The sequence below is a fragment of the Phyllobates terribilis genome, unplaced genomic scaffold (genome assembly GCF_046119375.1).
Source record: "Phyllobates terribilis strain yellow unplaced genomic scaffold, ASM4611937v1 Scaffold_150__1_contigs__length_4496277, whole genome shotgun sequence".
Classification (NCBI taxonomy): domain Eukaryota; kingdom Metazoa; phylum Chordata; class Amphibia; order Anura; family Dendrobatidae; genus Phyllobates; species Phyllobates terribilis.
In genome coordinates this window covers 798,638-870,726 of record NW_027362910.1, presented here as the reverse complement: position 1 = coordinate 870,726, position 72,089 = coordinate 798,638, and the positions used below count along the sequence as shown (strand labels likewise).

Sequence of the window (72,089 nt, the reverse complement as noted above, 5' to 3'; positions counted from 1 at the left end):
TCCCAAAACAGAACACGTGACACTACACATCCTGGGGACATTGCGGCCCCTGTAATCACCGCAGCCCATCCAGCGCCCAGTCACAGTATCAATACCCCCCTGATGGACACGATGCGGAGCCTAAACACTTCAGCGACCATCCTCGCCTCCCCCATATACCCCTATAATAGCGCAGCGACGCACGTGCTTGACTCCGTTATAGCATCGCCCTGGCCACAAATAGCACCGACATGTCCCGGCGGGACACATGTAAACTGCGCAGAACCCCCCATACACCCTTAGGGACACAGAGACTCCAGGCGTACTCACTCTAGGTGAACTCGCTGTAGTTCCTCCGACGACAGATCTACGCCATCGCACACAAGTCACCGGCGAAGGAAACGGTCGTCACAAGCAAAGTGGAGATCGGCATCCCACAGGAGGGGTCACAGGTCGCGGTCCTCAAGGTGGCGCTCACCATCCTCTGCATCAGAGATGTCGAGCCCCAACGATCCCGTCCTCCGGGGGACAGAAACGATACAATGGCACCCTCCAGAGCTTACAGTCTGCACGATATAACGATTTCACGCAGGTCTAAGAGCAGAGGCACGCCGCTCACCCCGAGCGAGACTGGTGTCAGAGTCCCTCCACACATCGGAGTCCCTCCTCCAGCCGCAGGAATGGGTGCGTGCAATATAAGTATAACTGAAATGGGAAATAGTAACACCAACTTAATAGCGGCCCTTAAGGCCATAGTCGAACAACTATCCGTGCCACCAGGCGCTATACATAATTCTACTAAAACAACTCCACCATTAGCCAGCATACACAAGGACACATTCTTTTGCAGGATAAGCCCATTGGGCTCACACATAGACAAGGAAACCAGAATTAAAATATGGAATAATGACTACATCGACATTTGGGCACTTGTAACCGCTGACCAACATACTATAGACAAAGAGAAAAGGATAGTCGACAGACCATTCAACAGAAATAGACAAAAGGTCGCGAAGACAATGAGTAACTGGTTACAGGCGTTTTCAGTGCTGGGTTGCATCATGGGCCAAAAGCATCCGGAACGCTGCTCAGAACTATTCATATACCAGGATACGGTGTATAACTCGTACAAAGCCCACGGCGGTTCAGCATGGTGGCGCTACGATGAAGAGTTCCGGAGGCGGTTGGCCCTGCAACCACAGCTAGGCTGGGGGGTAAAAGCTACAGACATATGGTTGCGATTAATGCTGTTACAGAAACACCATCCCTTTCCAACAACGGCTACTGGACAACAGGCAACAGCAGGCCAAAATTCAGTGGTAGTACGTAGACCAGGGGCCTGCTGGCAGTACAATGAGGGACGCTGTCGTTTCTATGCCTTATGCAGATACAAACATGAATGCTCAGCCTGGGGTGCAGCCCACCCCGCGGCAAGATGTTCTCATCCCGCAAGCAAATTATCAATTAAACTCCCACAGTCAGAATCCAAGGACCCCGGTGAGCGTAAACGCGATGGGCCCCTGGCTAGACCAATATCCTAAGAAAGACGCAGCGTGGCAGTTACGTTTTGGTTTCACATACGGTTTTTTCCTCCCTTTCAAACTTAATAAATCACTCACCTTTGCAAATAACCTTAAATCTGCAAAAGAGCACCCTGAAATACTTAGGCAAAAAATACAAAAAGAAGTAGCTCTAGGCAGAGTGGCGGGCCCTTTCCCAACCCCACCATTCAGTAACCTAAGAGTTTCCCCTCTGGGAATAATCCCCAAAAAAGAGCCAGGTTCATTCCGGCTTATCCATCATTTATCTTACCCAAAAGGAGAGTCTGTAAATGATGGTATTTCGTCTGAAGACGCCTCGGTCTCCTACGCGTCTTTCGACAGAGCAGTAATGTTAGTACGCGATGCGGGGCCCGGAGTGCTGCTCGCTAAATCCGACATAGAATCCGCCTTTTGCCTACTACCGGTGCACCCAAATTGCTACCACCTGCTGGGATGCCAAGTGGACAATGAATACTTCTACGACACTTGCCTCCCAATGGGTTGTTCAATATCTGTTATTACTTCGAACTATTCAGTTCCTTCCTAGAATGGGTGTTGAGGTACAAAACCGGCAATAGGTCCGTCACACATTACCTAGATGACTTCCTATTCGTCGGACCCAAAGACTCAAATCAATGCCAATCATTACTTAACGAATTCACAAACATCTTTCAACGGTTTGGAGTCCCATTGTGCCCTACAAAAAACATAGGCCCCACAACAAAGCTATCATTCTTAGGCATCGAAATCGACACCACAGCAAGGTTATTCCACCTCCCAACAGAAAAAATACAAAAAACACTGCACCTCATCGAGGGATTTTGCACAGTACGGAAAGTAACACTACAACAGATGCAAGTGTTACTAGGTCTCCTCGTGTTCGCGAGCCGGGTGATGCCAGTCGGAAGGGTTTTCTCTCGTCGTTTATCCCTTGCAACAAAACGTGCATTAAAACCGAGTCATAGAATCAGAATCAGCAGGCAGCTTCGGGCGGACTTAGAGGTGTGGAAAACCTTCTTACAATCATTCAATGGTCACACGTTATTTATGTCAGCAGAACAGTCCAACATTGAACTAAAATTATTCACCGGGGCAGCAGAGGCGGGCGGATATGCAGCGATACTAGATAACCAGTGGTGCACAGGCTTATGGCCTCCGTATTGGTCTGAACAAGGGTTAACAAAAAAACAGACACTCCTGGAACTCTTCCCAATAGTGGTAGCCATAGAAATATGGGGCACGTACCTAGCGAACAAAAATATACGCTTCATAACAAATAACACCAGCCTAGCGCACTGCATTAATAAGATGGCATCATCGTTTCTCCCAGTGCTAGGCCTACTACGCCGGCTAGCATTCCTGTGCCTAAAACACAATGTATGGGTCCGCGCTAGCCACAATGTGGAGGGGGGATCTAACGCTGCTGCTAACGCTTTATCACAATTCAATTGGCAGGTTTTCAGAGAGCTCCTCCCCAACGCCCACCCGTCGGGCACCAGTTGCCCATCCTCCCTATGGGATCTAGTGGCGAACAGCTGATGCCATTAATCAGAGCGTCAGTCGCCCCGTCAACATGGAAAGCATACGGTAAGGCATGGGAAGACTGGATACGACTAGTAGCAGGCAGACGGGTTAACCAATGTGAACAAGCCAGACTAGATGTAACCATAGAATTTCTCCACCAGCTAATGATGAGGGGCATATCAGGGGCGTCAGCGCAGCGGTGGCGGACCGGAGTAGCATTTCATTTCCAACTACTGAATTGGGTAGATGTGACAAAAAGATTCATCATCAGTCAAGCCTTAAAAGGGTGGAAAAGAGGTCAGCCAAGTCAGGAGTGCAGACGTCCTGTGTCACTAAATCTGCTCTCAAAAATCATATCCCTAACACCATTAACATGCCACTCACAATTTGAAGCAACACTACTGTCTACTGCATTTGTGATCGCCTTTTTCAGGGCGCTACGCATAAGCGAATTAGTCCCTCGATCCAAAATCACCACCAGTGGAGGCTTATTACACCAGGACGTAGTCATAGCCAATAATGCAATACGCCTACGCATACGCAAATCCAAAACAGACCCAGCGGGCAAGGGCACTTGGGTGCTTCTAAAACCCACAAACAGTACACTGTGTCCGGTAACAATAGAAAAAACATATGCAGCCATCAGGCCACAAAGTAATTTCTTCCTATCACACATTGATGGAACTCCATTATCAAGATACCAGTTCCAATTTATATTTAATAAATGCCTAACATCAGCAGGGAACCACCCCAAAGATTACGGGACACACTCATTCCGCATAGGCGCGGCCACGGAAGCAGCAAGAGCAGGACTGTCAGAAACGGAAGTGCAGAGGATAGGCAGATGGCGATCCACGTGTTTTGCGAGATACATAAGACAGGACTTGTTATCCTAACGTGGTTTGTTTCTTTTATAGGTGACGATAAGCCAACAGTGTGGGTGATAGGCCACTCGTACATATACTGGGCAGAAAAAAGGGCGACAGTCCGCCCAGGCGGGAGGAATATGGGGTTTCATGACACATATTTCAACTGGAGAGGTATTAGAGGCCTGCGATGGCCACAGGTACTAATGGAGGTAATCAACATAGGGAGAGAAGCAACAGGTCCGGTTATCTTAGTTATACACGCTGGGGGAAACGACTTCGGTCATTACAAGAGCGCAGAACTAATGGCAATAATGAAGCTAGACACTGAGCGCTTCAGAGCATTTTTTAGTAAACTAACTATAATATGGTCAGAGATTGTGCCGAGAACGGTATGGCGAGGTGCGCGAGACAGTGCAGCCATCGAACGGACAAGGCGGCTAATAAATATTCGGATGGCAAGATTTTTAAAGGAGAGAGGTGGTGTAGTGATAAGACACCGAGAACTGGAAAGAGATAAAGCTGGCCTCATATGGCCCGACGGTGTTCATTTAACGGATATTGGACTGGACATATTCCTGTCAGGACTCCAGGACGGAGTGGAGCAAGCGTTAATGATGATGGGTGGGGGTCTGAGTCCTGCATACGAGTACGCAGGATCCTCCTTGGCCTGAAATAGAAAGGACATGTTGGAAAGTTACTCTTGTTGGCCAACTTGCCGGTGTGGAGACACAGGGCATGCTGCAACAAGCGGAATTATTTTTAGAAATAAAATGCCTTTCTAATGGAATGAGTTAAAGAGTTAATAAAGCTGTGACCGATCCTCACCCATCCAGTTGTAAGAGTTACATTATTGTATTGTTAAGGAAGGGGTGGCGGTAGGGGGGCTGAGCGTCGGGGTTTGGTTGGGGGTCCCCACAGTCTAATTTATTCACCTCGTATCACATCAGGTACATGTCAGGCAGGTCTTACAGATACTCAAAGATAATACATTTCTCTGGTTTGACAAATAATTTATGTTCTCCATTCAGGAGGTCCCTTTTTTGGGTTATTTCTTATCATTCACTGTTTTTGCATGGATCTGGCAAAAGTCCGGACGGTACTGGATTGGTATTATATTCAGGACTTAAAGGCGTTACAAAGTTTTTTGGGTTTCGCCAGCTGCTACTGTAAGTTCATCAAAAACTTTTTGGTAGTGGCCAAACCTCTGATGGACGATTTTGCCAAATAATAAAATCTTAATTTTTTTTTCTATTTTTCTTTCCATTCTTGTAGCTAAACACAATCCAGCTAAGTTTTAAAATTGAAATGAAGTCCCTGTACCCCCCTCTCTAGGTGCTTCTGTACCAACTCCTCCCTAGTCCAGGACGGTCTCTGTATCACGGCCTCCATCAATAACCTATTGACACATGATTGTGGCAGCCCTCACGTGCTGGTATATCACGCTGCCAATAGAAATGGGAAGCGGCACAGAAATCACAAAATAAAGGCAGTGTTTGTGGTAATGCAAGAATCCAACAAGCAGAGTAGTCCACACGTCGTACAACAGCCCAACATGGATGATGAAAAGCAGTGACCAGCCCAGGGGATGGGGATGACTCGGTACCCGGGCCTTTGCCTGGCCTTGGGGATGTCGCGGTGGTCGGCTCCTGGGCCCGTACCCTGGGGTCACTCTTTAAAAGGGTGGTTGTTTGTTCATTTTATGAAAGTTCGTGACGCCACCTGTGGTTTCTGATGATAATCACCAGCGCTGCGGCAGTCCACTGAGGCCGGTGATGAGGCAGCTCGATGGTATAGCTCCCCACAGGTGGATCTAGGCCTCAGGGCAGCGTATGCAAGGGGAATGCAGGACAGGCGAGACCCAGCCGGGTCAGAGCAAGAACGGGGACGGACACGGTAGTCACTTCAGTACCTTTTACTGATGGAAAGTCAGGCACATCCCGGAGCACTGTAGGGTGAAGGGTGCATATCAGGATCCTCCCCAATGAGCGGGTGTAGGGCCTCCTGTTTCTTGCCTCTGCGTAGTAAGTTTCTGACCTGCCTGGAGCTAGGCCTAACTTTGTCTCTGTCCTGCGCTGGCTGACCTTGTGGTAGGGCCTTTTCTTGGAGTGCACGCTCCTCAGCTTGCGAGGCCTATGTGTCTCCTGGCTCTGTTACGTATCAGCACTCTAGCGATCCTGGGACCTGTAGTTCTCCAGGGATTCCGGTTATGCTTTACTGGGTCGTAGAGATCCCGGTAAGCTTCGGACCCAGTGTCCGGTAAATGCTTCCGGGTGAGCTAATTAAGCTCCTCTGCCCCCTATGTACTCACTCTCCACTCGCCTTCGGCCCCTCTCGGGGCCCTCACTGGGCTACACACACTGCAGCCGGGACACTGCTCTTCTTCGCCGCTCTCAGAGCGTCGGCACACTCCTAGCTCTCTATCCTGAGCTCTGTGAGTTCTAGTCTGGAATCACTCTACAGACTGTACTGAACTCTTTCTGCAGGAACTGCTAGGCTCTGGCTCGACTGAACTGAGTCCTTCTGTGTCTGAGCAGGAAACTGCTGAATCACTTTCTGGGCTGCCTGGCTCCACCTTCCCTTTATATATCCCTAACGGTCTCCCTCTGGTGGTCTGAGGTGGAAGGTGGAGGTGTGTGAATGCTTATGAGGGCCTCTTGTGGAGGAATCCATCAATGCACACTTCTAGGATCTGTGATACCAAGCGCAGCTGGGTGTCACCGCAGCGAACGTCGCGTCTTCAGGCGTCTGTGTAAGAACATCACATTTTTATTTTCCTCCCTGAATAAGCACCAAATGGAATAGCTGAATGCCAGGATACAGAGACCGGCGGGGGGCAGGGAGGCGCTGTCCGCTGGATTTTGTGCTGGTTTCACAAGCGGTCACCCTGCAGTTTTCTCTGAATTTGCTGTGGAGATTTTTCACAACACATCTAATAATTGTGAACCTTCCACCTCACATGTTTATTACCTTGTCAGCTGGGCGGGATGAAAGCCGGACAAGAATGATCCTTATTATATATAATGGCTGCACTGAGCGATGGGGAAAAGCCGCAGAGGACTGAGAGCAGAAGGGCAGAGGGGTTCCTCTTCCTCATAGGAGAAAGTCTACAGGGACCAGTACAGAAGCCGGTGCAGAAGGGGAGACAAGGGCTGAGCCACTTACACAGACAGAAAGCTGAGGAGAGGAGGACATGTTATTACTCCAGGATCCGCTCCATTCCTTCCCTATGTGGCATTCAAGCCCTGAGCTCGGCTTTTCTGGAGCCCCATAGAGAATGAATGGAGCTGCAGTTGAATCCTGACTTTCCACTCCTTCCCGATCAGACGATGGTTCGCAGCGGTCAGACCCCCACGATCAGTAAGTGATCACCGAGCCTGTGGATAAGTGATAACTTGTTTTCTTCAGACATCCCCTTTAAGCAATGGCGCATGCCAGCAGAGAAGGTGGGAGAAGGCGCTGGTTACAGGGGAGACTTTACCTCTGGAGGCCGCATATAGGATATGTGAGGGGCGGACACTTCCCGTATTCATCATTACTGAGCCCCCGCTCTGTACGGCTCTTATCTGAGCTGCAGGAGACGCAGCAGTTACTAATCAGCCGTTCTCCGTTCACTTGCAGCCGTCCGAGCTCTGCTGTGCCTGTTAGGGGTGAAGTGTAGCGCCCCGAGGGGTCGGCCGCTACAGGAGTATTGCACCTCTGCCAGAGGTGTGATATTCCACTCCCGGGTAAGGATGGAGTGTGGACCAGGGCTCAGTTAGCTGCATGCAGCACACACACCCCATTTCCGAGGGACAGCTCAACGGTGCTCCCACTAGACAGTAGTGCAGGCACGACCGTTTATGTCCCTGCCTGGAGTGGGGAGGGCGGTGGAACACCCAGTGCTGTAGGGGCAGATAGGGGTTGGTTCCTGAGTGTAGGTAGGAGCCCATTGGTTGCTGGTCACCTGGGCTCATGGTCAGAGGGAGGTATAAAAGGTGGGCACCATCTTAGATCTAGGTTCTGTCCAGAGAGGAGAAGACAGGGAGTATAGGCTCTGTAGGAGCTCTACTCCAGGAGGGCCTAGTGAGAGGCCGAGGAGGAAGTGAAGGGGAGCTGTGGTGCCACCTGAGCCCAGCTCCATGAGAAGGGAGGAGAAGAAGGAACAGGAAAGACGGAGGAGAGACAGAGAAACAGAAGGGCTCAGGAACAAGAAGGTGGAAGGGACCCTAAGAACCCATGAGAATCCAGGGTGAAGGGTCAGGCAGATTAAGGGTACCGGATCCCAAGTTGGTGGAGGAGAAACAACCCTCAGCCAAAGACCGGTCGTCGTGATCATTTATTGGTGCGACACCTCATCAAACCTGCTAGGAAGGCACCATATAGGACAGCGGAGGACGGGGCCCACGTTTAACCGCACAAGTCCGCGGCAGCTGGACAGAAGTGGGTCACTGGTGAGGCAGGCCAGAGAAAGGAAAGAAGGGGGTCCTGTGCCATATTCCTGAGCTGCCTGGGAGTTGACCGAGCCCCTCACCTGGTGGACGCAGCACGGCTCGGGCGGTCACTACGTGCACAGAAGTGACCCGGAGTACCTGAACTGTGAGTAAAAGACATTGGACGTTGTTTGTGTGCTCTTTCGCTCCTCCAGCACTACCGGTACTGGGACTCTCACTACCATTACTCCCACCATCCACTACAGTGCCCTGGGGTCGCACTCTTCCCGTGGGGAGTAACATCAGCCCCAGCGGACTGCCTTGCAGCGGCGGTTCCTAATAACCGCAATCCACGGGTGGCGTAGTCGGACATTATCTAAAGTACAGCAGCAGACTACCATTGGTCTGACCACCCTGAGCCGCGGGACCGGGCCGCCACTACTACTCCCAGAGTCTCCCTATTGCCCGGTTCCGCGTGCCCCACGGCCCAGGGGGCGAGTCAGAAGTTCGGGTCCTAGGAGGCATCGACTATGCAGCCTGCACAGCAGATCACAGCCCGGGCACCACGTCTCCGGGTAAATCTCCACCTTTTGAGTTACTTCTTGTGCAGCTGCGCCATGCAAGTTGCTCCGTTCTCCTCGGCCAGCTCCTGCTGAAGACTGAGCTCCTCTGCCCAATCTAGGAGCTCAATAGCCCTGATCACGTCAGTGGTAGCCCAGCGCTGCTGGATCAGATTTACAAATGGAAAACTAATCAGCCCTAGGCATTTCTAATATGTGCAGAGCAGGCGACATAAGTCTCACCGGCATCCTCATAGACCTTTGCTCAGCCGGGGTCTAATAGGAGCAGTAAGATGGCCGTCATGGGGTCTATTGTTAGATCTCGGCTGCCATAGAAACTCATCGGCACCATGATCGCGCCTCCCTCTCCTGTCTAAAGTGCCTAAATGCTGTGGAAGCCCCCTACTGTGTCATACAGTGGATTAAACTGCCAGGGTCAGGGTTGGCTCCACTGTCGGAGGCTGAGGCAGGAGCAGGAATGTGTTATACAGCCACACTTCTGCCGCAGATCTTGTAAGAGCCCTGACAGGACCTGCCTGATGATAATGTGTCCTATAGAGCGGGTCCTGGTACCGGACTGCCCTGTACATATTCACCACTAGCTGGGAACCAGTTACTTACAAGGTCTAGTTTCGGATGTGTTTCCAGGTTCTGTAGTTGTCAGCATTTTATCCTTAAGGCCGAGTTATAATATCACTGTAACACTCTCACCCTGTACCTGTATACCTGCCCTGTGTGCTGCACAAAAGTATATAACAAAGTGTGTGTGTACACAGATATCTATCTCCTGAATGGAATTACTGCTAGATCTCCTGTACATAGAAATATGAGGTTCTTAGCACACATTTTGAGCAAATTGTGCGAGCCCATCTGCCAACGTCAAGGCGACCTCTTCAGATGGGTCCCTACACTAACACTACACTAACTTAGTAACTGGGACTAGTTTTTTTTATTGTTATTACCACCATTTTTACTATTTATTATTATTGCATTAATCCAATTAATTGTAACTGTTATAAAACTAATTAAAAAATTTAATTCGAATTTTTTTATTATTCTTGTGATTCTAATAATGGTATTACTAAAATCCCTATGCCTAAAGCTGTTGATCCAGAAGAAGGCAAAAACCCCAGGACACCTACCGCCAATTTGTGTCACGGGAAAAATTCCTTCTTGACCCCGGGAAAAGGCGATCAGTCCTAGGACCCTGGATCAAACCTAATAATGCTATTACAAGTTATATATTACACTAATTATTGTACTACTGGAGTTATTTTAATTTGTTTTTATAAATCTAACTATTTGATATGGTTATTATTAACATTGTGCTATCTTATTACAGTATTATTCTTCTTTCCTATCACTACTAATACTGCCCTATACCTACAGTGTTGATCCAGAAGAAGGCAGAAACCCCAGGACACCTTCAGCCAATTTGTGTCACAGGGAAAAATTTCCTTCTTGACCCTGAGAAAAGACGATCAGTCCTAGGACCCCGGATCAAACCTAATTATGTTACTAGTTATGTAATTACTATTACTGTACTAAATGTACTACTACAGTTGTTTTTAATATAGTTTTTTATATATTTTGTCTTATGTCCTGCTTTCTTATTAAAGTACTACTCTAACTTTTCTATAACTATTTAATATTACAGTATTGATTGAACTACGTCTATAATTATTTTTATTTACTCTTTGTTCTTTCTATAGATATAACTAGTTTATATTTATTAATAATAATAACCTGATGTCTTATTACGGTATTATTTTTCTTTCCTATTGCTACTAATACTACCCTATACCTAGAGTGTTGATCCAAAAGAAGGCAAAAACCTCAGGACACTTTCAGCCAATTTGTGTCACAGCGGAAAAATTCCTTGTTGACCCCAGGAAAAGGCGATCAGTCCTAGAACCCTGGATCACACTGCTATTCTACCTACTACTATTACTATTGTTATTTTATTACTTTCTTACTATTATCACTAGTATTATTACTCAAATTACACTAATACTCATATACTACCACTATATAACTATTATCCTGCTATTATTACTTTGGTGGATTTATACTTACCAGCCGGTATTGCCGTATGATGTTATCGGCAGAGAGGTCCCAGCAGGATGGTCCACATGATGTTCCTCTTTCCTCTCAAATACCGGTTGATGTAATGGCGGACGTTGTTCTGGTTCTGCTTCTTCCTTTTTGTTGTAGGATCGATTGTTGTCTTTTCTGGCCTTTGGCCATCCCTTTCCCCCTAGGGATCTTAAGGTGCAGTTCTGTCCTCTTCGGTCTCCTCTTCGGTGGGACTCCTCTTCGGTGGGACTCCTCTTCGGTGGGTCTCCTCTTCGGTGGGACTCCTCTTCGGTGGGACTCCTCTTCGGTGGGTCTCCTCTTCGGTGGGACTCCTCTTCGGTGGGACTCCTCTTCGGTGGGACTCCTCTTCGGTGGGTCTCCTCTTCGGTGGGACTCCTCTTCGGTCTCCTCTTCGGTGGGACTCCTCTTCGGTGGGTCTCCTCTTCGGTGGGACTCCTCTTCGGTGGGACTCCTCTTCGGTGGGTCTCCTCTTCGGTGGGTCTCCTCTTCGGTGGGTCTCCTCTTCGGTGGGACTCCTCTTCTGTGGGTCTCCTCTTCTGTGGGACTCCTCTTCGGTCTCCTTTTCGGTGGGTCTCCTCTTCGGTGGGACTCCTCTTCGGTGGGACTCCTCTTCGGTAGGTCTCCTCTTCGGTGGGACTCCTCTTCGGTGGGACTCCTCTTCGGTCTCCTCTTCGGTGGGCCTCCTCTTCGGTGGGTCTCCTCTTCGGTGGGACTCCTCTTCGGTCTCCTCTTCGGTGGGTCTCCTCTTCGGTGGGTCTCCTCTTCGGTGGGACTCCTCTTCGGTGGGACTCCTCTTCGGTGGGTCTCCTCTTCAGTCTCCTCTTCGGTGGGTCTCCTCTTCGGTGGGTCTCCTCTTCGGTGGGACTCCTCTTCGGTGAGTCTCCTCTTCGGTGGGACTCCTCTTCGGTGGGACTCCTCTTCGGTTGGGACTCCTCTTCGGTGGGTCTCCTCTTCGGTGGGTCTCCTCTTCGGTGGGACTCCTCTTCGGTGGGTCTCCTCTTCGGTGGGTCTCCTCTTCGGTGGGACTCCTCTTCGGTGGGTCTCCTCTTCGGTGGGTCTCCTCTTCGGTGGGACTCCTCTTCGGTGGGACTCCTCTTCGGTGGGACTCCTCTTCGGTCTCCTCTTCGGTGGGTCTCCTCTTCGGTGGGACTCCTCTTCGGTCTCCTCTTCGGTGGGACTCCTCTTCGGTGGGACTCCTCTTCGGTGGGTCTCCTCTTCGGTGGGACTCCTCTTCGGTGGGTCTCCTCTTCGGTGGGACTCCTCTTCGGTGGGACTCCTCTTCGGTGGGTCTCCTCTTCGGTGGGTCTCCTCTTCGGTGGGACTCCTCTTCGGTGGGACTCCTCTTCGGTGGGACTTCTCTTCGGTCTCCTCTTCGGTGGGTCTCCTCTTCGGTGGGACTCCTCTTCGGTGGGACTCCTCTTCGGTGGGTCTCCTCTTCGGTGGGACTCCTCTTCGGTGGGACTCCTCTTCGGTGGGTCTCCTCTTCGGTGGGTCTCCTCTTCGGTGGGACTCCTCTTTGGTGGGTCTCCTCTTCGGTGGGTCTCCTCTTCGGTGGGTCTCCTCTTCGGTGGGACTCCTCTTCGGTGGGACTCCTCTTCGGTGGGACTCCTCTTTGGTGGGTCTCCTCTTCGGTGGGTTTCCTCTTCGGTGGGACTCCTCTTCGGTGGGTCTCCTCTTCGGTGGGACTCCTCTTTGGTGGGACTCCTCTTCGGTGGGTCTCCTCTTCGGTGGGACTCCTCTTCGGTGGGACTCCTCTTCGGTGGGTCTCCTCTTCGGTGGGTCTCCTCTTCGGTGGGACTCCTCTTCGGTGGGACTCCTCTTCGGTGGGTCTCCTCTTCGGTGGGACTTCTCTTCGGTCTCCTCTTCGGTGGGTCTCCTCTTCGGTGGGTCTCCTCTTCGGTGGGACTCCTCTTCGGTGGGACTCCTCTTCGGTGGGACTCCTCTTCGGTGGGTCTCCTCTTCGGTGGGACTCCTCTTTGGTGGGTCTCCTCTTCGGTGGGTCTCCTCTTCGGTGGGACTCCTCTTCGGTGGGTCTCCTCTTCGGTGGGTCTCCTCTTCATCTCTCTTCGGTGGGTCTCCTCTTCGGTGGGTCTCCTCTTCGGTGGGACTCCTCTTTGGTGGGTCTCCTCTTCGGTGGGTCTCCTCTTCGGTGGGACTCCTCTTCGGTGGGACTCCTCTTCGGTGGGACTCCTCTTTGGTGGAACTCCTCTTTGGTGGAACTCCTCTTCGGTGGAACTCCTCTTTGGTGGGTCTCCTCTTTGGTGGGTCCCCTCTTCTCAGGAAACACAACCAGATATTAGGAGCAATGCTCAACTGACAGAGTGCCACTACTGACCACCGTGCTGCCCTCATCCCACTAAGTAAAAGTGTTTTTTCCTGTTTTACGCAGAATGCGGACTACTGTGCAGCAACCTATACTCCCGAGGGGCCGCAGGAAACTGGAGTGAATAATGTCCTCCTCTTCCTTTAAATTACGCTTATGCCATGTTCTTACTGGTGAGACGTAATAAATAGCATTAAAGCTGCAGTAATTTTTTTTTTTATATACACTGCTCAAAAAAATAAAGGGAACACTTAAACAACAGAATATAACTCCAAGTAAATCAAACTTCTCTGAAATCAAACTGTCCACTTAGGAAGCAACACTGATTGACAATCAATTTCACATGCTGTTGTGCAAATGGAATAGACAATAGATGGAAATTATTGGCAATTATCAAGACACACTCAATAAAGGAGTGGTTCTGCAGGTGGGGACCACAGACCACATCTCAGTACCAGTGCTTTCTGGCTGATGTTTTGGTCACTTTTCAATGTTGGTTGTGCTTTCACACTCGTGGTAGCATGAGACGGACTCTACAACCCACAGAAGATGCTCAGGTAGTGCAGGTCATCCAGGATGGGACATCTGTGAGAGCTGTGGCAAGGAGGTTTGCTGTGTCTGTCAGCGTAGTGTCCAGAGGCTGGAGACGCTACCAGGAGACAGGCCAGTACACCAGGAGACGTGGAGGGGGCCGTAGGAGGGCAACAACCCAGCAGCAGGACCGCTACCTCCGATTTTGTGCAAGAAGCAACAGGAGGAGCACTGCCAGAGCCCTGCATAATGACCTCCAGCAGGCCACAACTGTGCATGTGTCTGCACAAACGGTTAGAATTGACTCCATGAGGGTGGTATGAGGGCCCGACATCCACAGATGGGGGTTGTGCTCACAGCCCAACACTGTGCAGGACACTTGGCATTTGCCACAGAACACCAGAATTGGCAAACTCACCACTGGCTCCCTGTGCTCTTCACAGATGAAAGCAGGTTCACACTGAGCACATGTGACAGACGTGACGGAGTCTGGAGACACCGTGGAGAGTGATCTGCTGCCTGCAACATCCTTCAGCACGACCGGTTTGGCAGTGGGTCAGTAATGGTGTGGAGTGGCATTTCTTTGGAGGGCTGCACAGCCCTCCATGTGCTCGCCAGAGGTAGCATGACTGCCATTAAGTACCGAGATGAGATCCTCAGGCCCCTTGTGAGACAATATGCTGGTGCAGTGGGCCCTGGGTTCCTCCTAATGCAGGACAATGCCAGACCTCATGTGGCTGGAGGGTGTCAGCCTCATTTTGACTTGTTTTAAGGACATTACATCCATGGCGTCTCCAGACTCTGTCACGTCTGTCACATGTGCTCAGTGTGACCCTGCTTTCATCTGTAAAGAGCACAGGGAGCCAGTGGCGACTTTGCCAATCCTGGTGTTCTGTGGCAAATGCCAAGCGTCCTGCACTGTGTTGGGTTGTGAGCACAACCCCCATCTGTGGATGTCGGGCCCTCATACCACCCTCATGGAGTCAGTTTCTAACCGTTTGTGCAGACACATGCACATTTGTGGTCTGTTGGAGGTCATTTTGCAGGGCTCTGGCAGTGCTCCTCCTGTTCCTCCTTGCACAAAGGCGGAGGTAGCGGTCCGGCTGCTGGGTTGTTGCCCTCCTATGGCCCCCTCCACGTCTCCTGGTGTACTGGCCTGTCTCCTGGTAACGCCTCCAGCCTCTGGACGCTACGCTGACAGACACAGCAAACCTCCTTGCCACAGCTCGCATTGATGTGCCATCCTGGATGAGCTGCACTACCTGAGCAACTTCTGTGGGTTGTAGAGTCCGTCTCATGCTACCACGAGTGTGAAAGCACAACCAACATTCAAAAGTGACCAAAACATCAGCCAGAAAGCACTGGTACTGAGATGTGGTCTGTGGTCCCCACCTGCAGAACCACTCCTTTATTGAGGGTGTCTTGATAATTGGCAATAATTTCCATCTATTGTCTATTCCATTTGCACAACAGCATGTGAAATTGCTTGTTAATCAGTGTTGTTTCCTAAGTGGACAGTTTGATTTCACAGAAGTTTGATTCACTTGGAGTTATATTCTGTTGTTTAGGTGTTCCCTTTATTTTTTTGAGCAGTGTGTATTTTCTTATGTCCATGTATTTACTACTAAAAGTAATTTTTTACATTTAGATTTCATTTTTCACTGGTTATTACAGACTTATTGCTTCCCTGCACATTCAAGTTTCATGTTTTCTTTGGGCATAGATCAGCTAAAAGGCACTCAGGAAAAAAAACAGATGAAAGATCTACAACCTCTCCCTTAAGAGTGTCAGAAGGAGCTCACTGATAGATTCTCAGTTAGCTAACTTTGCAGCCAGGAATAGACAGTGCAGCACAGATGCTACAGAAGGCAACATTTTTCATGAAACTCAATTACAGAAATCAATTTTAGCCCCAAATACTTGCATTAAAGTAAAAAAAACAAATGGCCGCAAAGCAGGACAACCACTTTAACTCCTTACCAACATCTGCCGTACGTGTATGGTATAAGTCAGTAGCGGGTGTATGGAGCAGAGTCAGCTCGCCCCGTACATGGCAGATAATGGCTGTGACAAACAACCAGGACCTGCCGCTAAGAGCTGCGAGTGGAGCGAAGATCTGCCCACCACTGTTAACCTGTTCAGTGCTGCTGTCAATCACTAACAGCAGCATTAACAGCGCGCTGGCATTGGGACGCATCGTTCCATGCGCCCACCGGCGCTCCTGTGACGCGATCACAGGGCGCAGATGGACTGCTATGACATCCGGGGTCTGCTGAAGCCTCCGTGCCTGTCATCATAAAGCTTCATTTGGGCTGTAAAGAAGACCGTGATTTTGCTATATGGAGCATTACTGTGGTATCGCTGTATATAGCACAAGCAATCAGATAATGTATACAAATGCAGTGAAAATTTAAAAAAAAAAAAGTTTAAAATATTAAAACTCCACACGTTCAACTCACCTCCCACTAAAAATAAAGATAATAAAAATATACACATTTGTGGTATGGTCTCTTTCAGAGAAATACAATCTATCCAAATATAAAAAAAAACAAACGATCAGTGAACACAGAAAAAAAATCAAAAAGCCAAAATTGCATTTTTTTCGTTCGCCACAATACTGCAGAAAATCCTGTAAGAAGCGATGACCATGTCATATGTGTCCCAAAATGTTATCAATAAAGTCCTCCTGCCCTTCAAAAAATAAGCCCCCACACAGCTCCATCAACCCGAAAAAGTGTTACGGGTCTCAGAAAAAATGGTGACACCATAAAAAAAAGTTTTTTTCTTTTGCCAAAACTCTTGGAGAAGTTTGGTCTTGCTGTAATCACACTGAGGAGTAGGATCCTATTACCAGGTCATTTTCACCACACTATGTACGCCGTTAAAACCCTTCCCAGATAAACAGTGTCAGGCTTTTTTTTTCCTCGCACTTTTACTGCACTTGGACTTTTTTTCCCGTTTTCTAGTACTATGTGGTAAATGAATGGTGGGATTTATAAGTACCGCTCATCCTACAAAATAACAAGACCTCACACTATGTGGACAGACATGAAAAAGTTATAGCCCTTGGAAAAAGCCAAGGAAAAAACAGAAAAAAACCATCAATTGGTTCTGTTGGGAAGGGGTAAAGCTGAAGAAACGCATGTAACAGCAGAATATGGAGGAAGGTGAGATATCACAGGCTGGTGGATACTACCTGCTCCATCGCTGGCAGAGTAACCCATCCCCATGGTGGCCGCTGAGATCTTCTCTTGTAGAAACGGATCCAAAATCTATAAAACATGGGGAACAGTCAGCAGAGGGTTTGGTGATTGGCTCATAGTGGCGATATACCCAGGGGCATTACTGGGCACAGGGAAGATTGGGAATGAATAGGATTGGCTGTTAGATATGTGATCTCTTCAATTAAAGGGGATGTCTAGTTGGAACAAGTTCTCACTGATCTCTGGATAGGTGATGACTCTTAGATCGGTGGGTTTGGCCGCTATGACTCAATCAGCAGAACAGCACTTATAGATAGAAGTGAGCGAAGTGCAAATGTTCAACCGCCGGTCCGTTCATTCTCTATGGGGGGCGCTGTACTCAGCTTTCTCCTGCATAGAGAATGAATGGAGCGGTGGTCTGGGGAGGGTCTAGCAGGGATTAGTTGGGTTCCCAGCAGATCTAGAAGTTGTCACTTATCATGTGTTGGGGAATAATGACTTCTCCTCTGATAAATGTGCTGATTCCTGTCAGTTGTGGTCGCTGAGTGCGTGTGATGGGATGTGGCTCCGTCCATTATATTATATCACGTCTTATACCTATAATCTCGCTGATCGCAGGTGTCTGTCTTCACACTCAGATGAGATGGAACAAACTGACCATATAGAACTTTTTTTTTTTCTTCTAATTCAAACCGAGCAATCCTATTGGCTGAGTATGAATGCAGTTACCATGGTGACAGAAGTAGCTGCAGATTTAAAGGGACAAGATACTAATATTGTACTAAAGTGTATTTTATTATATACTTCACATAACTGACTGGGTACACCTTGGTGCTGGTGGGATGGCTTTTTTTTTTTTAATCAATAAACATGTTTACTAAGTACCCTATATTATATATATTTCCTATTGCTTTTTACTTACTTATAGCAGGGTATATGTTCATATTGTTTCTATCCTAAGTTTGTCTATTTTCTAATAGACGGTGGCAAACTTCTTCCTCGCCTTTGAAGCACAGCTTTCAATTATTCCTGTCGTAAACGAGGTAAAAAGCTTCGATCCGAGCGCGATCAGACTCCTTCAGTCCCGCAGCAGGTAAATCTGTGACCATCGCCGGCACTCCTGCTGTTCCTAGTACCGATCCCTCTGAGCGGCTGTGCAGTAATGAAGGCAGGATTCACCCCAAACTTGCTCGTCTTTTTTTTCGATTTCCAGTTCTGGTAATTAGTGATACACATGTGTATATCCAGTGGTCAACTCAAAACCTATGTATGGAAAATCAATTGTTTGCTGTATGCATCTCATTTGTAGGATGCACACTATTCATTTCAATATGGAGCGGAGTAGGAGGAGACTTTCATTGCTGTCGCCCTTTACTTCCTCCCTGCTGATAGGAAATGCCATGCTGTTTGCTTGTGTCCTGTGATTACAGCAGCCTGCAACAGTTTTCAGCGTGCACTCCCCGGCTCAGGCATCAAGCAGTAAATGATAACATTAAAACGCTGCTACCCCTTTGTTAGTCACTTTTTTATCTTCTTCCCCTTCTACGAATGCTATAGTCCGTTATTCTAGAACTGCTCTGAAAATGGTTCTCTCTGGAGTGTTGGGATTTGGGTTTAGGGTGGGTTATGGGAATTGAAGTTCAGATACTTTGTTCATATTTTTACTATGGAATTACTATGTCATGTATGTTATTTGAAAGATGGAATATTTGTAGTTGGAGTTTTTCAATAAAAATTATTTTATTAAAAAAAAATTATGAAATTAAAATTCCTCTGTTCTTGAGAAAGCATAGGATTTTACTAAGAGGTAAATTGCACGTTCCTTGTTTTCCGGGCGCTTTACATTTTTGCTAGTTTTGTACGATTACACAATCCCTTTTATAGGCCAGTGCCAGTTGTACATCTCTCCCTAAACTCTTGTTCACACTATATTTTAAGCCAGTTTTATTCTATGGTTTCTAGATGTTGTCCAGCTTTGATAAATAATTAGTATTTATACTTTTGCTTTTAGATAGACTTGAAGAATGCAGATCCGGAAAGGGTGGAGAAACAAATTGAGAAGATGTTTGACGTTCCCGCTAGTGACTGTATCCGGGTACGATGCGCTCCAGATCAAAATCATTCCTGTAGGCAAATTTAACTCCGCTGTCTGTACCTTGTCTTTTATTTTTTTCTACAAAATATGGCTGGAAAAGGGGCAATGTAGCGAGGAATTGACATCAATTTTTGGTGTTAAAAAAAAAACCAAAAAAAACCCAACTTTTGTGATGCATAATTTTTGCGCAAAAATGTGCAGCTTCCTATTTTACAGCACTCTGGCAACTTTTAGAAATTGGGCTTGGTAAGCTACACAGGTCTAAGAACGACCCATTGGGGTTTTAGGTGTTAAAAAAATGATCATATGAAAGATTTTGTGATCTGCGTTTACATGATTGTAATAACAACATTAAAGCCCCATTCAGATGTGCAGGTTTTATCCATGAGAAACTGAGCAGAATGATATATAGGTTTGTGGGAGAAGATTCAGTATAAATTGTAATTTATTCATTAGATTTGAGAGTCCTCAGTGGTTGATACCATCTTTTCCGTTAGCCATTAAAAGGTAACAAATTGCAAGCTTTCCAGACTACTCAGGCTTCTTCATCAGGCAGACCTGAGACCTGAGTAGTCTGGAAAGCTTGCAATTTGTTACCTTTTAATGGCTAACGGAAAAGATGGTATCAACCACTGAGGACTCTCAAATCTAAATACTCTTCTATCTACTGGCTAATACGGTACAAAGATAGATGTTTTTCCTGTATCAATTTATTCAGTGGAATTCTGCTGTTTGTACAGATGAGTCCAGTGGCCGGTCCTACTAGTGATTGACAGCTATCTTTGCCTGCATGGTCATACAGGGAACTGTCAATCACTTAGTAGGACCGCCCACTGGACTAGTGTACATACGGCAGGACTTTTCACTGCATAAAATGCCAGTTTTGCTGACTCTCTTCCCACAGATATGTCTATCAGTCTGATCAACTTCTCTGTTCTACAACACCCCCCTACAGATCTTATACCATTTCAGCATGACAGGTTCCTTTAATCACCTGCAGATGACATAAGTAGCCATGTTCTGTGTGGCTTACGGAGGGGCTTGATTGCTTGTCAGCTTCAAACAGGTTTCATTTCTTCTGATTCGTTGGAGCCGAGTTCTAAACTGTATTAAGAAATTCATTTCTCTGTTTATTTCTATTAGATGTCGGGGAAGCTTGGAACAAATGTGGAAAGTGTTCTTCAAGAAGTTGTCAGGAGGCTTCCACCGTGAGTACGGACTAATGCAGCTCTATCCATCTTCTCTTTATTAAAGGGAACCTGTCACCTTGGAAAATGCTATGTACCTGCAGGTATAGGGTTAATCTGCAGATAAATATTGTTACAATGCTGCCCGACCGCCTTATTGATAGTGTAGGTACCGGGAGAAAATTAACTTCTTTCCTCTCTGCAGCCGCCGGCCTTCACTCATTGTTGTGCACGGAGCGGCTACAGTCTTGGATCACAGCACCGCTCGCTATATCAGGGGCGACGGCTGTAAACCCGGCCTGGATTTTGATTGACAGCTTGCTCTGCACAGATGCGCTGCAGAACCACTTAGAATCTGAGTGAAGGAGTAGTATGTTCACAGATAGAGAACATGGCTCATCCACGTGCGGATCTGCTCCACCTCCAATTACATATTTGTGGGAGAAACCCTAGTGGCAGCCTCATATTTCTGACATGGATCCTCTAGCACTATTTGTGAAACTGCGGCTCCCAGCATAACTTGATGAGAGACCGTCAGTCTGCTGGGACCTGTAGTTTCACTACAGCAGGAGTGTCACAAGCTGCGGACCTCTGCTCACTCCAGCACTGGTCGGCATTTTCAGCACGTGAACGTACGCTATGCTTTCTGGAGACACAAGGGTGTAGATAATTTTATCAAACCCTTGACTGTAAGTTTGCTGAACCCTAAGTGGATTATATTGTTCCCACAGTTTCAGTTTTGGACCATTTAAGGGGAATTTAAAGGGTTCTGGCCACTGATTTTCCTTAAAGGGGATCAGTATCCCTGTATGTCTTTGTATATACTTGATAAAGACCTATAACAGGTCGAAACGTTATGTGATGGCGGAATAAACTTTGTCTTTTGGAATTCATCACTCTGGACTGAACGCTGTTTACTCACCTTTATTCCCCTTAACAGGATGTCTTATTTTTGTGTTTAGTCCCAAGATTGAAAAGGGCAGCCCTCTTAACCGGTTCAGGACCGCCCACTGTACATAAACGTCAGCGCTGCCTGGGCTCTGTGCAGCGCCGACGTTTAAAAACGGTGGGTGGTCCCGCAGCGCTCAGGACCCCCAGGGTCCTGCTAGCGCTGCGGTACCAATTCAGAGCGATAGCTCTGACATGTGGCATCATGGGGACCTGATTGGATCAGGTCCCCATGATGTTAACCTGTTCCTATCTTCTAGATGCCGCGATCCATAGCGATCGCGGCATTTAAAAGATAGGGACAGCCAGTGGTCGGCGATCGGGACCCCCCACATACCTGTCAGCGGCGGGCATCCCGGTGCTGTGACCTCTGACATCATTGAGACCTGATTGGCTCAGGTCTCGATGATGTCAGCGTCACATCAGCCAATCAGAGAGATCACCAGGGAAGTTTGTTTTAGCAACAAACTTTCCCGGGCGATCTGCCTGATAAATGCAGTTTCTCCTCCGATCTCAGTGAGAGAGCAGAGGAGAAACAGTGTGACAAGAGCTGTCAGCCTTGCCACTGTGAAAGTAAAAAAAAAAAAAAAAAAAAAAGAAAGTAAGAGTTAGGGTTAGTGAGTCTGTCAGATCAGTCAGTCCTGTCAGATCAGTCCAGTCAGATCTGTCAGTCATTCAGTCCTGTCAGATCAGTCCAGTCAGATCTGTCAGTCCTGTCAGATCAGTCCAGTCAGATCTGTCAGTCCTGTCAGATCTGTCAGTCAGTCAGTCCTGTCAGATCTGTCAGTCAGTCCTGTCAGATCTGTCAGTCAGTCCTGTCAGTCCTGTCAGATCTGTCAGTCAGTCAGTCCTGTCAGATCTGTCAGTCAGTCCTGTCAGATCTGTCAGTCAGTCAGTCCTGTCAGATCTGTCAGTCAGTCAGTCCTGTCAGATCTGTCAGTCAGTCAGTCCTGTCAGATCTGTCAGTCAGTCAGTCCTGTCAGATCTGTCAGTCAGTCAGTCCTGTCAGATCTGTCAGTCAGTCAGTCCTGTCAGATCTGTCAGTCCTGTCAGATCTGTCAGTCAGTCAGTCCTGTCAGATCTGTCAGTCAGTCAGATCTGTCAGTCAGTCAGTCCTGTCAGATCTGTCAGTAAGTCAGTCCTGTCAGATCAGTAAGTCAGTCCTGTCAGATCAGTCAGTTAGTCCTGTCACATCAGTCAGTCAGTCCTGTCAGATCAGTCCGGTCAGTCCAGTCCGGTCCCGTCCTTTCAGTCCGGTCCGTTCAGTCCAGTCAAAAAATATAAAAATAAAATGGCCCGTCAGACTTATACCGCAGAGGAGGTGTATGCCCTGCTGTGTTCTGACACTGATGACAGCGCAATCTCAGATGGAGATGTGGATTTTGAGGGCTTTAGTAGCGGCGACACTGAGAGCCCAGAAATGAGCAGTGATTCTGTTCCATCCTCAAGCCCAAGGACCAGTACAGCAATAGGGGCAAATAGCGCTACTGGAGAAACGTCTCCAAATCAGGGAACACTGCCCAGTACAAGCGCTGTCCCTGCTACTAGTGAATTGGCGCACGCCAGTGTACAAGGGGCTTTGCCACATGGTCTAGCATTTCCCAGATGGGAGGCTTAGGATTCGGCTGCTCCATTCAGCCCTGATTTCAACGCCACTCCTGGTATAAATGTGGAGGTGGAAGGATTTTGACCAATTCTAGAGCATATTGTCGTGGAAACAAATTTATATGCATCCCAATTCATAAACCATAATCCCTGATCTTACTATGCTAGGGCAAATTTATGGACACCAACTAATGTCCCGGAAATAAAAAAAATTTTAGGACTTACATTTGCCATGGGGCTTGTTAAAAAACCGAGCATTCGATCCTACTGGTCCAACCACCCTGTTCAAGCCACCCCTATGTTTTCAGTCGTTCTTCCTAGGACCTGTTATGAAATGCTTATGCGGTTTTGGCATTTTAACGACAATAGTCAATGCCTGCCCAGAAATGCCGCAGAACATGACAGGTTATATAAAATTAGACCCATCATTGAAAATTTGTCAGAAAAATTCTTAAGGCTCTACACCCCAACACAAAATATTTCTATAGATGAGTCCCTTGTAAAATTCAAAGGAAGACTGCACCTCAAGCAATTTATCCCATCTAAAAGGGTAAGGTTTGGAATAAAGCTCTATAAAATGTGCGAAAGTTCAACCGGATACACATCCGCTTTTCGCATATATGAGGGGAAAGATAGCCAACTAAACCCACCAGGATGCCGTACTTATCTGGGGACATCTGGAAAAATCATTTGGGAGTTGATAAGTCCATTTTTTCAAAAAGGCTACAATCTATATGTGGACAATTATTACACCAGCATACCCCTATTTAAAAGTCTGGTTGAACACAACACCGGAGCTTGTGGGACCATTCGTAAAAACCGTCAGGGGTTTCCACAACCATTGGTCAACCAAAAGTTCCAAAAGGGGCAGTCAGGGGCTGTACGCAACGGAGAGCTGCTTGCCCTGAAATATAGGGATAAGAGGGATATTTTTGTCCTCAGCTCGATCCACACAGATGCCACAAGGGCCACTGTAGAACTAGGATCCACCACTCCGAAGCAAAAAACTGTGTCAGTCATTGACTACAACAAACACATGGGGGGTGTGGACCTTGCAGACCAGGTTCTACAGCCATACCAGGTATCAAGAAAGTCCTATACCTGGTATAAAAAGTTGGTTATTTATTTGTTTCAGGTGGCCACATACAATTTTTTTGTGTTGTACAAAAAAGCAGGAAATTCAGATCCTTTTCTTGATTATCAAGAAAAGGTCATTGAAAATCTTGTTTTTGAAAGTGTTAGCCCCGCTCATCCATTAGAATCTGAGGATGTGAAAAGACTCACTGAGCGACATTTTATTGCACTTATTCCAGCAACGGAAACGAGAAGGAACCCCCAGAAAAGATGTCGTGTATGTAATAAGAGAGGAATGAGGCGTGATACCCGCTACTATTGCCCACAATGCCCATCATTGCCAGCCTTATGCGTCACTGACTGCTTTAAAATCTTCCACACAGAACCACATTTTTTAAACTGTAAAAATGTATCCCAATTTGTCATTCAAACATTTGGTTCATTTAGTGAATGACACATTCGAGTAGAGCTCACTTAATTTCCAGGGGTGGGGGTGGGGGGGTTCTCCAGAATCTAAACCTTCCATTGCGTGCTTGTTTCTGGAAATCATCCATTGAGTTAAAATGGTCACTAAACCCATAGATGAATTCCCAGAGGGGTGTCATTTCCAAAATGGGGTCATTTCAGGGGGGATTCTTTAGTACTGGTACTTAGCCCCTCTGAAAAGTGGCAGAACAGCAGAATCCCCCCTGAAGTGACCCCATTTTGGAAATGACACCTCTCTGGGAATTCATCTATGGGTTTAGTGACCATTTACCTATCTACTTATTTTCCCACGACTAGATTAATTTATACAGAGGAGTAGATTGTAAAATTCGGTCACTTGTTGGGGGTTTCCTCTGTTTAGGCACCTCAGGGGCTCTCCAAATGCAACAAGGCGTCCGCTATCGATTCCAACCAAATTTCCATTCCAAAAGTCAAATGGCACTCCTTACATTCCGAGCCATGCCGTGCGCCCAAACAGTGGTTTTGCACCACATATGGGGTATCAGTGTGCTCAGGAGAAATTGCACAACACATTTTGGGGTCCATTTTTTCTGGCTGCCCTTGTGAAAATTAAAAATTTGAGGCTAAAGTAGCAGTTTTGTGTTAAAAATGTGTTTTTTTATTTTCACACTTCAACATTATAAAATTCTGTGAAGCCCCTGGGGGTTCAATGTGCTCACCACACATCTAGATAAGCTCCTTGAGGGGTCTAGTTTCCAAAATGGGGTCACTTGTTGGGGGTTTCCTCTGTTTAGGCACCTCAGGGGCTCTCCAAATGCAACATGGCGTCCGCTATCGATTCCAGTCAAATTTCCATTCCAAAAGTCAAATGGTGCTCCTTACCTTCCGAGCCATGCCGTGCGCCCAAACAGTGGTTTTGCACCACATATGGGGTATCAGTTTTGTGAAAAAAAGTTAAATGTTCATTGTTTTCTTCCACATTCCAAAAATTTCCGTGAAGCATCTGAAGAGTTAATAAAGTTCTTGAATGTGGTTTTGAGCACATTGAGGGGTGCAGTTTTTAGAATCGTATCACTTTTGGGTATTTTCTGTCATAAAAGCCCCTCAAAGTCACTTCAAATAAGATGTGGTCCCTAAAAAAATGTTTTTGTAAATTTTGTTGTAAAAATGAGAAATCGCTGGTCAAGTTTTAACCCTTTTAGCTCCCTAACAAAAAAAAATTTTGGTTCCAAAATTGTGCTGATGTGAAGTAGACATGTGGGAAATGTTATTTATTAACTATTTTGTGTGACATATCTCTCTGATTTAAGGGCATGAAAATTCAAAGTTTGAAAATTGCAAAATTTTCGCCAAATTTCCGATTTTTTTCACAAATAAACTCAAGTGATATCGAAGAAATTTTACCACTATCATGAAGTACAATATGTAATGAAAAAACAATCTCAGAATCAGGGGGATCCGTTGAAGCATTCCAGAGTAATTACCTCATAAAGTGACAGTGGTCAGAATTGAAAAAATTGACCCGGTCACGAAGGCAAAAACAGGCTCTGGTGCAAAGTGGTTAAACCATGACCTTCACCAGACGGATTGCTAGTGAAGCAGGACACCAGTAGGAAGCAGCGCTAGGGAACAGAGGCATATAATGCCAAGTGGAAAGGCGTTACTTACTACTGGTGGATAAAACAAGACTGAGCACAAGACCTTCACAGACATCTACACATCATAGGGGAGATCTCATGACTAGAGATGAGTGAACTCTTCAGCATTGTGCGATTTGTCACCTAAGCATATTAGCTTCAGCACAGCCTGTTGCCGCTTGGCCAAGGCAGTGCTTCCAGCTTGTGACTGATGTGGTCATTTCGGAGATGGAGGCTGCAGAGGAGGAAGAGGCTGAGGAGGATGAGGTGCTGGAGCTATAGACTTTGGGGGCAACCCTGATTGACCTAGGGACCGCAATCCTCGGCATCGGGAGGATGTGTTCCGTCCCAAGATCCGACTGGGTCCCCACTTCCAGTATGTTAGCCCAGTGTTCCATCAGCGAGATGTACCGTCCCTGCCCACAAGCACTTGTCCACGTGTCCGTGGTTAGGTGGACTTTCCCGGTAACTGCGTTGTTGAGGGCACGGCTAATGTTTTGGGACACGTGCTTGCGTAATGCGGGGACGGCACACTGGGAGAAATAGTGGCGGCTGGGGACCGAGTACCAAGGGACGGCCGCCGCCATCAGGTTGCGAAATGCTTGCGGAATGCTGGTTGCTAAAAGGCAACATTTCGAGCGCAAGCAGTCGTGAAATGTGGGAATTTAGTAGTGTGGCCTGTGGGACGTTGGCTGCGTATTTGCGCTTGCATTCCAAGGACTGGGGTATGGACAACTGAACGCTGCACTGGGACAAGGACGTGCTTCCTGATGCTGCTACTTGAGAGTGTGCAACGACAGGTGCCGGGCAGGAGGCATCTTCACATGCACCATGGACAGGGGATTGGCTTGCACGCACAACAGCAGAAGAAGCAGTGGTGTCACCCGCAGACACTGTTCCTGGACCCTGGGTTTCGGCCCACAAAGTCAGGTGCTTTGCTGCCATGTGCCTGATCATGCTGGTGGTGGTCAGGCTGGTAGTTTTGCTACCCTGCTGATGCTGGCCTGGCCGGTGGTGCAAATGGCCTTTTTGGGGTTATCGGTAGAGTCTTTAAAAAACAACCAGACTGGGGAAGATCTAACAGTTGTACTGGCCACTTCCGTCGTGTTGGTGTTATGGGGAACGGTTGCCCGCCTTCTGTCTGTGGCTTCAACACTGCTTCTTCCTGCCTTTTGGGTTGCTCTACCTCCCTACCCCTGTTTGCTGCCTCGCTCTGCATGTCCTCCTGCCAAGTTGGGTAAGTTACTATATCATGCACCACCTTGTCTTCCACTTCCGCACTCTGGTCCTCCTCCTTTCTGGCAATTGTGTCTCATCACTGTCCACCTCTTGTGACACTTTCCCACCGCCGCCTTCGTATGACCTTGGCTGCTCAAATATTTGAGCATAGCTATATGTGATCTCCTCTTGCCCCGCTTCAAGTGGACCAGGCAAGCGGCCCAAATTTATAAATGGAAAAGTGAACAGCTCTTCGGAATGTCCAAGTGTGGGATCAGTTGTCTCCGGACACTAAGCATAGTGGGAGGAAGGAGGATCAGGGTGAGGAATATGCGGTCCAGACTTACGGCTACTGAGACTCGACCATGTAGAAGACAGGGTGGTGGTGGCTAAGTGACTGGAAGCATTATGTGCTATCCAACCAATAACCTTTTCACACTGCTCTGTGTTCAATAGTGGTGTACTGCGGTCCTCTATTAATTGGGACAGGAAGGTGAAGCGAGAAGATGTGGGTGTTTGTTGTGCCACAATTTCAGCTTGCCCACGGCCACGTCCTCTGCATGCACCATCACCATCATGTCCAGTTCCCCGTCCGTTGCCACATGCCTTGCCCATTTTAAATGGAGGACAATATCTTCCACGCTCACTACAAATGGCTGAATTTGGAGCGAAGTTATATGTGATCCGTGTGACGGACAAACCACAGTTTTAAATAGCTGGCCTGTAGGTAACTATTTTTAACAGTGCCGACCTTGTGTCAGTAAGTTCACTGACACACAAACAAAATTTCAATGGAGGCCAGAAATGGCAATATTTTTAGCGCAATCATATGTGATCCGTGTGATGGACAAACCACAGTTTTAAATAGCTGGATTTTTAGCGCTGTAATATGGAAAGGACCTGGCTGTATTCTGCAGTGCCAACAAGCAAATGGCGGAGAAAAACAGTGTTCTTTGGATTGACTTTTAAGCAAATAATCAGGATAAAGATAAAAAAAAATTATTCCTGGCTCCTGAGACCTGGTGCTACTTCTACAAATATCTGTAAAAGCACCAGCAGACAGAATTGGAATGGAGCCTCTTGCTATGTGCACTGCAGTCTGCTGTATACCCTGCCTGCCTGCCTAGCATGGTGGCGCTAGGTCTGATATAGACCTGATGACCCTGTGCGGCCAGCCAATCACTGTAATGCCACAACCAACATGGCTGCGGCTTTACAGTGTGGGGCAGACAATCCCTGCATGTTCATTGGGGCTCTAAAGAGCGCCAAACATGCAGGGAGGGGACCCGAGCTCCCACCGAGCAACCCCGGAAATACTCGGCGAGCGCCGAGCAGTTGCGAGCAGTGAGATGCTCGGGCGAGCAATTGCGAGCATGCTGGCTCATCACTAGTTACGGTTCATTACAACATTCCACTCTAAAGCTACAGAATTACGTGACTGTCTTAACAAATCATGGCCCATCTTAATGACTGACCCCATGTTGGCAAAATATCTACCAGACAGACAGCAAATCACCTTCAGAAAGGCAAAAAATCTCTGTGATCATCTTATGAGAAGCCATCATTATCCTACCACTCCCCCTAATTTTTTGAAAAGACCACCTCCAGTAAATGGATGTGTACCATGTGGTTGATCTGTGGCGTGTCCTAATGTCGAACATGCTAACTCTTTCACAGATTCCCAGGGCTCTAGGACCTATTAGATCACCAAACCGATAACTTGTACCTCTAAAGCGGTGGTCTATTATGCGACATGCCGCTGTCCTAAAATCTATGTAAGGCTATGTGCACACGATGCAGAAATGCTCAGGATTTTTTCCTGAGCGTTTCTGCATCTCCCTGGCAGAAAAAAACGCATGCGGATTGTACATGCGTTTTCCTGCCAGGGACATGCGGAAATGGAGCGTTATTCACTGACATTTCCGCATGCGGATTGACAAGCGCTTTCCAAGCGATTAGCATCACTTGGAAAGTGCTTGTGACAACTAGGTCACACTATATAAATCCATGCAAACTGCAAGGATTTATATAGTGTGACCCGAGAGAGTGGTTAAAAATAAAAAAATAAATATATACTTACCCTCCGATGGCCCGCGCTGGCTTGCTTCGCTCGGTGCCCGCAGCGGTGGATTGAAAGACCTGCCGACGTCAGCGTCGAGTGACCCGTCACATGACTCTGACTTCAGCGCAGGTCCTTCAATCCACTGCAAAGTGCCGGGAAGCAAGGAGGAGCGCAGCGCGGGCCGCCGGAAGGTAAATATACATTTATTTTTTATTTTATTCTTTTTTTACAGATTTTTTAATGGTACCTGGGTGTGGAGGAGACTCTTCTCTCATCTACACCCGGGTACCATCCGCACATTAGAACGCACCAATTACACAAGTACAGATGCAGTCTTGCGTAATTGGTGCGTTCCAATGCAAGTCAATGGCGGCGAAAACGCAGCATTTCCGCAAATTAATTGGTAGTGCTGTGTTTTTTTCCGCAATGATAATCCGCAGCGGAAATTTCCGCAGCATGTGCACAGCACATGCGGATTATCATTGGGGAACATGGCAGACCTTCTACCATGCGTTATTAATGCCTTTCCGCAGCTGCAAGAACGCTGCAGAAACGCATTAAAACGCATTAAAACGCATCGTGGGCACACAGCCTAAGGCTCACAACTAGATAACTTAAGACAAGAACACGTGAACACGTCCTAGGTATTGAAGCGGCGGTAAATGAAACGGATATTTCTACGTTAAAACTATTCCCAAGCATTTTAGAATACACCATAAGTGTGACGCATCTAAACTTAAAGTTCGGGGTATTGACATGATCACCACTAATATTAGGGAAGGTCGAGTGAGCCAACTATTAGCCCAGAAAGAGAGCCGATGGATTTGGACTTTGATCACCTATATCCACATTGTTTTAGCTATTTTATTTGTCTTACCTTTTTATCTAGTATGGTTGGGTAGTAGTTAATAATTTCTATCTGTCAATGACGTTGAGGACTTCCATTCTGCTATTGGATAACATGGACATAATTGCTGGCACTATATTGTCTCTCAAGATCTGTAACTTTTTTTCTGTGTGCGCATTTTGTCCAGTTATTATTGTATATATTTCACATTTATAGATCGATATATTGAGAGATATTTTCTTATATCTTATTATGCATTTATACTATGATCTCATATAATCATGTTATACTTCATGCTTTTCTTAAATATATACTTTGTTTTGTCATGGCCAATTAACTTCTCTGACTTATATAGAACTGGCTATTGCCTATACCCCTTAGATACATATATACATTTGGGCTATGCTATTATTGACAGATTACCCCATTATGCTTGTTTCTTTTTCTCTCCGGTTGTGTTTGACTATATATGTCTGTGGACTGGGCGGTACGCATGGCTTCACTGTTCTCTGTGGTGACCTCGCTGGCCGTCCAATCTGTGCTCCATGACGCATGATCACGTGGTTCCCCACGTACTTGCAGCGTGATGGATCATATGACGCGGTTGCCATGGATGCGGCGGTGTAGCGGTGATTGCCATGTGTCATGCCATGCCCTCCCCACACCCATTGGCGGAGAGACTACACACCTCCTTTTCTATTGGCTCAAGGGCCCTTTTTAAACCCTACCCACCTTCATTGACGCCACCTCCTGATGAAGGCAGCCGTGCCGAAACGCGCATCAGGGTGAGCGCAATTGAGGAGCGTGTTCACATCCACTGGCTGTAAGTATTCTATAGGATTCATGCTACACTCTTTTTGCTGCCGTTCTTTAATCTTTTTTCCTACTTAGGAGCATTTTCTAGGCTTTAATATGTATTAGGATATACTTTTACGCTGTAGCCTAAGAGGTCAGGGCACTGATACCACTTATAAAGATCTGCTGTCCCCGGTATGAGCTATCTATATTAGTACCTATATACAGACAGCGGTATAACTAACCTCTTATATAGCAACTACTTCTGACCTACCTCACAAGCACCTGCACTTTTACTGAATGCTTCTCTGCATTTTAACAATATATTCTTATTTTTTGGAAGCCCAATTATGTATTTACATCAGAAAAGAATCATGTTAATTTGTCTCATGCTCCTCATTAGTGCTCCTCCATTGTTTTACTATTAACTGTCTCTGCGATTCATATTTTTTTCTGTATAAATTATAATTAATAACATTTTGTAATTTTTTCACTATTATATGGGACTCTGACTTGAAGTTTTTTCCTCTTGTTTCTTATGTATGGAGGAGCATGTGGGGCCCATTATACTGTATACTGGTTGGCCCACGACTTTGTCAAAGTTTTCATGTTGTGAGTTTTACATTCCTGATGTAGAATCAGTCTGGGTAAATGTACATGGACATGACAATAATGGAAAACTGCTAACTGGACTTTGCTACAAGTCTCCTAATATAGCTGAACACGTAGAGGATGAAATGCTGCAACAAATTAAAAAGGCAACAAAAACAAGTCATGGTGAAAAGTGTTGGATCCCTTGAAATTGTTCCAGAAAATGAAGTAATTCTCCCAGAAAATTATTGCAATTACATGTTTTGTTATACACGTTTATTTCCTTTGCGTGTATTGGAACAACACAAGAAAACAGAGAGAAAAAGGCAAATTGAACATAATTTCACACAAAATAGGCCGGACAAAATTGTAGGTAAACAACTTTGTTTCAAGTATGTGAAGCTTGTTCAAACGCAATTGTGGCAAGTAACAGGTGTGGGCAATATGAAAATCACAACTAAAACTAGATAAAAAAGGGAGAAGTTGATTCAATCTTTGCATTGTGTGCATATGTGTGCCACACTAAGCATGGAGAAAACAGAAAAAGGAGAAGAGAACTGTCTGAGGATTTGAGAACCCAAATTGTTGAAAAATATCAACAATTTCAAGGTTATAAGTCCATCTTTAGGGATAAGCATGTTCCTTTGTCCAAGGTACGCAGCATAATCAATAAATTTACAACCCATACAGTCAGATATGGTGGAGGTTCAAAGGTGTTTTGGGGTTGATTCTCTGCCTCTGGCACTAGGTGCCTTGACTGTGTGCAAGACATCATGAAATCTGAAGATTAGCAAAGGATCTTGGGTCACAATGTAGTGCCTAGTGTCAGAAAGCTGGATTTGCGTCCTAGGTCATGGGTCTTCCAGCATGACAATGACCCCAAACATACTTCAAGAAGCACCCAGAAAATGGATGGAAACAAAGTGCTGGAGAGTTCTGACCAGCAAGGAGTCTGGATCTAAATCCCATTGAACACCTGTGGAGAGATCTTAAAATTGCTGTATGGAGACAAATATTACAGTTTGAGAGTCCTCAGTTTTTGATACCATCTTTTCAGTTAGCCATTAGTCAGTAAGCTTTCGAGACTACTCAGGTCTCTTCATCAGACATAGTATAACACAAAATCTGAAGAGTCACATATTTATACACAACATGGCACAGGAATAATGCAATAGATGAGACAAGTGATGTGAAGCAGAAATATCAGTTTTGGAAAGGGAGAAGAAGTTGTGGCCGTAAAAATAAGTGGCCACAAGTAGATCTATTCTTTTTGTCTTTTTTTGTGTGGCGATGAGAATTCATCCTTGTTCTAAGTTTTTGCCTTGTCTCCCCTACATACAGACCCCCAGTTGGACATTTGGTACATATAATTAAGTACATTAGATGTGATGCAGCTGAAAGTATCTGGGATCTTGTGGTCCTGATGTGAGTTGGGAATCTTTATCTTGTCCGTGGTCATTATAAATGGACAGGTTTTACATATACAGTGGATGAGGATGAATTTTGTAAGTTTCACCACAAAGGTGAAACTATCCTCCCGGTTAGTTTGCTTTCCCTCCCAGTACCTTTTCATTCTAACAATGATAGGTTTTTGAGAGATTATACTTGTTCCTTCTATTTTTTGTTCTCCTTAGCTTGACTTCTTCGCCCTATATGAATGTGTTTTTGTTTCTCATTCAGGGTTTTCGTATTTTACTTCATACTTTTCTTTCCCCTTGTTGACAGTGTGTTGCAGCCTCCCCTCTGGTTCCTCAGGAGGTACGAGAAACTCCTCAACGGCTTATTAAGGAGTTAGGTCAGTGGTGGTGTTTTTAGTTGTGCAGCTAGGGCCTTTCTTGTCTGTACAGAGACTAGTTGGGTGTAGTTGTGGCATTCTCCCCTGTGTGGGTTCTCCGGTGGTTATCAAGATTCGCTTTCTGGTTAAAACATTTCCCACATTTTGAACAAGAAAAAGGCTTCTTCCCTGTGTGAATTCTCTGATGTTTATTAAGATCTGATTTCTGTACAAAACATTTCCCACAATCTGAACATGAAAATGGCTTCTCCCTTGTGTGAGTTTTGTGATGTTTTATAAGAGTAGACTGCGCTGTAAAACATTTCCCACATTCTGAACATGAAAATGGCTTCTCTCCTGTGTGAGTTCTCTGATGGTTGATAAGAGTTGATTTCTCTGCAAAACATTTTCCACATTCTGGACATGAAAAAGGCTTCTCCCCTGTGTGAGTTCTCTGATGTGTGATAAGCTTTGATTTCTTTACAAAACATTTCCCACATTCTGAACATGAAAATGGCTTCTCCCCTGTGTGAGTTTTGTGATGTTTTATAAGAGTAGACTGCGCTGTAAAACATTTCCCACATTCTGAACATGAAAATGGCTTCTCTCCTGTGTGAGTTCTCTGATGACTGGTAAGAGTTGATTTCTCTGCAAAACATTTTCCACATTCTGAACATGAAAAAGGCTTCTCCCCTGTGTGAGTTCTCTGATGTTTGATAAGCTTTGATTTCTTTGCAAAACATTTCCCACATTCTGAACAAGAAAATGGCTTGTCCCCTGTGTGAGTTCTCTGATGTGCAATAAGAGCTGACTTCTCTGTAAAATATTTCACACATTCTGAAGAAAATGGCTTCTCCCCTGTGTGAGTTCTCTGATGTGTGATAAGAGATGATTTCTCTGTAAAATATTTCACACATTCTGAACAAAAAAAAGGCTTCTCACCTGTGTGAGTTCTCTGATGTTTGATAAGAGTTGATTTCTCTGTAAAACATTTCCCACATTCTGAACATGAAAAAGGCTTCTCCCCTGTGTGAGTTTTGTGATGCTTGATAAGATTTGATTTCTTTGCAAAACACTTCCCACATTCTGAACAAGAAAATGGCTTCTCCCCTGTGTGAGTTCTCTGATGTATATTAAGATGTGATTTCTGTGCAAAACATTTCCCACAATCTGAACATGAAAATGGCTTCTCCCCTGTGTGAGTTTTGTGATGCTTGATAAGATTTGATTTCTCTGTAAAACATTTCCCACATTCTGAACATGAAAATGGCTTCTCTCCTGTGTGAGTTCTCTGGTGCTCAAGAAAACTAGATTTCCGGTTAAAACATTTCCCACAATCTGAACATGAAAATGGCTTCTCCCCTGTGTGAGTTTTGTGATGCTTGATAAGAGTTGATTTCTCTGTAAAACATTTCACACATTCTGAACAGGAAAATGGCTTCTCTCCTGTGTGAGTTCTCTCATGCCTAACAAGATTTGATTTCTGATTAAAACATCTCCCACACTTGGAGCAAGAAAATCTATTCTTCACTGTGTGAATTTTTTGATGTTTGAGAAAAGACTTTTTGAGAGGAAAACTATTTCTATATTCTGAACGTGAAAATGGCTTCTTTGCTTTAGGAGCAGTTTGTTTTTTAATGCTTATTTTGTGAGTTTGATTTCCCTCAGTAGTCGGTAATGAATCAGAAGACAGGACTTGTTTCATAGGATCAGATGACAGATCTTTGCTGTGAAGGGATGATGGTAGATCTGGAGTAATGGCATTCACTTCAATTGTATCCTGTGGGATCTCAAGATCATCTGATATAAAAATCTCCTGTCCCTCTGATCTCCTGGTACAGTCATCTGCCAAGAATAAAACCAATTATTATTTTTTAATAAAAAATCCTTGAATTTTATATTTTTGAACATTTCTACTTAAACTGTCTGTAAATAAAGGCAAGTTATATAAAAAAAAAAATTCATTTATTCACCAGGACAATGACCATCTAATAGAAAACCTCATAGGATGAACCAGTGGAGCGTGGTGTTCAACTGTTTGTTCATTCTGCCTCCCAAATATGGAGTAAAAGGCGCAGGCTCTGTCCAGCCACTAAGATTAGGTAGCCTGGGACCAGTAGTACCATCCAGTCTGGCAGTATGGGTGTGTGTGCTGTCCAGCTGGAGTAACCTACTCCCTGCTTCAGCCATTTGGAAAGCACCGCACCCTACTAAAGCTGGAAGCATATTGCCGGAAGCTGCCAGATCCAGCCTTGTTCTCCTCTGGTTCAGTCCTCTGTGATCAGCTCCCGGCTTGTGTATTTGCTTCCGGTTGTGACCTCGGCCCGTTTACTGACTACTCGTGTCTTCTGATTTTGTATTTTCTCTGCCCTCCTGGTTCTGATCCGGCTACCTGACTATTCTTATTCCCATCTCACTCCACAGAACAGCAGGTAACACTATGGCCCAAGCCTAGGGGTCTCTGTGTAAGTCCAGATCCATGTAGAGGGGTTAAAGGGTGATGAGCAAAGTCATTTGTGAAATCTGTAAAGAGGGTAGATAGTGACAAGCCTGTTTGTGGTGGCCATCTTTTGAGCTGCCAGGTGACCATGAACAGTGCCCCCAATACATTGCGTCTGCGAACTATTCCAGTTAAGATCTGCATTCAAATAGCTAAATGGCGCTCCTTCCCTTCTTACCCTGCCATGTGCCCAGACAGTAGTGTACAACCGTATATAGGGGATTGTCAGATTCAAGAGAAGTTGGAAAATAATTTGTAAGGTCCATTTGTTTCCTATTATCCTTTGTGAAGAATTCCAGAATTATCACCACATAAAGTGACGCGGGAAGGGGTTAAATCAGAGGATTACTGAAGTCAAAAACTGTGAGTATAGACAATAAAACATCTACTGAAATGATCAAACTCAACAGTCTTCATCAGAGAAAAATGAGTAACTAGTGGTGAAACCTCTCTGGGGTAATTAGAGTCTGGGGCTCGGTGGCTCTTCATCTAAACTATCGTAAGGGACAATATTTTCTGTCACATGAGTGTCAAGAAGAAATATTAGACATTTAAAGTGAAGTTTTTTACAATACTGCAGAGCTGAGGTGTCTTAAATTTAGATCTCGGGCATTTGGAAGAGGCAATGGAGATCTTTTTGAAAGACTACCAGGGAGTTACAGAGACACATAAGTGAGGCCGGCCGATTCCACCACAATCAAACTATCATACAGAATGAACTTGTAAAAAAAGAAAGAATATATAAACATGTAACATCCCCAACAACAACGTATGTATGAAGGGAAAAATCCAACACTAAACCGGAGTCGCACTCATTTATGGTGGACCATTGGAGGTATGATGAATCCTGACCAGAAGAGTAGAGAAAGTATTAGTGCCCCCATTTCAGGAGAGATTGTGCAGGAATCTGAATTCTTTAGGATTGAAAACATAATGGAATTTATGACGTGGAGTGAATCCATGAAACCAGGGCTCGAGCCATGCCACCACATCTCCTGCAGGCGTGAATAGATGTGTATTACAGCCATCAGCCACGCACAGCTTAGAGATACAGTTAGGTCCATATATATTTGGACAGGGACAACATTTTTCTAATTTTGGTTCTAGACATTACCACAATGAATTTTAAACAAAACAATTCAAATGCAGTTGAAGTTCAGACTTTCAGCTTTCATTTGAGGTTATCCACATTAAAATTGGATGAAGGGTTTAGGAGTTTCAGCTCCTTAACATGTGCCACTCTGTTTTTAAAGGGACCAAAAGTAATTGGACATATTAAATAATTGTAAATAAAATGTTCATTTCTAGTACTTGGTTGAAAACCCTTTGTTGTCAATGACTGCCTGAAGTCTTGAACTCATGGACATCACTAGACGCTGTGTTTCCTTCTTTTGATGCTCTGCCAGGCCTTCACTGCGGTGGTTTTCAGTTGCTGTTTGTTTGTGGGCCTTTCTGTCTGAAGTTTAGTCTTTAACAAGTGAAATGCATGCTCAATTGGGTTGAGATCAGGTGACTGACTTGGCCATTCAAGAATATTCCACTTCTTTGCTTTAATAAACTCCTGGGCTGCTTTGGCTTTGTTTTGGGTCATTGTCCATCTGTAGTATGAAACGACGACCAATCAGTTTGGCTGCATTTGGCTGGATCTGAGCACACAGTATGGCTCTGAATACATAAGGAATTCATTCGGCTGCTTCTGTCCTGTGTCAGATCATCAATAAACACTAGTGACCAAGTGCCACTGGCAGCCATGCATGCCCGTGCCATCACACTGCCTCCGCCGTGTTTTACAGATGATGTGGTATGCTTTGGATCATGAGCTGTACCACGCCTTCGCCATACTTTTCTCTTTCCATCATTCTGGTAGAGGTTGATCTTGGTTTCATCTGTCCATAGAATGTTCTTCCAGAACTGTGCTGGCTTTTTTTTCATGTTTTTAAGCAAAGTCCAGTCTAGGCTTTTTATTCTTGATGCTTATGAGTGGCTTGCACCGTGCAGTGAACCCTCTGTAGTTACTTTCATGAAGTCTTCTCTTTATGGTAGATTTGGATATTGATATGCCTACCTCCTGGAGAGTGTTGTTCACTTGGTTGGCTGTTGTGAAGGGGTTTCTCTTCACCATGGAGATTATTCTGCGATCATCCACCACTGTTGTCTTCCGTGGGCGCCCAGGTCTTTTTACATTGATGAGTTCACCGATGCTTTCTTTCTTTCTCATGATGTACCAAACTATAGATTTTGCCACTCCTAATATTGTAGCAATTTCTCGGATGTTTTTTTTCTGTTTTTGCAGCTTAAGGATGGCTTGTTTCACCAGCATGGAGAGCTCTTTTGACCGCATGTTTACTTCACAGCAAAACCTTCCAAATGCAAGCACCACACCTCAAATCAACTCCAGGCCTTTTATCTGCTTAATTGAGAATGACATAACGAAGGGATTGCCCACACCTGTCCATGAAATAGCCTTGGAGTCAATTGTCCAATTACTTTTGGTCCCTTTAAAAACAGGGTGGCACATGTTAAGGAGCTGAAACTCCTAAACCCTTCATCCAATTTTAATGTGGATACCCTCAAGCTGAAAGTCTGAACTTCAACTGCATCTGAACTGTTTTGTTTAAAATTCATTGTGGTAATGTCTAGAACCAAAATTAGAAAAATGTTGTCTCTGTCCAAATATATATGGACCTAACTGTATATCATGGCACAGGTGTAATGTTTTTTATGTAGTTTATCAAAATCCTGTTTGAAGTTAGTTGGTTTAAAAAGAAATTGAAAAGTCGGGATAAAGGGAAACTCTGTTGTTATTGTACAGAAATTTACACTTGTCCCTCACTGGACATTTAATGTTATCGATCAAAAAAGCAAACTTTGGCCAGAAAGACTGGACCTGGTCTTGTAGGCACCATACGAGCACATTCAGCAGCACAGAAGGGATAGAAGGTAGATTCATCCAATAAGATATCAGGGATCTAGGAAGCCAACAGCATCATTACCCTCCGCTTTCTCTTACAGTCCCATCATAATTTTTCTTCAAGTGATTTTCTCACTTGTCAGCACTTTCTACGTACGCTGTCATTTGGCTTTGTAGTTTACAGACTTGGGCAGGTAACGGTCAGCGTCTACTAATCCCAGGGGGTAGGTAGATCCTCCAGGTTGTAAGTTCTATAGAAAAGGGCTTTCACAATTACACAAAGTAAATTGAATATTTTCGGAAGGAGGAGAATGTTGTGGTCTAGCAGCAAAATGGTGATCACACGATTGTGATATGGCCGGACTACACCACCGATAAAGCATCCACAGCCGGTGACTGAGAAGAATCTGTGACTTCTCTGCATTTAGTGGTTACTACTCACCTGGGTAGTCATATGTAGGAATCTCCTCCTTACACCGCTCATCACCCCTCACATATGTTTCTGTAGTATTAATATGAGTCAGATCTTCACCCTGAAACAAATATTATAAAAGTCAAAGACAGATGGAGAAGTCACATGTGTGATCAGCTCTAATCCTGCCATCTCCACCGTTCTCATTATACAAGTATAAAAGATATAATACTGGTGGATGAAACAAGACTGAGCACAAGACCCTCACAGCCGTCTACACATCATAGGGGAGATCTCATGACACCTTCTCTCCATCTACCTGATGATCCTGAGGAACATTGGGATCTTCTTGTTTACAGTCCTGTGGAAGAAGAGGACGGGGACATCTCTCTGGTGTTGTCCTCTTACTGGATAGATCTGGAGGAAACACATACAGGGACTGAATTCATTCTTTCCATACAGATACTTATAGGCCGTGTGTATTTAGTCCTGTCTATTACCTGATGATGTGAGGGGTTGGGGAACCTCCATCATGATGTCCTTGTACAGATCTTTGTGTCCTTCTAAATACTCCCACTCCTCCATGGAGAAATAGATGGCGACATCCTGACACCTTATAGGAACCTGACACATACAATGATACCGTCATCCCCCGATCCCTTCATAGTATTACTGTATAATGTCCCAGCATTCCCAGCAGCGTCACCTCTCCAGTCAGCAGCTCAATCATCTTGTAGGCGAGTTCTAGGATCTGGTCATTGATGTCCTCATGTATCAGGGGGCGAGGTGGAGACCCCGTGATTAATCTCTGGTTATGGAGAGACACATTAATAAATCTCACTACAGACATTTCCAGAGTCCTCACCTCTCCAGTTCTGTCCATCTGTTATTCCCATAGATAAGAATGATGTAATGTGACATCATCAAAATATCTCACCTCTCCAGTAAGCCGGAAGAGGATCTCTAGGGTGAGGTGTAATATCCTCTCCACTATCTTGTCTCTGTCCATATCCATCTTTGATAGGTAAATCAGGAAAATTTTCTTATATAGAAGATCTTCACTGAGAGGATCCGGTATTGTAGAGACCTGAATTAGAAGAAGATGAGCCGATGTAACATCATAAAAATCCTGTGTAATAATGCAACTACTGAAGATAATAAGGGGAAACATACGAGGAGATTTATTATTTTAAATTTAGTTTTTTCTTTACATCTAGGAATAAAACCTATATATTTTAGGCCACAGACAACAAGCAGTTTCTTCCTCGAAGTCTGCAGCTGAAAATGTTTCTCATAGACTCACCTTCCATAACGCTAATTCTCGTCTCATTTTCTGTCACTGGAATTGGCATTAGCAATACTGCAGGAGATATTTATTTCACGTGACATGAGAAATAACTACTTCATGATGAGGAAACATCTTCTACTACGGATCTAAAACCATATTTGGAGACAGTCCGTCACTGACTACATCACCACTGGCCGTCTGTATGAATGTTTCCAGTCTTCCCCGAACTGTAATCTTCTATCAAGTTACATCTCATGTCTGATTCACACACAGAAGTTTGAGGCTTTTATAAAAGCTGTTTTGTTTGCACAAATGCCGCGGACAGAAATTATTCGATACTAAAGTCTACATGTACAGTGTATTATGGGTTTTATTTCTAGCCTTAGGCTTTCCTATATTACAAGAAAAAAAAACATAAAAAAGCAGATATTAAAAGGTTTCAAAAGAAAATTTGCTCCAACAATTCTTGTAAAAAGAAAAAACATGCAAAAAGCAGAAGACACATTTTGTAATTTTTTAACATGTTATGAACTCTTTTGGGCACCAGAACATAGATGTACACCTCAGGGATGGCACAGGTGCGGCAGCAACAAAATCCCTGGCAGTTTAACCACTTGCTCCTGCAAAAAGCAAACATGGCATCTAAGAAGGTGTGACAGAGTTCAGCTGAATGCCCTCCTCCCTCAAGTACTGGGCCTGTAATATACAAAAGTCTATTAGGCCGGGCCAGAGGCAGAGTTCCATAACTTACTTTTTAACGCCTCCATAAACATTAGACTAAAGTTACATGGAAGCACTGATTTTGGTCGACTATATAATGTATTTGGGGACCTCCCTACAGATGCAGTCAGACATACAAACCACAGGAAAGCTGGAATATTTGTGTATGGGGGAGTCGGGAGAGATAGCCGTCTGCCAAATGATCGTTCAGCCAACACTTATCTCATGTGTATGGGGCAGTTAGTATTACACTGTCAGGCAGTGATAATACACGGCACTACAGTAGTACAGTGCATCACATGAGCAATCAAAGGCTTCTGTGTTGTATGATCGCACTAATGAGAGTTATTTTAAAAAGTTTATAAAAAAGGTTTAAAAAAAAGTTTTAAAGTGAAAATATCACAGTTTTAGCAAAAATAAATATTTGTCACTATAAGGAAAACATGCATATAATGAGAAAATGGAGAGAGATGTCAGCTCACTGTTTATTTAATGCACCTTGTCTGAAGAACACCGCATGGAGCCGCCCTGGTCAGGGACTGTGAAGACCCAGGGTCTTCTGTTGGTGTAACGCTACTAAAACAACACAGGGTGAGGGTAAAACAGCATGGTAATACTTTATTGAACCACAAAGAAGACATTAAACATACAGAACAGTCCCAGCAAATACCCAAGATGGTACAACATTACACAGTCTCACCCTTCCTTCTCCGCCCGCCTGGGATAGAACAGCTGCGACTTTAGAGACTTCCAGTGCTGACTACCTCAACCAGTGGCCCTCCGCTTCAGGTGGGCTCCCACAGAGAGAAGGTAGCGGCAAGTTTAGGAAGTCAACAGTCCATTGAGGTACAAGACCAGGAGACCCGATGGTCCCATCCTGGCCTCTCCGAGAGTTTTCATGGGACCAGACGACCGGTGGGTCCCTCTTGGCAACTCCAAATGTCTCCATGGGTTCTAGGTGACTGGTGGGTCCCTCCTAGCAACACCAAAACAGCATATCCATGGGGCCAAGTGACTTTTTCGTCCTCTCCCGGACTTCCCAAAAGTATCCATGGTCTCTCTGATGGTTAATGGAGCAGATCTGAAACTTTCCAGTGAGGGCTGATACCCTTAGATTAGAAACATGTAGAATACAAATCTGTGTCTCTTTAGATGCCATGCAATCCATCTACTTTGCTGAAGGATGTCTCCCATTCTCCTTCCAAAGTCCTTCTGATGTTCCGTGATTCTCTGTCCCAAATTTCATTCTGTCTACAGCACTACAGACATCCCTGTTTATATTTACATCTATGTGAGGTCATAAAGCCCAGGTAAAAGAGGTAAAGGTGCAGGGATCACTTATCATTGTTTGAGCTAATCTACTTACACAGTTGGTATCACAGGGGCTGTTGTAAATAAACTTTCAGCTGACTTAGTGCAATTTGTCATTATCACAGTAAACATGATTGTTTCCAAACGAACAGAATTCAGCATTCAGGGTTATACAAATACTATGACCTTTTTGATCAGCAAGAGAAATACAGCCCCTGACGAAGCTACTGTAGTAGCGATACACGTAGGTATCTATGCCCTACGTGTATCACTACTACAGTAGCTTCATCAGGGGTCGTATGTTTTTTAACCACTTGTGTGTCCCTACATGAAATAAAGTTGCTATTTTATTTGTTATTTGTAGTAATTCTTATTATTTTTGGATGTGCATTATCTCACTGTGCAAGCTTTTCTCTACCTACTTCTTTATGTGCTTTGTTGCACAGTTACCATTGCCCCCCGTATCATATTTCAGTGATTTAGATTGTGTGGTGCCGACTGCCAAATATCTTAATAGATTAATGTCTTCTAATACATTTTTTTTAGGGGCCCTGACGTGCATCCCACGTATTGTAGTTAACTCTCTATACACTCTATTAAATAAATGACCCCCTATAGTGTTACAATTGATGAAATTGTGTACTGAAAATTGCTGTACCGTTAGGTTTTCTTCAAATGTGTCGGTTTTATTAACATCGTTGCATGCTTTACAGGGTGTATGTCCACATTTAAAAAAATCTTATAGGATAACCAAGTTACATTGCGTTTGATATTTGTTTCTTGCTTATTCCGCCTGGTGTAGAAGCCTTTTTTGATCCAAAGCTCAAACAAAATATTCAAAAGAATTTACAAAGTCTGGAGGATGCCATCTCAGACATCAAAAAAACTACGTTTGAGAGAGATATCAAAGACTACGAGTCAAATTCAAGTTACACATGGAAACGAAACAAACCAGGAGCTAGTATTCTGAAATACAGGTCACACAATAAATTCAAAGGAAATAGAGGAGAGCGGAGGTCAGCTTCACAAATCCTAATGTGTCCATGGGTTCCTCTAATTATAATTCTCTGAGGACTTATCTGATGCATCAGTGGGATCAACTAAAGAAAGATGGAACAAAAATAAATTCTCAAGAACGCCCCACAATCCAGCACAAAACAACGGGCGGGAAGAAAGCACAAACGTGCCCGGACATGTGCATTCCATGCCGGAGGGCATCACGGTCTCCTATCTGCGCATGCGCATGTCCGGAAGCATGCGTTCCACGCCGGATCGCATATGGCATTGGATTGCATACCACCAACATAGAAAAATCCTATCTCTGAGATCAGCATCATGGGAGACTAAAAACAAGTACTGCACATCCTCCCATCATGTAATAGGCATGTAGATCTACTTTATCACCACAAAAATATGGGATGGTGGCCCACAGTATATTCCTAAATGGTCAAAGTTGACCTCTATTGCACAATTAGAGATACACAAGGATCACCACACTTGTTAATGACGAAATAGTATAAGTGGAATATAATTGATAAGAAATAATTCTGATATAGAAGCTCAGATATCTCGGTGAAGTACAACAATATGTGAACCCCATTCACAGGAAACTGACTAGCAATGGGTAGAGCATAAAATCCAAAAATATAATCCAGAATGGGACTGTATTCACACAAAACAGGCATAGGAAATTTGCTCATTGAGTCCCTTAGGGGCTCGAGAATCCAGTCTAACAATCCACTCACTTTCCTTTCAGAGGATACATCTATTGTGATCACCTCCTCTCACATTGGGTTTAACCACCACAATGATACAAAAGGAGAGGTCTCCGGGTTCACTCGATGTGCACTGTTCATGTGTCTCACTAATGGGATCTCCCGACCATGGCGTATATCGCCCAAATGCTCCCCTACTCTCCTCCTAGACACCCTCTTGATCTTGTCTACATATTCTAGGGGGCAGGTGCATGTGGCCATATATACTAGTCCTGAAGTTTTACAGATGGAATAATCCCACTGGAAAAAGATTTTAACCATGGAGGAACTTGAGAAAGATTTACATGGTCTCATCCAATTACATGTACAACATTCTCCAGATCTAAAGAAACCGTAGATTCTTCTATCTAGCCAAGTCCCCTTGGGTGCAGGTTTTTTTTTATAGAAACTGTGCATGGTCCCTAATTGACCAACCCTTTCTGAAAGTTATTGTGGGAGTAGATTCCACAGCACCCTCAGGTTCGGGTCGACCACAAGTATATCCCAGTGTTTGCTGAGAATATGAAAGATACAGTCACTCTGATTGTCATAAGTTTTTCTTACTCGTGTAGTCCAATCTTCTTCTTGGTCTCTTGGCTTGGTATGGAGGAGTGTCTCTCTCTCCCATTTTTCTGCAAACGATGATGCGGAGTCGAAAATGTACCATGAGTACCCTTTATCCCTTAATCTGGTGTTCAGGTCTATTGCCTGTATATTAAAATCTGTGACATTCGAGCAGTACTTTCTCAACCGTAAAAATTGGCCCTTGGGTTTTCCTCTTTGTATGGGGATGGGGGGGGGGGTGGTTATCCCACTTCAATAGTTTATTAGTGCTTGAAGGTTTATGGTAGATGAGTGTTCCTAGGGTCCCATTTCAATCTTTCTTGATCAGTACATACTGGAACGGCAACTGGTAATAATTGGTGTTGGTCTGCTCCTTTAAACAAAATGTACTTTTCAGGTTATATCCTCAGTACCCTCACTTATCTTCCCTTCTTTTGAGGACCACAGAGTCAGACTCTACCGGCCCTTCTCCCTTAAAGTGCCGGTTGTCTATCGCCCTCCGGGCCCCTCGTGTCCCCTCCCGTCAGTTTGTGGATCATTTTGCCACTTGGCTTCCAAACTTTCTATCCTATGACATCCCCACCCTCATCATGGGAGACTTTAACATCCCAATTGGTGATCCATTCTCCCCATCTGCAGCTCATCTTTTATCGCTAACTTCCTCCTTCGGCCTCTCACAGCTTACTAATTCTCCTACACATAAAAATGGAAATACTCTTGACTTGATCTTCACCCGGCTCTGTTTAATACATGACTTTACTAACGCTCCTCTTCCGCTCTCTGATCACAACCTTCTTTCATTCTCTGTCAAGAACTGTCACCCTGTTCAAGACACCCCCACTTTCCACACTTACAGAAATATACAATCCATTAACACCCAGAAATTTATTAAAAAGTTGCAATCATCATTGGCCCCAATCTCCTCCCTCTCATATCCCGACTCTGCACTGAAGCATTATAACGAAATATTGCTATGCGCCCTGGATGAAGCCGCACCTCATACACAGAGAACAACTCGGCGCAGATGAGGACAACCCTGGCACACGCTGTAAACACGTTTTCTCCAGCGGTGCTCCAGGTGCAGAACGGCTGTGGAGAAAATCTAATCTGGCCGAAGATTTGATCCATTATAAATTTATGCTTAAAACCTATAACTCCGCCCTTCACCTCTCCAAACAAACCTACTTTAACAACCTCATCATCTCACGGCCCAAAAAGCCAAAACACCTGTTTTACACTTTTCACTCTCTCCTCAATCAAACAGCACAAAGCCCGCCCACTGACCTTAGCGCTAACGATCTGTCCAATTATTTCAAAGAAAAAATTGACCATATCAGACAGGAAATTTTCTCCCAATCCCCAAATGTTATGCATGCTCCTCCCTCCCACACTGCATCTTGCTCATTTTCTGACTTCGAACCAGTCATGAAAGAAGAAGAAGTGACAAGGCTCCTTTCTTCCTCTCGCTCTACCACCTGCACCAGTGACCCTATTCCCTCACATCTCCTTCAGTCCCTTTCTCCAGCTGTCACCACCACTCACCTAACTAAAATATTCAACCTCTACCTCTCATCTGGTATTTTTCCCTCCTTTTTTAAACACGCCAGCGTACATCCGTTACTTAAAAAAACATCCCTCGACCAGAACTGCACGGCCAGCTACAGACCTGTTTCCAATCTTCCTTTTATCTCTAAACTCCTGGAACTCCTGGTCCACTCCCGTCTAATCCGCTATCTCTCAGATAACTCCCTTCTTGACCCTTTACATTCTACTGAAACTGCACTCACTAAAGTCTCTAATGATCTCCTAACAGCCAAATCTAATAGTCACTACTCCCTGCTGATTCTCCTGGATCTCTCTGCAGCATTCGATACTGTGGATCTACCTCTCTGACAGCTCCTTCACTGAGTCTTTTTCTGGCTCCTCTTCCTCTCACCTTCCCCTTATTGTCGGAGTTCCTCAAAGATCAGTCCTAGGCACCCTTCTTTTCTCCTTATATACCACTTCTATTGGAAAAACAATCAGCAGATTCGGTTTTCAGTACCATCTCTATGCTGATGACACCCAATTATACACCTCTTCTCCAGACATCACCCCTGCATTATTACAAAACACCAGTGATTGTCTTTCCGCCGTCTCTAACACTATGTCCTCCCTCTATCTAAAACTGAATCTGTCAAAAACTGAACTACTCGTATTTCCTCCCTCCACTAACCTACCTGTGCCCAATATTGCCACTTCAGTTTGTGGCTCCACCATTACTCCCCAGCAACATGCCCACTGTCTTGGGGTCATACTCGATTCAGGTCTTTCCTTCACTCCTCACATAAAATCACTCGCTCGCTCGTGTCATCTACACCTCAAAAACATCTCTAGAATCAGAAACTGTCTTACCTTTGACTTATGCTTATTCTGTAGTCTGTATTGTCTGTATAAGTCCCCCCTAAAATTGTAAAGTGCTGTAGCGCTATAAAAATAAAAACTATTATTATTATAATTAAATTCAGATGTAAATCTAAGGCCCACTCTATTGATGTTGAGTTCCCCGACAAATTAAAAAGATTGTTCACTCGACCCAGACCAGATGATAAAAATGTACTCAATATATTTGTACCATACCCCAGTATATGGATGCCACCACTTATAATCATCTCAGAATATTGTGGTTTCCTCCCACCAGTCCAGGGATAAGTTAGCATATGAGGGGGCACAGGGGCTCCCCATCGCAGTACCCCTGAGCTGGAGGAAGTACTGCCTGTCAATAAGAAAGTAGTTATAAGTAAGAGTGAATTTTAGAAGATCTTCAATGATGTCATTATGTCTGCTACACTCGACTGATCTCGATTTAAAGAAACATCTTACTCCTCTGATACCATCCTCATGCCGTATATTACTGTACAAAGCCTCGATATCTAGTAAGGCCGGCTGCTCCCCTACATGCATGTATACATGCTCGAGGGTATACATGGAGGGGAGCAGGCAAAGGGGAAACCAACTCCAGAGGGATTATTCCAACTGCAGGACCTCAGGCGGTACTGTGGGGGCATCATACATACTGCATAAGGGGCGTAATGGGGGCATAAGGGGCGTAATGGGGGCATTACACTGTGGGGGCATCATACATACTGCATAAAGGGATAATGGGAGCATTACACTGTGTGGGGGCATCATACATCCTGCATAAGGGGCATAATGGGGGCATTACACTGTGTGGGGGCATCATACATCCTGCATAAGGGGCATTACACTGTGTGGGGGCATCATACATCCTGTATAAGAGGCATAATGGGGGCATTACACTGTGGGGGCATCATACATCCTGCATAAGGGGCATAATGGGGGCATTACACTGTGTGGGGGCATCATACATCCTGCATAAGGGGCATAATGGGGGCATTACACTGTGGGGGGCATCATACATCCTGCATGAGGGGCATAATGGGGGCATTACACTGTGTGGGGCATCATACATCCTGCATGAGGGGCAAAATGGGGGCATTACACGGTGTGGGGGCATCATACATCCTGCATAAGGGGCATAATGGGGGTATTGCACTGTGTGGGGGCATCATACATCCTGCATAAGGGGCATAATGGGAGCATTACACTGTGTGGGGGCATCATACATCCTGCATAAGGGGCATAATGGGGGCATTACACTGTGTGGGGGCATCATACATCCTGCATAAGGGGCATAATGGGGGCATTACACTGTGTGGGGGCATCATACATCCTGTATAAGAGGCATAATGGGGGCATTACACTGTGGGGGCATCATACATCCTGCATAAGGGGCATAATGGGGGCATTACACTGTGTGGGGGCATCATACATCCTGCATAAGGGGCATAATGGGGGCATTACACTGTGTGGGGGCATCATACATCCTGCATAAGGGGCATAATGGGGGCATTACATTGTGTGGGGCATCATACATCCTGCATAAGGGGCATAATGGGAGCATTACACTGTGGGGGGCATCATACATCCTGCATAATAGGGCATAATGGGGCATTACAATGTGTGGGGGCATCATACATCCTGCATAAGGGGCATAATGGGGGCATTACGCTGTGTGGGGCATCATACATCCTGCATAAGGGGCATAATGGGGGCATTACACTGTGGGGGGCATCATACATCCTGCATAAGGGGCATAATGGGGGCATTACACTGTGTGGGGGCATCATACATCCTGCATAAGGGGCATAATGGGGGCATTACACTGTGGGGGGCATCATACATCCTGCATGAGGGGCATAATGGGGGCATTACACTGTGGGGCATCATACATCCTGCATGAGGGGCATAATGGGGGCATTACACGGTGTGGGGGCATCATACATCCTGCATAAGGGGCATAATGGGGGTATTGCACTGTGTGGGGGCATCATACATCCTGCATAAGGGGCATAATGGGAGCATTACACTGTGTGGGGGCATCATACATCCTGCATAAGGGGCATAATGGGGGCATTACACTGTGTGGGGGCATCATACATCCTGCATAAGGGGCATAATGGGGGCATTACACTGTGTGGGGGCATCATACATCCTGTATAAGAGGCATAATGGGGGCATTACACTGTGGGGGCATCATACATCCTGCATAAGGGGCATAATGGGGGCATTACACTGTGTGGGGGCATCATACATCCTGCATAAGGGGCATAATGGGGGCATTACACTGTGTGGGGGCATCATACATCCTGCATAAGGGGCATAATGGGGGAATTACACTGTGGGGGGCATCATACATCCTGCATAAGGGGCATAATGGGGGCATTACACTGTGTGGGGCATCATACATCCTGCATAAGGGGCATAATGGGAGCATTACACTGTGGGGGGCATCATACATCCTGCATAAGGGGCATAATGGGGCATTACACTGTGTGGGGGCATCATACATCCTGCATAAGGGGCATAATGGGGGCATTACACTGTGGGGGGCATCATACATCCTGCATAAGGGGCATAATGGGGGCATTACACTGTGGGGGGCATCATACATCCTGCAAAAGGGGCATAATGGGGGCATTACACTGTGTGGGGGCATCATACATCCTGCATAAGGGGCATAATGGGGGCATTACACTGTGGGGGGCATCATACATCCTGCATGAGGGGCATAATGGGGGCATTACACTGTGTGGGGCATCATACATCCTGCATAAGGGGCATAATGGGGGCATTACACTGTGTGGGGGCATCATACATCCTGCATAAGGGGCATAATGGGGGCATTGCACTGTGTGGGGGCATCATACATCCTGCATAAGGGGCATAATGGGAGCATTACACTGTGTGGGGGCATCATACATCCTGCATAAGGGGCATAATGGGGCATTACACTATGTGGGGGGCATCATACATCCTGCATAATGGGGGCATTACACTGTGTGGGAGCATCATACATCCTGCATGAGGGGCATAATGGGGGCATTACACTGTGGGGGGCATCATACATCCTGCATGAGGGGCATAATGGGGGCATTACACTGTGTGGGGCATCATACATCCTGCATAAGGGGCATAATGGGGGCATTACACTGTGGGGGGGTCATACATCCTGCATAAGGGGCATAATGGGGGCATCATACATACTGCATAAGGGGCATAATGGGGGCATTACACTGTGTGGGGGGCATCATACATCCTGCATAAGGGGCATAATGGGAGCATTACACTGTGGGGGGCATCATACATCCTGCATAAGGGGCATAATGGGGGCATTACACTGTGGGGGGGCATCATACATCCTGCATAAGGGGCATAATGGGAGCATTACACTGTGTGGGGGGCATCATACATCCTGCATAAGGGGCATAATGGGGGCATAACACTGTGTGGGGGCATCATACACCCTGCATAAGGGGCATAATGGGGGCATTACACTGTGTGGGGGGCATCATACATCCTGCATAAGGGGCATAATGGGGGCATAACACTGTGTGGGGGCATCATACATCCTGCATAAGGGGCATAATTGGGGCATTACACTGTGTGGAGGCATCATACATCCTGCATAAGGGGCATAATGGGGGCATTACACTGTGTGGAGGCATCATACATCCTGCATAAGGGGCATAATGGGAGCATTACACTGTGGGGGGCATCATACATCCTGCATAAGGGGCATAATGGGGGCATTACACTGTGGGGGGGCATCATACATCCTGCATAAGGGGCATAATGGGAGCATTACACTGTGGGGGCATCATACATCCTGCATAAGGGGCATAATGGGGGCATTACACTGTGTGGGGGGCATCATACATCCTGCATAAGGGGCATAATGGGGGCATAACACTGTGTGGGGGCATCATACATCCTGCATAAGGGGCATAATGGGGGCATTACACTGTGTGGGGGCATCATACATCCTGCATAAGGGGCATAATGGGGCATTACACTGTGTGGAGGCATCATCCATCCTGCATAAGGGGTATAATGGGGGCATTACACTGTGTGGGGGCATCATACATCCTGCATAAGGGGCATAATGGGGCATTACACTGTGTGGAGGCATCATACATCCTGCATAAGGGGCATAATGAGGGCATTACACTGTGTGGGGGCATCATACATCCTGCATAAGGGGCATAATGGGGGCATTACACTGTGTGGGGGCATCATACATCCTGCATAAGGGGCATAATGGGGGCATTACACTGTGTGGGGGCATCATACATCCTGCATAAGGGGCATAATGGGGGCATTACACTGTGTGGGGGCATCATACATCCTGCATAAGGGGCATAATGGGGGCATTACACTGTGTGGGGGCATCATACATCCTGCATAAGGGGCATAATGGGGGCATTACACTGTGTGGAGGCATCATACATCCTGCATAAGGGGCACAATGGGGGCATTACACTGTGTGGAGGCATCATACATCCTGCATAAGGGGTCATAATGGGGGCATTACACTGTGAGGGGGCATCATACATCCTGCATAAGGGGCATAATGGGGGCATTACACTGTGTGGGGGCATCATACATCCTGCATAAGGGGCATAATGGGGGCATTACACTGTGTGGAGGCATCATACATCCTGTATAAGGGGTATAATGGGGGCATTACACTGTGTGGGGGCATCATACATACTGTATAAGGGGCATAATGGGGGCATTACACTGTGTGGGGGCATCATACATCCTGCATAAGGGGTATAATGGGGGTATTACACTGTGTGGGGGGCATCATACATCCTGCATAAGGGGCATAATGGGGGCATTACACTGTGTGGGGGCATCATACATCCTGCATAAGGGGCATAATGAGGGCATTACACTGTGTGGGGGCATCATACATACTGCATAAGGGGCATAATGGGGGCATTACACTGTTTGGGGGCATCATACATCCTGCATAAGGGGCATAATGGGGGCATTACACTGTGTGGGGGGGCATCATACATCCTGCATAAGGGGTATAATGTGGGCATTACACTGTGGGGGCATCATACATCCTGCATAAGGGGTATAATGGGGGCATTACACTGTGGGGGTCCTGTACTCTGAGAACAATACGTTTCCTCACTTCCTGTCTCCATAGTTGGGTCGTATGTATCTATTACAGGAAACAGAACAGAAACCTTATGATTCTTATAAAGGGGCAACACAAGACCCCCAAAGAGCCTCCGTGCTGAAGGGGTTAATGCCCCCTGCGCCAGTAATGGGGTCTCCACATACCTCCACGGTAGCGTCTAGTTTGGAGTTGATCTCTTGAGGGGGAGGAGTGATTTCATTCTATCATGACGTCACCGGAAGGGGCGGGTCTTCCCAGTCCAGTGGACGCTCTTCTACCTGCAGCTGCAGCAGTGCACATTGTGCCGGGACCGGAGGATGGTGATGAGGAGCTCGTGTTCAGCTTTGTGCTGTGAGGACTGAGGTGGGGGAACTGACCATGTGAATAAATGCTGTGGAGGCATAAAGGGGGCTGTGTGGGTGCTGTGAGGAGGCATGGTGTATGTAGAGGGACATCCAGGGGGCTGTGTGGCTTGTGTGAGGGGCATGGGGTATGTAGAGGGACATCCAGGGGGCTGTGTGGCTGGTGTGAGGGGCATGGGGTATGTAGAGGGACATCCAGTGGGCGATGAAGCTGGTGTGAGTAGGCATGGGATATGTAGAGGGACATCCAGGGGGCTGTGTGGCTGGTGTGAGGAGGCATGGGATATGTAGAGGGACATCCAGGGGGCTGTGTGGGTGGTGTGAGGCGGCATGGGGTTTGTAGAGGGGCATCCAGGGGGCTGTGTGGCTGGTGCGAGGAGGCATGGGTGGTGTGAGGCGGCATGGGGTTTGTAGAGGGGCATCCAGGGGGCTGTGTGGCTGGTGCGAGGAGGCATGGGGTATGTAGAGGGACATCCAGGGGGCTGTGTGGCTGGTGTGAGGAGGCATGGGGTATGTAGAGGGACATCCAGGGGGCTGTATGGCTGGTATGAGGAGGCATCGGGTATGTAGAGGGGCATCCAGGGGGCTGTATGGCTGGTGTGAGGGGCATGGGGTATGTAGAGGGACATCCAGGGGGCTGATGTGAGGAGACATGGGATGTGTAGAGGGATATCCAGGGGGCTGTGTGGGTGGTGTGAGTAGGCATGGGATATGTAGAGGGACATCCAGGGGGCTGTGTGGGTGGTGTGAGGAGGCATGGGATATGTAGAGGGACATCCAGGGGGCTGTGTGGAAGGGGCATGGGGTATGTAGAGGGACATCCAGGGGGCTGGTGTGAGGAGGCATGGGACATCCAGGGGGCTGTGTGGGTGGTGTGAGGAGGCATGGGATATGTAGAGGGACATCCAGGGGGCTGTGTGGGTGGTGAGAGGAGGCATGGGATATGTAGAGGGACATCCAGGGGGCTGTGTGGCTGGTGGAGGGGGCATGGGGTATGTAGAGAGACATCCAGGGGGCTGGTGTGAGGTGGCATGGGATGTGTAGAGGGACATCCAGGGGGCTGGTGTGAGGTGGCATGGGATGTGTAGAGGGACATCCAGGGGGCTGGTGTGAGGTGGCATGGGATGTGTAGAGGGACATCCAGGGGGCTGGTGTGAGGTGGCATGGGATGTGTAGAGGGACATCCAGGTGGCTGGTGTGAGGTGGCATGGGATGTGTAGAGGGACATCCAGGTGGCTGTGTGGGTGGTGTGAGTAGGCATGGGGTATGTAGAGGGACATCCAGGGGGCTGGTGTGCGGAGGCATGGGATGTGTAGAGGGACATCCAGGTGGCTGTGTGGGTGGTGTGAGTAGGCATGGGATGTGTAGAGGGACATCCAGGGGGCTGTGTGGGTGGTGAGAGGAGGCATGGGGTGTGTAGAGGGACATCGAGGGGGCTGTCTGGCTTGTGTGAGGGGCATGGGATATGTAGAGGGACATCCAGGGGGCTGTGTGGCTGGTGTGAGGAGGCATGGGGTATGTAGAGGGACATCCAGGGGGCTGTGTGGCTGGTGCGAGGAGGCATGGGGTATGTAGAGGGACATCCAGGGGGCTGTGTGGCTGGTGCGAGGAGGCATGGGGTATGTAGAGGGACATCCAGGGGGCTGTGTGTGTGTGGTGCGAGGAGGCATGGAGTATGTAGAGGGACATCCAGGGGGCTGTGTGTGTGTGGTGCGAGGAGGCATGGAGTATGTAGAGGGACATCCAGGGGGCTGTGTGGGTGGTGTGAGTAGGCATGGGGTATGTAGAGGGACATCCAGGGGGCTGGTGTGAGGAGGCATGGGATGTGTAGAGGGACATCCAGGGAGCTGTGTGGGTGGTGTGAGTAGGCATGGGATGTGTAGAGGGACATCCAGGGGGCTGTGTGGCTGATGTGAGGAGGCATGGGGTATGTAGAGGGACATCCAGGGGGCTGTGTGGGTGGTGTGAGGAGGCATGGGACATCCAGGGGTCTGTGTGGGTGGTGTGAGGAGGCATGGGACATCCAGGGGGCTGTGTGGGTGGTGTGAGGAGGCATGGGATATGTAGAGGGACATCCAGGGGGCTGTGTGGGTGGTGAGAGGAGGCATGGGATATGTAGAGGGACATCCAGGGGGCTGTGTGGGTGGTGAGAGGAGGCATGGGATATGTAGAGGGACATCCAGGGGGCTGTGTGGCTGGTGGAGGGGGCATGGGGTATGTAGAGAGACATCCAGGGGGCTGGTGTGAGGTGGCATGGTATGTGTAGAGGGACATCCAGGGGGCTGGTGTGAGGTGGCATGGGATGTGTAGAGGGACATCCAGGTGGCTGTGTGGGTGGTGTGAGTAGGCATGGGATGTGTAGAGGGACATCCAGGGGGCTGTGTGGGTGGTGTGAGTAGGCAAGGGACATGTAGAGGGACATCCAGGGGGCTGGTGTGAGGAGGCATGGGATGTGTAGAGGGACATCCAAGGGGCTGTGTGGCTGGTGTGAGGGGCATGGGATATGTAGAGGGACATCGAGGGGGCTCTGTGGCTGGTGTGAGGGGCATGGGATATGTAGAGGGACATCCAGGGGGCTCTGTGGCTGGTGTGAGGAGGCATGGGGTATGTAGAGGGACATCCAGGGGGCTCTGTGGCTGGTGTGAGGAGGCAGGGGGTATGTAGAGGGACATCCAGGGGGCTCTGTGGCTGGTGTGAGGAGGCAGGGGGTATGTAGAGGGACATCCAGGGGGCTCTGTGGCTGGTGCGAGGAGGCATGGGGTATGTAGAGGGACATCCAGGGGGCTGTGTGGCTGGTGCGAGGAGGCATGGGGTATGTAGAGGGACATCCAGGGGGCTGTGTGTGTGTGGTGCGAGGAGGCATGGAGTATGTAGAGGGACATCCAGGGGGCTGTGTGTGTGGTGCGAGGAGGCATGGAGTATGTAGAGGGACATCCAGGGGGCTGTGTGGGTGGTGTGAGTAGGCAAGGGACATGTAGAGGGACATCCAGGGGGCTGGTGTGAGGAGGCATGGGATGTGTAGAGGGACATCCAAGGGGCTGTGTGGCTGGTGTGAGGGGCATGGGATATGTAGAGGGACATCGAGGGGGCTCTGTGGCTGGTGTGAGGGGCATGGGATATGTAGAGGGACATCCAGGGGGCTCTGTGGCTGGTGTGAGGAGGCATGGGGTATGTAGAGGGACATCCAGGGGGCTCTGTGGCTGGTGTGAGGAGGCAGGGGGTATGTAGAGGGACATCCAGGGGGCTCTGTGGCTGGTGTGAGGAGGCAGGGGGTATGTAGAGGGACATCCAGGGGGCTGTGGGTGGTGCGAGGAGGCATATGGGTTATGTAGAGGGACATCCAGGGGGCTGTCTGGCTGGTGTGAGGGGCATGGGGTATGTAGAGGGACATCCAGGGGGCTGGTGTGAGGAGGCATGGGATGTGTAGAGGGACATCCAGGGGGCTGTGTGGGTGGTGTGAGGAGGCATGGGGTGTGTAGAGGGACATCCAGGGGGCTGTGTCGCTGGTGTGAGGAGGCATGGGATATGTAGAGGGACATCCAGGGGATGTGTGGGTGGTGCGAGGAGGCATGGGATATGTAGAGGGACATCCAGGGGGCTGTGTGGGTGGTGAGAGGAGGCATGGGATATGTAGAGGGACATCCAGGGGGCTGTGTGGCTGGTGGAGGGGGCATGGGGTATGTAGAGGGACATCCAGGGGGCTGTGTGGGTGGTGAGAGGAGGCATGGGATATGTAGAGGGACATCCAGGGGGCTGTGTGGGTGGTGTGAGGAGGCATGGGATATGTAGAGGGACATCCAGGGGGCTGTGTGGCTGGTGAGAGGAGGCATGGGATATGTAGAGGGACATCCAGGGGGCTGTGTGGCTGGTGCGAGGAGGCATGGGGTATGTAGAGGGACATCCAGGGGGCTGTATGGCTGGTGCGAGGAGGCATGGGGTATGTAGAGGGACATCCAGGGGGCTGTATGGCTGGTGCGAGGAGGCATGGGGTATGTAGAGGGACATCCAGGGGGCTGGTGTGAGGAGGCATGGGGTATGTAGAGGGGCATCCAGGGGGCTGTATTGCTGGTGTGAGGGGCATGGGGTATGTAGAGGGACATCCAGGGGGCTGCGTGGATGGTGTGAGGGGCATGGGGTATGTAGAAGGGTATCCAGGGGGCTGCGTGGCTGGTGTGAGGGGGCATGGGGTATGAGGACGGTGGCCGACACAACCTCTTTAAAGACGATAGCACGCCATTTTAAAATCTGTCATGGGAGAAATCCCAAAACATTTATGGTACGTGGTATTGATGTCATCCATAGTGGCATTTAGGGGTGGAAATGTAAAAAAACCTTCTGGCTCAAAGGGAAAACAAATGGATAGTGGAACTGGGAACAATGACACCAAATGGCCTTAATGAGGCCCTGAGCTTCACCCATTTCTTTAATAGATATAATCTTTGTGGTATTTTTATACAATTGTATGTGTTGATTTTAATTTGTTTTCTTTGTCATTTGTAACTTTCTCCCTCCATAGTCTATATGCACCATCTATATGGATCACCTACATATGGTTAATCAATATGAGGATACTACGAGCAACAATTAAATTGGACTAAGAAAATTGATTTTTGTACTGAGAGAATCGTGTTGCAATTATAGGAAAATGATACTTCTTACTCTAACACATTTTTGCATTATTAAGTAGTTGCGTTACTATACTTGTCTAAATGCGTTGCTGTGTTCTCTTTGGTGAGCGCGCGGGTGCTGTGCCTCCCCTTGCCTCTGCGTCATGCACGGCATCTGCATGGTGTCTTCGCATGTTCGGGGGCCTTGGCAACGTGTCCTGGTTCCCGGTCATGCGTGGTTCACCTTGATGGCCATGCGTGACGCATCTGGCTCGGGCGGTTCAGCGTGCATGCGCTGATGGTTCAGGAGATGATTGGTCCGTTGTGGTCACGTGACCGCAGGCCCTAAAGTATATTTAAACAGACATGGAAGGTCCTATTAAACAATCCCCCTGAGGAAGCCATAGGATATACCACGCGAAACACGCATTGGGGTCCTTGTTTATTCTGGGTGCTGATCTAATATGGGTAAGAGTGCTATATAATTCTTTAGCATTTCTTCATAGGGCACTATAGGCCATATGGCACGTGGTACATATCCATAGTGATGAAATATGCCATAATTTTGTACCAGTGCATAAATGCCTTGAATACGAGCACTTCTTGCACTTTGTCCCAATAGATATTTAACATCTATTATTATGTTGTATATGTGTCACCCAGTTTGGTTGTCTGTGTGTCGTCCTTTTTAATCATGTCTGTCTTTTCTGTATATTGTTTACAATAAAGTTTTTTGATTCTTTGCCATATACTCTGTATATGGTTCGTTTTTGCTATATAACAGCAGAAACCAGTCTGGGGGCGTCTCCTGCCAGAGAAAATATAGAAATAGTCCATGGATGAGTTCAATGGATCCAGCAGATGAGGGACACAACACAATCCAACGTGGCAGCTTCTATCAATCCACACACGCCACGAGGATCTGGCCTCAGCCTGAGACCCTCCAGCGTCGGGAGGCACCACGCAACTGACTGGGCCAAACATGAGTCTATTGTTCTGTCTACTGGGATCAGCCCCTGGATGGGGGAAGGGTTCACACCCTCTAGATGCAACAAGAGATGTTGACCTAGGCCTGATTACATTACAGTCCATGAACACAGGCCGGGGAGGGACACGCTGTTAGGCTGTGTGCCCACGATGCGTTTAAGCACCAGCAAAAACTCTGCAGGAATGCTTAAACGCTTGGTAGAAGGCCTGCCATGTTCCCCAATGATAATCTGTGCTGTGCACATGCTGCGGAAATTTCCGCTGCGCATTATCATTGCGGAAAAATACACAGCATGTCAATTAATTTTGCGGACATGCAGCGTAATTGCTGTAATTGACTTGCATTGAAACGCATATTATCCGTGTCAGTATATTTGCACACATGGATAATATGCGTTTCTATGTGCGGATGGTACCCGGGTGTGGAGGACAGGAGACTCTCCTCCGGACCTGTGTACCATAGAACCTGTGAAAAAAAGAATAAATAAAAAATAAATATTATACTTACCTTCTGATGGCCCCCGCTCTCCTAGTCTTCACTTGCCGGCAGCGTGCTGTGGACTGAAGGACCTGCGCTGACGTTATTTAGTCATGTGACGGCAGGTCCTTCAGTGTACCGCGAGCTGGGGAAAAAAACGCAGCACTACCAATTATTTTGCGGAAGCGCTGCGTTTTTGCCGCCAGTGACTTGCATTAGAAGGCATGCATTCCGCTTCACTAGATAAGCACATGCGGAATACAAGCGTTCAATGTGCGGATGGTACGCAGGTCTAGAGGAGAGAAGACTCTCCTCCGGACCCGGGCACCATAGACACTGTGAAAAAAAGAATAAAATAAAAAATAAATGTTATTTACCTTCTGGCGGCCCGCGCTGCACTCGTCCTCCCATGCCGGCAGAACGCGATGGACTGAAGGACCTGCGCTGACGTCATAGTCATGTGACGGCAGGTCCTTCAGTGTCCCGCGATCTGCCGGCAGCCAGAACGGAGCAAAGCAACACACTGGGGGCCATCAGAGGGTAAGTATAGATTTATTTTTTACCATTCTTTTATGGTCACACTATATATGCCGTTTGCATGGATTTATATAGTGTGACCAAGTTGTCAAGCACTTTCCAAGTGATGCTAAAATCTCTTGGAAAGCGCTTGTCAACCCGCATGCGGAAATGCAAGTGAAGAACGTTTCACATCAGCATGTCCCTGGCAGGAAAACGCATTTACAATCTGCATGTGCAATCCGCATGCAGAAATGCAAGTGAAGAACGCACTGTTAGTCATATTGGATAAAACAAGTTGCTGAGGTTAGGACCACCAGGGACCCCAATGTTACTTAGGAAAGACTATGTCCATGTTTAATAAAAAAAAATTCACATATGCTTAGCACAGATCTGTCCATCCATTCATGGATTCTGTATGTGGTTAATAAAAATAGGCCATCACAGTACTCGGCTGTCACTTATGGACATAAATGCATAGAAAATATTAACTACTCGAGCTAAATTGCTGCATTGTCACCTTAAAAGAACTCTGCACCTGATTAATGTCTTGATGAGAGGGCAGGGGTGAAGGACGCAGCTCCTGATTCATTAAGAGACATATTCATCAGAAGCGTCTGATGGCTGGACAGCGCCTCCATGCTATGCCACTGACTGGAGTAGGATTTGTAGCTGCCACCGCTGCTCATGATGAAGTTGCCAAACAGCAGTCATCACAACCCGGCCCACTTACCCATAAAAATGCCATTAGAAAGCAAAAAGGTGCAACGTTTTTACATAGTCTTCAGTTGCATCCAAATTATACGATTGAGCATTTTATAACAGAATTCTGGAGTAAACACTATGATGAATAGGGTCCTATGGGTTTTGTTCCGTTTAAGCTGAGTTGATGCAGGTCTGTGCTATGACGTCAATTCAAGTTAAGAAACCCTTTTATCTACAGGTGCATCTCACTAAATTAGAATATCATCAAAAAGTTACTTTGTGTCAGTTCTTCAATACAAAAAGTGAAACTCATATAGAGTCATTACACACAGAGGGATCTATTATATAGTCATTACACACAGAGGGATCTATTATATAGAGTCATTACAGACAGGGATCTATTATATAGAGTCATTACACACAGAGGGATCTATTATAAAGAGACATTACACACAGTGATCTATTATATAGAGTCATTACACACAGGGATCTATTATATAGAGACATTACACACAGTGATCTATTATATAGAGTCATTACACACAGAGGGATCTATTATATAGTCATTACACACAGAGGGATCTATTATATAGAGTCATTACACGCAGAGGGATCTATTATATAGAGTCATTACACACAGAGCGATCTATTATATAGAGTCATTACACACAGAGGGATCTATTATATAGAGTCATTACACACAGGGATCTATTATATAGTCATTACACACAGAGGGATCTATTATATAGAGTCATTACACACAGGGATCTATTATATAGAGTCATTACACACAGGGATCTATTATATAGAGTCATTACAGACAGGGATCTATTATATAGAGTCATTACACACAGAGGGATCTATTATATAGAGACATTACACACAGAGTGATCTATTATATAGAGTCATTACACACAGAGGGATCTATTATATAGAGACATTACACACAGTGATCTATTATATAGAGTCATTACACACAGAGGGATCTATTATATAGAGTCATTACACACAGAGGGATCTATTATATAGAGTCATTACACGCAGAGGGATCTATTATATAGAGTCATTACACACAGAGCGATCTATTATATAGAGTCATTACACACAGCGATCTATTATATAGAGTCATTACACACAGAGGGATCTATTATATAGAGTCATTACACACAGAGGGATCTATTATATAGAGTCATTACACGCAGAGGGATCTATTATATAGAGTCATTACACACAGCGATCTATTATATAGAGTCATTACACACAGAGGGATCTATTATATAGAGTCATTACACGCAGAGGGATCTATTATATAGAGTCATTACACGCAGAGGGATCTATTTTATAGAGTCATTACACGCAGAGGGATCTATTTTATAGAGTCATTACACGCAGAGGGATCTATTCTATAGAGTCATTACACGCAGAGGGATCTATTCTATAGAGTCATTACACGCAGAGGGATCTATTCTATAGAGTCATTACACGCAGAGGGATCTATTCTATAGAGTCATTACACGCAGAGGGATCTATTCTATAGAGTCATTACACACAGAGGGATCTATTCTATAGAGTCATTACACACAGAGCGATCTATTCTATAGAGTCATTACACACAGAGGGATCTATTCTATAGAGTCATTACACGCAGAGGGATCTATTCTATAGAGTCATTACACGCAGAGTGATCTATTCTATAGAGTCATTACACACAGAGTGATCTATTCTATAGAGTCATTACACGCAGAGGGATATATTATAGAGTCATTACACACAGAGGGATCTATTTCAAGTGTTTATTTTTGTTAATGTTGATTATGGTTTACAGCCAATGAAAACACAACAGTCATTATCTCAGTAAATTAGAATACTTTTATAACAGCTTGAAAAATTATTTTAAAACCAAAATGTCCTACTGAAATGACTGTTCAGTAAATGCCCTCAGTACTTGGTCGGGCTCCTTGTGCATCAATTACTGCATCATTGCGGCAATGTGGCATGGAGGCGATCAGCCTGTGGCACTGCTGAGGGGTTATGGAAGCCCAGGTGGCTTTGATAGCAGCCTTCAGCTCATCTGCATTGTTGGGTCTGGTGTCTCTCATCTTCCTCTTGACAATACCCCATAGATTCTCTATAATAGATTATAATAAATAGATTCTCTATGGGGTTAAGGTCAGGCGAGTTTGCTGCCAACCAAGCACAGTGATACTGTTGTGTGTAAACCAGGTACTGGTACTTTTGGCCGTGTGGACAGAGGGAAGCATGAAGTGCTGTAAAATGTCCTGGTAGACGGCTGCGCTGACTTTGGTCTTGATAAAACACAGTGGCCCTACACCAGCAGATGACATGGCTCCCCAAACCATCACTGATTGTGGAAACTTCACCCTAGACCTCCAGCAGCTTGGATTGTGGCCTCTCCACTCTTCCTCCAGACTCTGAGACCTTGTGGAGTGTGTCAGTGACTGCCTTCTGGACATCTGTCAAGTCAGCAGTCTTCCCCATGATTGTGGAGCCTACTGAAACAGACTAAGGGACCTTGTTAAATGCTTAGGAAGCCTTTGCAGGTGTATTTTGTTAATTATTCTAATTTACTGAGATAATGACTTTTGTGTTTTCATCGGCTATAAGCCATAATCATCAACATTAACAGAAATAAACACTTGAAATAGATCCATCTGTCTGTAATGACTCTATATAATATATGAGTTTCACTTTTTGTATTGAAGAACTGAAATAAATTAACTTTTTGATGATATTCTAATTTAGTGAGATGCACCTGTATTATTAGAATTATCACACCAGTACACCTGTTTTCTCATTTGCAAGATTTAAGTAAACCTTGTATGATATCTTTTTCATTTGTGAATGTCCTTATATTTTCAAGCAGAACCTAGACACCCACAATACAATAACCCATCGATCACTACAAGCCCTCCGTTTTCCATGGATATCCATATTATGGACTGTGTATACTTTTCTTATGCCTGAACTGCGCACCCCTCGGTGAAGACTGAGTTTTTTTGGGGGCAGCTTATGGTGGTATCAGGATATGAACACCCCCTGATCTGCTTGAAAATATAACTGAAATAAAGTGTTGAGAAAAAAATTCAAATATCAAGTTGACCCTTCAAGTCACTGTCTTGTAAATCTTTATCACTTCTCCACAGAATAGGTGATTGGTCTGAAATCACTCAGGGTGTAAAGAGACTGTCATCACAGAATAACTAATTAAACCAATGGCAGCCCCTCAGTATATCATGGCACCCTGTATTTTGATTGTCAGCTGTAGCTTCATAGACTCGAGTGGGGGTCTCAAACATTTGGCCACAGAGGCTGCTTGAGGTCCTCAAAAAATCCACTCCAATCTAATGTGGTAAATTATGAGGACTCTCTCGGCTGCGCTCTGTTACGTTTATCCCTGCGAGGCTCCGCCACTTTTTGAAAAGCTGAATTCCAGTCACCTCAGCACCAAACTGTACAGAATGGAGGCTGCAGAGTGATCCTCTAAAAATCCACTCCGATCTAGACAGCTCACTAGTGAATCAGCTAGAATGGAGTTGCTAAAATGAGGTCCTCAAAAAATCCACTCCAATACAATGTTGTAAATTATGAGGACTCTGTTGCTGCGCTGTGTTACGCTTTTCCCTGCGATGTTCCGCACTCTTTAAAAAAAAATTGATTTCAGTCACCTCATCACCAAACTGTACAGTTTGGAGGCTACAGGGAGGTCCACAAAAAAATCCACTCCGATCCAGACGGCTCAATGAAGAATCAGCTAGAATAGAGTTGCTAAAATGAGGTCCTCAAAAAATCCACTCCAATCCATTACTGTTAATTATGAGGACTCTGTCGCTGCGCTGTTACGTTTATCCCCGCGAGGCTCCGCCCACTCTCGAAAGACTCAATTCCAGTCACCTCAGCACCAAACTGTACAGTTTGGAAGCTACAGGGAGATCCTCAAAATACCCACTCCGATCTAGATGGCTCTCTAGTGAATCAGCTAGAATGGAGTTGCTAAAATGAGGTCCTCAAAAAATCCACTCCGATCTAGACAGCTCACTAGTGAATCAGCTAGAATGGAGTTGCTCAAATGAGGACCTCAAAAAATCCACTCCAATCTTATGTTGTAAATTATGAGGACTGTCGGCTGCACTCTGTTATGTTTTTCCCCACGAGGCTACACCTACTCTTTGAAAAACTAAATTCCAGTCACCTCAGCACCAAACTGTACACAGTGAAGGCTACAGGAAGATCCTCAAAAAATCCACTCCGATCTAGATGGCTCACTAGTGAATCAGCTAGAATGGAGTTGCTCAAATGAGGTCCTCAAAAAATCCACTCCAATACAATGTTGTAAATTATGAGGACTCTGTTGCTGCGCTCTGTTATGTTTCTCCCTGCGAAGCTCCTCTCACTCTTTGAAAAACTCGATTCCAGTCACCTCAGCACCAAACTGTACAGTTTGGAGGCTACAGGGAGATCCTCAAAATACCCACTCCGATCTAGACGGCTCACTAGTGAATCCGCTAGAATGGAGTTACTAAAATGAGGTCCTTAAAAAATCCACTCCGATCTAGACGGCTCACTAGTGAATCAGCTAGAATGGAGTTGCTCAAATGAGGTCCTCAAAAAATCCACTCCAATACAATGTTGTAAATTATGAGGCCTCTGTTGCTGCGCTCTGTTTTGTTTCTCCCTGCGAAGCTCCTCTCACTCTTTGAAAAACTCGATTCCAGTCACCTCAGCACCAAACTGTACAGTTTGTAGGCTACAGGGAGATCCTCAAAATACCCACTCCGATCTAGACGGCTCACTAGTGAATCCGCTAGAATGGAGTTACTAAAATGAGGTCCTTAAAAAATCCACTCCGATCTAGACGGCTCACTAGTGAATCAGCTAGAATGGAGTTGCTCAAATGAGGACCTCAAAAAATCCACTCCAATCCTATGTTGTAAATTATGAGGACTGTCGGCTGCACTCTGCTATGTTTTTCCCCGCGAGGCTACACCTACTCTTTGAAAAACTAAATTCCAGTCACCTCAGCACCAAACTGTACAGAGTGAAGGCTACAGGAAGATCCTCAAAAAATCCACTCCGATCTAGAAGGCTCACTAGTGAATCAGCTAGAATGGAGTTGCTCAAATGAGGTCCTCAAAAATCCACTCCAATACAATGTTGTAAATTATGAGGACTCTGTTGCTGCACTCTGTTATTTTTCTCCCTGCGAAGCTCCTCTCACTCTTTGAAAAACACGATTCCAGTCACCTCAGCACCAAACTGTACAGTTTGGAGGCTACAGGGAGATCCTCAAAATACCCACTCCGATCTAGACGGCTCACTAGTGAATCAGCTAGAATGGAGTTGCTCAAATGAGGTCCTCAAAAAATCCACTCCAATACAATGTTGTCAATTATGAGGACTCTGTTGCTGCGCTCTGTTATGTTTCTCCCTGCGAAGCTCCTCTCACTATTTGAAAAACTCGATGCCAGTCACCTCAGCACCAAACTGTACAGAGTGAAGGCAACAGGAAGATCCTCAAAAAAATCCACTCCGATCTAGATGGCTCACTAGTGAATCAGCTAAAATGGAGTTGCTCAAATTAGGTCCTTAAAAAATCCACTCCAATACAATGTTGTAAATTATGAGGATTCTCTCAGCTGCGCTCTGTTATGTTTCTCCCTGCGAAGCTCCTCTCACTCTTTGAAAAACTCGATTCCAGTCACCTCAGCACCAAACTGTACAGTTTGGAGGCTACAGGGAGATCCTCAAAATACCCACTCCGATCTAGACGGCTCTCTAGTGAATCAGCTAGAATGGAGTTGCTCAAATGAGGTCCTCAAAAAATCCACTCCGATCTATACGGCTCACTAGTGAATCAGCTAGAATGGAGTTGCTCAAATGAGGTCCTCAAAATATCCACTCCGATCTAGACGGCTCACTAGTGAATCAGCTAGAATGGAGTTGCTCAAATGAGGTCCTCAAAAAATCCACTCCAATGTAATGTTGTCAATTATGAGGACTCTGTTGCTGCGCTCTGTTATGTTTCTCCCTGCGAAGCTCCTCTCACTATTTGAAAAACTCGATTCCAGTCACCTCAGCACCAAACTGTACAGAGTGAAGGCTACAGGAAGATCCTCAAAAAATCCAATCCGATCTAGATGGCTCACTAGTGAATCAGCTACAATGGAGTTGCTCAAATGAGGTCCTTAAAAAATCCACTCCAATACAATGTTGTAAATTATGAGGACTCTCTCAGCTGCGCTCTGTTATGTTTCTCCCTGCGAAGCTAATCTCACTCTTTGAAAAACTCTATTCCAGTCACCTCAGCACCAAACTGTACAGTTTGGAGGCTACAGGGAGATCCTCAAAATACCCACTCCGATCTAGACGGCTCTCTAGTGAATCAGCTAGAATGGAGTTCCTCAAATGAGGTCCTCAAAAAATCCACTCCGATCTATACGGCTCACTAGTGAATCAGCTAGAATGGAGTTGCTCAAATGAGGTCCTCAAAATACCCACTCCAATCTAGACGGCTCACTAGTGAATCAGCTAGAATGGAGTTGCTCAAATGAGGTCCTCAAAAAATCAACTCCGATCTAGACAGCTCACTGGTGAATCAGCTAGAATGGAGTTGATTGTTTGAGGACCAAAAATAATCAACTCCAAACTAGACGCAACCGAGCCGCCACCACATATATGGCTGTTGTGTGCGCACAGGACCTGTGATGAGGTCACAGGAGGGGAGGAGTCAGGGGTCACATGATCAGGGGCCTCAGTGGATGCAGGACTGTTGAGCCTAGAATGTATGGGCTGTAGTCAGGTCCTGGAAGGAGCCCATACATTCTGGAAGATAGCAGAATCTATGGGCTCCTGTCAGTCGGGCCGGCTCCAGGTTTCTCTGGGCCCCGGGCGAAAGAGTCTCAATGGGCCCCTATAACACATACCACGATTCATGATGCACAGATACCGCAGAGAAATATATATATATATATATATATATATATATATATATATATATATATATATATATATAGTACAATGTGATATCTATTGTAAATTCCACAATAGCTCAGAAACCGGCGAATCGCTCCACACAGAATACTGGCCCCCATAAAATGCTCCATACGGAATACTGGCCCCCATAAAATGCTCCATACGGAATACTGGCCCCCATATAAGGCTGCATACGGAATACTGGCCCCCATATAAGGCTGCATACGGAATACTGGCCCCCATATAAGGCTGCATACGGAATACTGGCCCCCATATAAGGCCCCATACGGAATACTGGCCCCCATATAAGGCCCCATATGGAATACTGGCCCCCATATAAGGCCCCATATGGAATACTGGCCCCCATATAAGGCCCCATACGGAATACTGGCCCCCATATAAGGCTCCATACGGAATACTGGCCCCCATATAAGGCTCCATACGGAATACTGGCCCCCCATATAAGGCTCCATACGGAATACTGGCCCCCATATAAGGCTCCATATGGAATACTGGCCCCCATATAAGGCTCCATACGGAATACTGGCCCCCCATATAAGGCTCTATACGGAATACTGGCCCCCATATAAGGCTCCATACGGAATACTGGCCCCCATATAAGGCTCCATACGGAATACTGGCCCCCATATAATGCTCCATACAGGATACTGGTCTCCTTATAAAGCTCCATACAGGATACTGGCCCCCTTATAAAGCTCCATACAGGATACTGGCCCCCATATAACGCTCCATACAGGATACTGGTCATCTTATAACGCTCCATACAGGATACTGGCCCCCATGTAATGCCCCATGCAGGCTGTTACCCCCCACATAATGCCCCATACAGGCTGTCCCCCCCTTATAATGCTCCATGCAGGCTGTTACCCCCCACATAATGCCCCATACAGGCTGTCCCCCCCCTTATAATGCTCCATGCAGGCTGTTCACCCCACATAAAGCACTATGCAGGCTGTCCCCCCCCCCTTATAATGCACCATGCAGGATGCACCCCCCCTCTTTATAAGGCCCCATGCAGGATGTCACCCCCCCTCTTTATAAGGCCCCATGCAGGATGTCACGCTCCCTCTTTATAATGCCCCATGCAGGATGTCACCCCCCTCTCTTTATAATGCCCCATGCAGGATGCCACCCCCTCTCTTTTTAATGCCCCATGCAGGATGTCACCCCCTCTCTTTATAATACCCCATGCAGGATGTCACCCCCCTCTCTTTATAATGCCCCATGCAGGATGTCACCCCTCTCTCTTTATAATGCCCCATGCAGGATGTCACCCCCCCTCTCTTTATAATGCCCCATGCAGGATGTCACCCCCCCTCTCTTTATATTGCCCCATGCAGGATGTCACCCCCCCTCTCTTTATAATGCCCCATGCAAGATGTCACCCCCCTCTCTTTATAATGCCCCATGCAGGATGTCACCCCCTCTCTTTATAATGCTCCATGCAGGATGTCACCCTCCTCTCTTTATAATACCCCATACAGGATGTCACCCCCCTCTCTTTATAATGCCCCATGCAGGATGTCACCCCCCCTCTCTTTATAATGCCCCATGCAGGATGTCACCTCCTTTCTTTATAATGCCCCATGCAGGATGTCACCCCCCCTTTATAATGCCCCATGCAGGATGTCACCTCCTCTCTTTATAATGCCCCATGCAGGATGTCACCTCCCCCCCTTTATAATGCCCCATGCAGGATGTCACCCCCTCTCTTTATAATGCCCCATGCAAGATGTCACCCCCTCTCTTTATAATGCCCCATGCAGCATGTCACCCCCTCTCTTTATAATGCCCCATGCAGGATGTCACCCCCCTCTCTTTATAATGCCCCATGCAGGATGTCACTCCCCCTCTCTTTATAATGCCCCATGCAGGATGTCACCCCCCCTCTCTTTATAATGCTCCATGCAGGATGTCACCTCCTCTCTTTATAATGCCCCATGCAGGATGTCACCCCCCCCTTTATAATGCCCCATGCAGGATGTCACCCCCCCTTTATAATGCCCCATGCAGGATGTCACCCCCCCATATTATGCCCCATGCAGGATGTCACCCCCCCCATATTATGCCCCATGCCTCCAAACATTAAAAAAAAATCAAATACTCACCTCACTCCTCCTCACTTGCTGCAGCTGCTCGGGTCCGGACTCCAGCGTCGCCGGTATCTTCCCGCTCTGCGCTCCCTGTGACAGCTCAGGGGAGCGCGCGGTGGAAAGACATCACCGCACCCTCTGACCTGAGACGTCACAGGGAGTGCAGAGCAGGAAGACAGCGGATCTGCGGAGGCACGGGGAGAGGTAAGTATCCGGCTGCCGGGGCCCTGAGCAAGCGGGGGAGAAGGGCGGGCGCTGACACCGCTCTCCTCCGTCCATAGCCCAGCGCGGTGCGCGACCGCCAGTAGGCCCCTCTGCCTGCTCAGGGCCCCGGCACTTGCCCGGGTGCGCCGGGTGTTGATGCCGGCCCTGGAGCCATACATACCAGGATATGGAAATCTAACAGTAGCTGCTGCATTTCCCACCCTAGGCTTATACTCAAGTCAATAAATTTTCCCAGTTTTTTGTTGTAAAATTAGGGGTCTCGGCTTATATTCGGGTCACTGCGCACAGGCTGCATGTGACCCCTGGCTGCAGCTGGCTCTTGCTTCCACTTATGTCACGACTATTTGCGGCTGCAGCCAGGGAGTCGCCTGTTTCGCGTTCCACAGTGAGTGATGGGCTGTGGGCGGGGTTATCCCCCATCCCGTCACACCCGGCATCCACAGCACGCGCATTCATTGACAGAGCGCGCGGTAGATGCTGGGTGTGACACAATGGGGGATAACCCCGCCCACAGCCCGTCATTCACCGTGGTACGCGGAACAGGAGACCCCTGGCTGCAGCTGCAAATAGTCGTGATGTACACGGAAGCAAGATCCGGCTGCAGCCGGGGGAATTATGTGCTGGCTGTGCGTGGTCAGCGATGTTGTCACAAGCAGTATTGACAACATGACGTAATTACAAAATTCATTAGGGGCCCCGGGGGGATACATTGGGGGGTTAATTTAAAGTAGTGCACAACCCATTTAAACACTGCTTCGCTGATTAGTCGCGCCTGGTCGGCCGCATACATATTCTAGAATACCCGATGCGTTGGAATTGGACCACCATCTAGTATATATATATATATATATATATATATATATACATATATATATATATATATATATATATATATACTAGCTATTGAACCCGTTCTTCGCCCGGGTGGCGAGCATTTTTATTGGTATATGGTCTCCCATGCTGGTATGTGCTGCCCTCCTCCTTGTATTTGTGCTGCCCCCATCCTGTCCCCACCATCCAATCCTGGTATGCGTGGTACCCCTCATCCCAAATCCTGGTATGCGTGGCACCCCTCACCCCAATACTGGTATGCGTGGCACCCCTCACCCCCAATCCTGGTATGCGTGGCACCCCTCACCCCCAATCCTGGTATACGTGGCACCCCTCACCCTCAATCCTGGTATACATGGCACCCCTCATCCTTATCCTGGTGTGTATGGTATCCCTCATCCTGGTATGCATGGCACCCTATCCCTCACTCCCAATCCCGGTATGCGTGGCACCCCTCACCCCCAATCCCGGTATGCGTGGCACCCCTCATCCCGGTATGCGTGGCACCCTTCACCCCCAATCCCGGTATGCGTGGCACCCCTCATCCTTATCCTGGTGTGTATGGTATCCCTCATCCTGGTATGCATGGTACCCCATCCCTCATCCCTATCCTGGTGTGTATGGTATTCCTCATCCTGGTATGCATGGCACCCCATCCCTCATTCCCAATTCCGGTATGCGTGGCACCCCTCATCCCCAATCCCGGTATGCATGGCACTCCTCATCCCCAATCCAAGTATGCCTGGCACCCCTCAGCCCCAATCCCGGTAAGCTTGGCACTCCTCACCTCCAATCCCAGTATGCGTGGCACTCCTCACCCCCAATCCCAGTATGCGTGGCACACCTCACCCCTCATCCCGTTATGCTTGGCACCCCTCACCCCTCATCCCGGTATGCGTAGCACCCCTCATCCCTATCCTGGTATGTATGGCACCCCTCATCACTATCCTGGTGTGTATGGTATCCCTCATCCTGGTATGCATGTTACCCCATCCCTCATCCCGGTATGCATGGCACTCCATCCCTCATCCCCAATCCCGGCATGCGTGGCACCCCTCATCCCCAATCTCGGCATGCGTGGCACCCCTCATCCCCAATCTCGGCATGCGTGTCACCCCTCATCCCCAATCCCGGCATGCGTGGCACCCCTCATCCCCAATCCTTGTATGTGGGGCACCCCTCATACCCAATCCCAGTATGCGTGGCACACCTCATTCCCAATCCCGGTATGCGTGGCACACCTCATTCCCAATCCCGGTATGCGTGGCACCCCTCATTCCCAATCCCGGTATGCGTGGCACCCCTCATCCCCAATCCCTGTATGCGTGGCACCCCTCATCCCCAATCCCTGTATGTGTGGCACCAATCCTGGTATCTGTGGTACCCGTCACCCCCCAATCCTTGTATGTGTGGTACCCCTCACCCCCTAATCCTGGTATGCGTGGTACCCCTCACCCCCCAATCCTGGTATGCGTGGTACCCCTCACCTCCAGTCCTGGTATGTGTGGTACACCTCACCCCCAATCCTGGTATGTTTGGTACCCCTCACCCCCCAATTCTGGTATGTGTGGTACCCCTCACCCCCCCCAATCCTGATATATGCATGGTCCCCTCACCCCACAATCCTGTTATGTGTGGCCCCCTCATCCCTTTCACATTGTACACACATACAAAAAAAAATAAACAGTTATACTCACCTTTCTTCTCTGTACTCCAACGTTGCTGCGTCCTCTCTGCCGGAGGCCGGGGGGGGGAGTGCGGCGCCGGAGCACCGCGCTGTCCGGCGCCATTTTGCTGAAGACACATTGTAAATGTGTCTTCAGTAAAATGGTGCCGGGTAGCGCAATGCGCATGCGCCGGTCCGACGCCTTCACTCTGCCCCCGGTCTCCAGCGAAGAGAGGCGCCGCGACAACGCTCCTCCCGGTCAGGTAAGTATGTAAGTATGGCGCCGGAGATCGCG

The 72,089-nt window shown here is 46.7% G+C and overlaps 1 protein-coding gene across 3 annotated transcripts; it reads right to left on the bottom strand.

Annotated features, from left to right (window-relative positions):
• Positions 1-31,803: 31,803 nt before the first annotated feature.
• LOC141206931 (uncharacterized) lies at positions 31,804-52,569 on the bottom strand. 3 transcript variants are annotated; one of them, XM_073664297.1, is made up of 7 exons: positions 52,478-52,569; positions 40,077-40,226; positions 39,846-39,947; positions 39,640-39,763; positions 39,459-39,556; positions 39,170-39,260; positions 31,804-35,161 (listed from the first exon to the last, which is right to left on the bottom strand). In XM_073664297.1, exons 2-7 carry the CDS (start codon positions 40,152-40,154, stop codon positions 33,393-33,395), a joined length of 2,262 nt encoding a protein of 753 aa, XP_073520398.1. In that variant the 5' UTR covers positions 40,155-40,226; positions 52,478-52,569; the 3' UTR covers positions 31,804-33,392. The 3 variants fall into 3 exon arrangements, with proteins under 3 accessions (XP_073520398.1, XP_073520397.1, XP_073520396.1); XM_073664296.1 differs by lacking the exon at positions 52,478-52,569 and adding an exon at positions 41,646-41,681; XM_073664295.1 differs by lacking the exon at positions 52,478-52,569 and adding an exon at positions 40,443-40,844.
• Positions 52,570-72,089: the final 19,520 nt, after the last annotated feature.

Coding starts and splice junctions, on each gene's coding strand:
- LOC141206931 (XM_073664295.1), bottom strand. CDS start 40,469: ATGAGACGAGAATTAGCGTTATGGAAG. Junction 39,764..39,845: donor TTGAGCTGCTGACTGGAGAG/GTGACGCTGCTG, acceptor TGTATGTGTCAG/GTTCCTATAAGGTGTCAGGA. Junction 39,261..39,458: donor ATGTTCCTCAGGATCATCAG/GTAGATGGAGAG, acceptor TATTTGTTTCAG/GGTGAAGATCTGACTCATAT.